This window comes from Saccostrea echinata, unplaced genomic scaffold (genome assembly GCF_033153115.1).
Source record: "Saccostrea echinata isolate AGI-Se365-2 ecotype Australia unplaced genomic scaffold, CSIRO_AGI_Sech_v1 ptg000054l, whole genome shotgun sequence".
NCBI lineage: Eukaryota > Metazoa > Mollusca > Bivalvia > Ostreida > Ostreidae > Saccostrea > Saccostrea echinata.
In genome coordinates this window covers 36020272-36092360 of record NW_026889803.1, presented here as the reverse complement: position 1 = coordinate 36092360, position 72089 = coordinate 36020272, and the positions used below count along the sequence as shown (strand labels likewise).

The 72089-nt window shown below is 35.0% G+C and overlaps 1 protein-coding gene across 1 annotated transcript; it reads right to left on the bottom strand.

The window, feature by feature from the left end:
* Nucleotides 1–19574: 19574 nt before the first annotated feature.
* Nucleotides 19575–50382, bottom strand: LOC133205197 (uncharacterized). Its single transcript, XM_061340957.1, has 6 exons — nucleotides 50293–50382; nucleotides 22406–22435; nucleotides 22011–22254; nucleotides 21779–21898; nucleotides 21512–21641; nucleotides 19575–19875 (listed from the first exon to the last, which is right to left on the bottom strand). Exons 1-6 carry the CDS (start codon nucleotides 50293–50295, stop codon nucleotides 19800–19802), a joined length of 603 nt encoding a protein of 200 aa, XP_061196941.1. The 5' UTR covers nucleotides 50296–50382; the 3' UTR covers nucleotides 19575–19799.
* Between the last annotated feature and the right edge of the window lie 21707 nt (nucleotides 50383–72089).

The window sequence follows — 72089 nt, the reverse complement described above, 5'->3', positions numbered from 1 at the left end:
AAAAAACCCCTCTTTTATTCCACCGCTTAAGATTAAGATTTGTAGACATTTACCTTTTGGTTAACCCTAAAATGTAAACAATAATAAAGCATCACGTAGAGAAATATATTTCGTGAATCTAGGTAATTGTTACCTAAAAACAATTTTAGCACGTCCTTCTGTAAACTATATACATTTTCGACTTCCTCAGAACCACTGGGCAATTGCAAATTTCAACAATGTGTCAGTATATATTGTACCTATCCTCACTGCACATATTGTCTTCCATCGGTATATATTGTCATATGTACCGATAAGAGCCGTTTTTGTCCTGCAGAATGGACGACAAAATTTAGTCATTATGACTCACACATCGGAATATATTGTCGTCGGCGTCAATATGTACTGCGAACATCTGTATATTTTGTCGCCAAAATATTATTTTGAAAAATATTTTCTTGGGTCTTGAGGAGAAAGAGACCGACACACACGTAGAGAGACCATACACATATATAGAGATAGACATACAAATAAAGTCTATGATAGATAGAGACATGAAAGTAAACAAGCAATAATGTAAAGTGAATATTTTGTCCAGATCGATGTACTATGGAACGCCTCAACTGTCTTATGTGGATAATTTTCATTTTAAGCTGATACTTTAAAGCGACAGTACGGCTCCAAAACGTGTGCTTTTTCATTAAAATTTACCCAGTATATCATTAAGAAATAAGGTATTAAGTTGATGTAAGCAGTTTGGGAAACAGAAATATTCTTTCTTCATACAAAATTAACGTAATTAGAATCTGCCGGAAAATCAAGGGTTGTACGAACTGGAGCAATCTTTGATCTGTTTATTTGTACCATGTGAATTCTAAAACGGCACGTGTCTACGCTGTAGCCTTTACAATTATAATGAATATGCGGTAAAAGCAATTTTCAAAAGTAAATTATCATAACTTTCTGATAAAATAATCTAAAATAATAATCGTAAAGATTTTAGTCTGCTTTCAGGCGAATTTAACAGAATTAAAAGTGAAAATGTCGATGTTTTGTGTATTGGGGTCCGAGAAAGGAAAAAACCACCAAATCATACGTTATCTCGGCAAATGTCAAACAAAATATTTTTCTGCACAGTTAAGAAAATTAGCACTTAAATGGCAACAATATTTATAAGGCATAGGTGTATTTTTATGTTGAGTTTACACTAATTTTTTTTCTTGAAAAAATGAGAAATTATAACAAGTATCAACAAACCTGTCTAGCAGAACCTTCGCGAGCCCTGCGAGAGTATCGCCGAGTTCCCGTTTTTTTCCTTATCCTACGATTATATTAATCCCCAAACTAAATTTTAGTCAGGAAAGTTGCTTTTTCAAGCTCTATTTTCAGTTTCTTTTTGGTCGACTTTGTCAATGTAGCAGGCCTATCGGGCTTCCCTCTCTTACCATGCCGTTTTGTTTATAAAAACTACGCATGCGTGCATAGCATGGGATGTGGAACCCCGAACACGTTGCGATGTATATATTTATGTCTCATAAATAACTATTAATTTTAATGAAATAATCAAAATTATTTAATTGTGAAAGTTGTAATTTTCTGAAAGTTTAAACATTTATGAGTAGTAAAAAATTCCAAATCTTGTAGGAAAATTTTATGAAGTCAGTTTTTTGATGAGATGCGCCGTACTGTCACTTTAACATTATATGCTGATACTTTAACATTATATGCTGATACTTTAGCAGCTTGTACATGCTGATACTTCATTATTATGTGCTGATACTTTGACAGTATATGCTGAGCTTTAACATTATATGCTGATACTTTATACACTCTGACATTATATGCTGATACTTGGACATCATTTTCTGATACTTGGGACATCATATGCTGATACTTTTACATTATATAATACTTTAACATTATACGATGATATTTAATTATATGGTTCTTTAAAAACATCGGGATCATGGACCATTTAAAACGAATGAACGCAAGTCACTATACGTCATAAGCAGTTAGGCACTCGCCAGCTTAACTGTTATAAAATATAGCTATAAAAACAAAAAAGGGACCGACATTTAGGGAACTCCGATCTTTCAACTGGTGTCATAATTTCATAAATATTATGAATTCTGTGGAAGATTACACCAGGCGATGGGCCAAACATAAAAGACCTGACCTGGACACTTTGTCAGAATGGATTTTAAGTATCAGGTGGATTTTGAAATCTCGCATTAAGCGATTGAGGGGCAATACGAAAACCATCTATCCCTCTGTCTTCAGTAATTCAGAAGTGAAAAAAGAATTAGATAGATTACACGATCAGTATATACTGGTCCCAGCTGACAAAGCGGTTAACAACATTGTCTTTGTTTGTAAGCCTCATTAATTTAATTGTATTTTAGAGGAGCTGGGTTTAATTCTGCAAGTGGTTATCAAACTTATACCCATAGCCCCCTGTCTAAGGAGAAAATTCTTCAAAACAGTATGTAATATTTTTAATATTACCAACATTCAAATTGAATTTGAATTACCATACTTATACTGGATTCCTAAACTACAAACCAGAAGTCTCTGATGAGACTGTAGCTCTACTGGTCTGTTTGTATAACAAAAGAAAAGTAGCACTTGGATTTGAAACATTGCAACATGCAACAATAAATAGAATTATGTATCTTAATGTAGTCTACTTTTGTGACAAGTTATTGAAATCAAATGAAAACTAGGAGTAGTAGCGTTTTGAAAGTATTTCACGGAAATTTCTATTTTTAGTACCGGTAACCATGACGACACCTTTCACCCCAAATAAAAAAAAAACAGAAATACATATTATGTATCGTAGTGTATTCTAACTGTGTGCCAAATTAGATTGAAATCAGACCAAAATTGTAGGAGGAGTAACGTTTTAAAGGAATTTCACAGACATTTCTATTTTAAGTAACCATGGCAACACTGTTCATCGAATTCAAAAAAATGCACTAAATTATGTATCTTAGTGTAGTCTACTTGTGTGCCAAGTTATATTGAAATCAGACCAAAACTGTAGGAGGAGTAGCGTTTTAAAGAAATTTCACAGAAATTTCTATTTTTAGTAACCATGGCAACACCGTCCGTCGAAATCAAAAACCGATGCACTAAATTATGTATCTTAGTGTAGTCTACTTGTGTGCCAAATTATATTTAAATCGGACCAAAACTGTAGGAGGAGTAGCGTTTTAAAGAAATTTCACAGAAATTTCTATTTTTAGTAACCATGGCAACACCGTCCATCGAAATCAAAAACCGATGCACTAAATTATGTATCTTAGTGTAGTCTACTTGTGTGCCAAGTTATATTGAAATCAGACCAAAACTGTAGGAGGAGTAGCGTTTTAAACGAATTTCACAGAAATTTCTATTTTTAGTAACCATGACAACACCGTCCATCGAAATCAAAAACCGATGCACTAAATTATGTATCTTAGTGTAGTCTACTTGTGTGCCAAGTTATACTGAATTCGGACCAAAACTGTAGGAGGAGTAGAGATTTAAAGAAATTTCACAGAAATTTCTATTTTTAGTAACCATGGCAACACCATCCATCGAAATCAAAAACCGATGCACTAAATTATGTATCTTAGTTTAGTCTACTTGTGTGCCAAGTTATATTGAAATCGGACCAAAACTGTAGGAGGAGTAGCGTTTTAAAGAAATTTCACAGAAATTTCTATTTTTAGTAACCATGACAACACCGTCCATCGAAATCAAAAACCGATGCACTAAATTATGTATCTTAGTGTAGTCTACTTGTGTGCCAAGTTATATTGAAATCGGACCAAAACTGTAGGAGGAGTAGTGTTTTAAAGGAATTTCACAGAAATTTCTATTTTTAGTAACCATGGCAACACCGTCCATCGAAATCAAAAACCGATGCACTACATTATGTATCTTAGTGTAGTCTACTTGTGTGCCAAGTTATATTGAAATCGGACCAAAACTGTAGGAGGAGTAGCGTTTTGAAAAATTGTTTACAGACAGACGGACGGACGACGGACACCTTACTATCGCATAAGCTCTTCTGGTCTCTGACCAGTAGAGCTAAACAGACCAAAACTGTAGTAGGAGTAGTGTTTTAAAGGAATTTCACAGAAATTTCTATTTTTAGTAACCATGGCAACACCGCTCATCCAAATCAAAAACCGATGCACTAGATTATGTATCTTAGTGTAGTCTACTCGTGTGCCAAGTTATATTGAAATCAGACCAAAACTGTAGGAGGAGTAGGGTTTTAAAGGAATTTCACAGAAATTTTTATTTTTAGTAACCATGGCAACACCGCTCATCCAAATCAAAAACCGATGCACTAGATTATGTATCTTAGTGTAGTCTACCTGTGTGCCAAGTTATATTGAAATCAGACCAAAACTGTATGAGGAGTAGGGTTTTAAAGGAATTTCACAGAAATTTCTATTTTTAGTAACCATGGCAACACCGCTCATCCAAATCAAAAACCGATGCACTAGATTATGTATCTTTGTGTAGTCTACTCGTGTGCCAAGTTATATTGAAACCAGACCAAAACTGTAGGAGGAGTAGCATTTTAAAGGAATTTCACAGAAATTTCTATTTTTAGTAACCATGGCAACACCACTCATCCAAATCAAAAACCGATGCACTTAATTATGAATCTTAATAGAGTCTACTTGTATGCCAAATCACATTGAAATCAGACCAAAACTGTAGTAGGAGTAGCGATTTTAAAGGAATTTCACAGAAATTTCTATTTTTAGTAACCATGGCAACACCGCTCATCCAAATTAAAAACCGATGCACTAGATTATGTATCTTAGTGTAGTCTACTTGTGTGCCAAGTTATATTGAAATCAGACCAAAACTGTATGAGGAGTAGGGTTTTAAAGGAATTTCACAGAAATTTCTATTTTTAGTAACCATGGCAACACCGCTCATCCAAATCAAAAACCGATGCACTAGATTATGTATCTTAGTGTAGTCTACCTGTGTGCCAAGTTATACTGAAATCAGACCAAAACTGTATGAGGAGTAGGGTTTTAAAGGAATTTCACAGAAATTTCTATTTTTAGTAACCATGGCAACACCGCTCATCCAAATCAAAAACCGATGCACTACATTATGTATCTTAGTGTAGTCTACTTGTGTGCCAAGTTATATTGAAATCAGACCAAAACTGTATGAGGAGTAGGGTTTTAAAGGAATTTCACAGAAATTTCTATTTTTAGTACCGGTAACCATGACGACACCTTTCACCCCAAATAAAAAAAAAAACAGAAATACATATTATGTATCGTAGTGTATTCTAACTGTGTGCCAAATTAGATTGAAATCAGACCAAAATTGTAGGAGAAGTAACGTTTTAAAGGAATTTCACAGACATTTCTATTTTAAGTAACCATGGCAACACTGTTCATCGAATTCAAAAAAATGCACTAAATTATGTATCTTAGTGTAGTCTACTTGTGTGCCAAGTTATATTGAAATCAGACCAAAACTGTAGGAGGAGTAGCGTTTTAAAGAAATTTCACAGAAATTTCTATTTTTAGTAACCATGGCAACACCGTCCGTCGAAATCAAAAACCGATGCACTAAATTATGTATCTTAGTGTTGTCTACTTGTAAGCCAAGTTATATTGAAATCGGACCAAAACTGTAGGAAAAGTAGCGTTTTAAAGGAATTTCACAGAAATTTCTATTTTTAGTAACCATGGCAACACCGTCCATCGAAATCAAAAACCGATGCACTAAATTATGTATCTTAGTGTAGTCTACTTGTGTGCCAAGTTATATTGAAATCGGACGAAAACTGTAGGAGGAGTAGCGTTTTAAACGAATTTCACAGAAATTTCTATTTTTAGTAACCATGACAACACCGTCCATCGAAATCAAAAACCGATGCACTAAATTATGTATCTTAGTGTAGTCTACTTGTGTGCCAAGTTATACTGAATTCGGACCAAAACTGTAGGAGGAGTAGCGTTTTAAAGAAATTTCACAGAAATTTCTATTTTTAGTAACCATGGCAACACCATCCATCGAAATCAAAAACCGATGCACTAAATTATGTATCTTAGTTTAGTCTACTTGTGTGCCAAGTTATATTGAAATCGGACCAAAACTGTAGGAGGAGTAGCGTTTTAAAGAAATTTCACAGAAATTTCTATTTTTAGTAACCATGACAACACCGTCCATCGAAATCAAAAACCGATGCACTAAATTATGTATCTTAGTGTAGTCTACTTGTGTGCCAAGTTATATTGAAATCGGACCAAAACTGTAGGAGGAGTAGTGTTTTAAAGGAATTTCACAGAAATTTCTATTTTTAGTAACCATGGCAACACCGTCCATCGAAATCAAAAACCGATGCACTACATTATGTATCTTAGTGTAGTCTACTTGTGTGCCAAGTTATATTGAAATCGGACCAAAACTGTAGGAGGAGTAGCGTTTTGAAAAATTGTTTACAGACAGACGGACGGACGACGGACACCTTACTATCGCATAAGCTCTTCTGGTCTCTGACCAGTAGAGCTAAACAGACCAAAACTGTAGTAGGAGTAGTGTTTTAAAGGAATTTCACAGAAATTTCTATTTTTAGTAACCATGGCAACACCGCTCATCCAAATCAAAAACCGATGCACTAGATTATGTATCTTAGTGTAGTCTACTCGTGTGCCAAGTTATATTGAAATCAGACCAAAACTGTAGGAGGAGTAGGGTTTTAAAGGAATTTCACAGAAATTTTTATTTTTAGTAACCATGGCAACACCGCTCATCCAAATCAAAAACCGATGCACTAGATTATGTATCTTAGTGTAGTCTACCTGTGTGCCAAGTTATATTGAAATCAGACCAAAACTGTAGTAGGAGTAGTGTTTTAAAGGAATTTCACAGAAATTTCTATTTTTAGTAACCATGGCAACACCGCTCATCCAAATCAAAAACCGATGCACTAGATTATGTATCTTAGTGTAGTCTACTCGTGTGCCAAGTTATATTGAAACCAGACCAAAACTGTAGGAGGAGTAGCATTTTAAAGGAATTTCTCAGAAATTTCTATTTTTAGTAACCATGGCAACACCACTCATCCAAATCAAAAACCGATGCACTTAATTATGAATCTTAATAGAGTCTACTTGTATGCCAAATCACATTGAAATCAGACCAAAACTGTAGTAGGAGTAGCGATTTTAAAGGAATTTCACAGAAATTTCTATTTTTAGTAACCATGGCAACACCGCTCATCCAAATTAAAAACCGATGCACTAGATTATGTATCTTAGTGTAGTCTACTTGTGTGCCAAGTTATATTGAAATCAGACCAAAACTGTATGAGGAGTAGGGTTTTAAAGGAATTTCACAGAAATTTCTATTTTTAGTAACCATGGCAACACCGCTCATCCAAATCAAAAACCGATGCACTAGATTATGTATCTTAGTGTAGTCTACCTGTGTGCCAAGTTATACTGAAATCAGACCAAAACTGTATGAGGAGTAGGGTTTTAAAGGAATTTCACAGAAATTTCTATTTTTAGTAACCATGGCAACACCGCTCATCCAAATCAAAAACCGATGCACTAAATTATGTATCTTAGTGTAGTCTACTTGTGTGCCAAGTTATATTGAAATCAGACCAAAACTGTATGAGGAGTAGGGTTTTAAAGGAATTTCACAGAAATTTCTATTTTTAGTAACCATGGCAACACCGCTCATCCAAATCAAAAACCGATGCACTAAATTATGTATCTTAGTGTAGTCTACCTGTGTGCCAAGTTATATTGAAATCATACCAAAACTGTAGGAGGAGTAGCATTTTGAAAAATTGTTTACAGACAGACGGACAGACAGACAGACAGACGGACGGACGCCGGACACCTTACTATCGCATAAGCTCTTCTGGTCTCTGACCAGTAATGCTAAAAATTAAATTAAAAAAAAATCATAAGTAGACTTTATATGAGAATTTAACTTAGTATTCTTTTGCAATAATTAGTAAGGGTGTTGATTAAGGCTGTGTATCGATGGGAATTTCGTATTGCGATATTTTTAACTGTATTGCAATACTTTAAATGACAGTTAAAATGCTCTTTTTCTTAGTTTATTAACATTCATCCATAAGCAGAGTGTGTTACAAAAAAGTTCTTGTTGATTTCACTACAGTTTTGGAACAAAATGCAAGCATACAACAGCAACATTACTGTTTGGAACCGTTTGGCACAATTGAAAACGTTACCGACATATTAAATTTCATATTTTTCTTAAGAAATCTAAAGCCCAAGCAGTTTGCCGGTATATCGGTACTGGAAAAACGTATCGCAATACGATTTTTTTTGTTAACAAATCGCAACATACCGGAATATCGATATTATTGCGCAGCTCTGTAGTGTTGATGATATTTAGAATTAAGCATTACTGTATATAGGGAAATATTACAGTTATTTTATTTTTGTCCCTTTTAGCCTCTTCTGTGTGTATGTATGTTTCAAGTAAATAAAACTTTCAAACATTTTTTACTGTTTGAATAGAACAATTTGCCATAATAATATTACGCAAAAAGTTCTCTAGTTTTTTAATTAATATCTAAGAAGACTTTATGACAATGTTTTACAAGTTTTACAAAGAATGCAATGTAAGAAAAACATTGAAAGTATTTTTCTACAACCAGAAGTCTCTGATGAGACTGTAGCTCTACTGGTCTGTCTGTATAACAAAAGAAAAGTAGCACTTGGATTTGAAACATTGCAACATGCAACAATAAATAGAATTATGTATCTTAATGTAGTCTACTTTTGTGACAAGTTATATTGAAATCATTATGACAAATGAAAACTAGGAGTAGTAGCGTTTTGAAAGTATTTCACGGAAATTTCTATTTTTAGTACCGGTAACCATGACAACACCACTCACCCAAATAAAAAAAAAACAGAAATACATATTATGTATCGTAGTGTATTCTAACAGTGTGCCAAATTAGATTGAAATCAGACCAAAATTGTAGGAGGAGTAACGTTTTAAAGGAATTTCACAGAAATTTCTATTTTAAGTAACCATGGCAACACTGTTCATCGAATTCAAAAACCAATGCAATAAATTATGCATCTTAGTATAGTCTTCTTGTATGCCTAATTATATTAGAAGCAGACTAAAACTGTAGCAGGAGTAGTGTTTTAAAGGAATTTCACAGAAATTTCTATTTTTAGTAACCATGGCAACACCGTCCATCGAAATCAAAAACCGATGCACTAAATTATGTATCTTAGTGCAGTCTACTTGTGTGCCAAGTTACATTGAAATCGGACTAAAACTGTAGCAGGAGTAGTGTTTTAAAGGAATTTCACAGAAATTTCTATTTTTAGTAACCATGGCAACACCGTCCATCGAAATCAAAAACCGATGCACTAAATTATGTATCTTAGTGTAGTCTACTTGTGTGCCAAGTTATACTGAAATCGGACCAAAACTGTAGGAGGAGTAGCGTTTTAAAGGAATTTCACAGAAATTTCTATTTTTAGTAACCATGGCAACACCACTCATCCAAATCAAAAACCGATGCACTTAATTATGAATCTTAATAGAGTCTACTTGTATGCCAAATCACATTGAAATCAGACCAAAACTGTAGTAGGAGTAGCGATTTTAAAGGAATTTCACAGAAATTTCTATTTTTAGTAACCATGGCAACACCGCTCATCCAAATTAAAAACCGATGCACTAGATTATGTATCTTAGTGTAGTCTACTTGTGTGCCAAGTTATTTTGAAATCAGACCAAAACTGTATGAGGAGTAGGGTTTTAAAGGAATTTCACAGAAATTTCTATTTTTAGTAACCATGGCAACACCGCTCATCCAAATCAAAAACCGATGCACTAGATTATGTATCTTAGTGTAGTCTACCTGTGTGCCAAGTTATACTGAAATCAGACCAAAACTGTATGAGGAGTAGGGTTTTAAAGGAATTTCACAGAAATTTCTATTTTTAGTAACCATGGCAACACCGCTCATCCAAATCAAAAACCGATGCACTAAATTATGTATCTTAGTGTAGTCTACTTGTGTGCCAAGTTATATTGAAATCAGACCAAAACTGTATGAGGAGTAGGGTTTTAAAGGAATTTCACAGAAATTTCTATTTTTAGTAACCATGGCAACACCGCTCATCCAAATCAAAAACCGATGCACTAAATTATGTATCTTAGTGTAGTCTACCTGTGTGCCAAGTTATATTGAAATCATACCAAAACTGTAGGAGGAGTAGCATTTTGAAAAATTGTTTACAGACAGACGGACAGACAGACAGACAGACGGACGGACGCCGGACACCTTACTATCGCATAAGCTCTTCTGGTCTCTGACCAGTAATGCTAAAAATTAAATTAAAAAAAAATCATAAGTAGACTTTATATGAGAATTTAACTTAGTATTCTTTTGCAATAATTAGTAAGGGTGTTGATTAAGGCTGTGTATCGATGGGAATTTCGTATTGCGATATTTTTAACTGTATTGCAATACTTTAAATGACAGTTAAAATGCTCTTTTTCTTAGTTTATTAACATTCATCCATAAGCAGAGTGTGTTACAAAAAAGTTCTTGTTGATTTCACTACAGTTTTGGAACAAAATGCAAGCATACAACAGCAACATTACTGTTTGGAACCGTTTGGCACAATTGAAAACGTTACCGACATATTAAATTTCATATTTTTCTTAAGAAATCTAAAGCCCAAGCAGTTTGCCGGTATATCGGTACTGGAAAAACGTATCGCAATACGATTTTTTTTGTTAACAAATCGCAACATACCGGAATATCGATATTATTGCGCAGCTCTGTAGTGTTGATGATATTTAGAATTAAGCATTACTGTATATAGGGAAATATTACAGTTATTTTATTTTTGTCCCTTTTAGCCTCTTCTGTGTGTATGTATGTTTCAAGTAAATAAAACTTTCAAACATTTTTTACTGTTTGAATAGAACAATTTGCCATAATAATATTACGCAAAAAGTTCTCTAGTTTTTTAATTAATATCTAAGAAGACTTTATGACAATGTTTTACAAGTTTTACAAAGAATGCAATGTAAGAAAAACATTGAAAGTATTTTTCTACAACCAGAAGTCTCTGATGAGACTGTAGCTCTACTGGTCTGTCTGTATAACAAAAGAAAAGTAGCACTTGGATTTGAAACATTGCAACATGCAACAATAAATAGAATTATGTATCTTAATGTAGTCTACTTTTGTGACAAGTTATATTGAAATCATTATGACAAATGAAAACTAGGAGTAGTAGCGTTTTGAAAGTATTTCACGGAAATTTCTATTTTTAGTACCGGTAACCATGACAACACCACTCACCCAAATAAAAAAAAAACAGAAATACATATTATGTATCGTAGTGTATTCTAACAGTGTGCCAAATTAGATTGAAATCAGACCAAAATTGTAGGAGGAGTAACGTTTTAAAGGAATTTCACAGAAATTTCTATTTTAAGTAACCATGGCAACACTGTTCATCGAATTCAAAAACCAATGCAATAAATTATGCATCTTAGTATAGTCTTCTTGTATGCCTAATTATATTAGAAGCAGACTAAAACTGTAGCAGGAGTAGTGTTTTAAAGGAATTTCACAGAAATTTCTATTTTTAGTAACCATGGCAACACCGTCCATCGAAATCAAAAACCGATGCACTAAATTATGTAACTTAGTGCAGTCTACTTGTGTGCCAAGTTACATTGAAATCGGACTAAAACTGTAGCAGGAGTAGTGTTTTAAAGGAATTTCACAGAAATTTCTATTTTTAGTAACCATGGCAACACCGTCCATCGAAATCAAAAACCGATGCACTAAATTATGTATCTTAGTGTAGTCTACTTGTGTGCCAAGTTATACTGAAATCGGACCAAAACTGTAGGAGGAGTAGCGTTTTAAAGGAATTTCACAGAAATTTCTATTTTTAGTAACCATGGCAACACCGTCCATCGAAATCAAAAACCGATGCACTAAATTATGTATCTTAGTGTAGTCTACTTGTGTGCCAAGTTATATTAAAATCAGACCAAAACTGTAGGAGGAGTAACGTTTTAAAGGAATTTCACAGAAATTTCTATTTTTAGTAACCATGGCAACACCGTCCATCCAAATCAAAAACCGATGCACTAAATTATGTATCTTAGTGTAGTCTACTTGTGTGCCAAGTTATATTGAAATCGGACCAAAACTGTAGGAGGAGTAGGGTTTTAAAGGAATTTCACAGAAATTTCTATTTTTAGTAACCATGGCAACACCGTCCATCGAAATCAAAAACCGATGCACTAAATTATGTATCTTAGTGTAGTCTACTTGTGTGCCAAGTTATATTGAAATCGGACCAAAACTGTAGGAGGAGTAGCGTTTTGAAAAATTGTTTACAGACAGACGGACAGACAGACAGACAGACGGACGGACGACGGACACCTTACTATCGCATAAGCTCTTCTGGTCTCTGACCAGTAGAGCTAAAAATCCTTACAAAGATACAAAGCGGGTTCCAGTAAATGTTCTACCAAGCCTTTTTCTTTACCCCTCACTAAAATATTAACAGCAGTGAAGGAGAAACTTCAGAGTACTGTACAACAATATATTCGAGAAGTGGTGTAAATTAGGTGTGGATACTTAAAAACTCCAAGGAACTTTTAGAAAATTTGAAATCACAAAACTTTACCAAAATCAATAACATCAAAAAGAACGACTTTTCAATACTTTATACAACCAATCCCCATGAAAAATTTAAGTCTAGGCTTTTTGACATCATAGCTGCTTTTTCAAAAAAAAAAAAATATAAAAATAAAACTCGTAAGCTTACTAATCTTGTCATTTGCAAAAATTATTTTGATAAAAACATTCTCAAGTACTCCGAAGTTGATATTGCTTAGAGAATTTTTCACTCATATGGAGATACCACCACTTGCCGGTGGAGAGCTGCAAATTTTGACCTATACTCGGCACTCAGGGCCATTAAACAGTGAGGGATCTTTTTCGTGCCAGCACTTGCTGCGACAAGGGACATTGGTTTATACGGTCTCATCCGAAGGACCGGTCTCCACGTCCCACAGTGGGATTCGAACCCGCGACGAAAGGATCAACTCCTTACTCCGCGACTCTATAGCAAACGCTCTAACCACTGCGCCACGCAGGCGACCCGAAGTTGATATTAAAAGGATGCTTATATTTCTGATTGACAATATCTACATGAATGTAGTTTTTGTAGGTCAAGTCTTCCAACAATCTGGCGTAATCCCCATGGGTACCAATTGCGCCCCATTATTAGCAAACCTATTTTGAAGCAGAATCTATTCAAAAACATATACATGAGAAGAAGAAAATACGGTGCCTTCAACTCGACATTTAGATATATCGACGATGTATTATCAATTAACAATAGTTACTTCCATTCATATATCGATTCGATAAATCCCTGTGAACTCGAAAAAATAGATAGCACAGTCTGACACATCTATTTCATATTTGGATATTTCACTAGAAGAAGTCGTTAATGGGAACCTGACAGCAAAACTTTATGATAAACGTGATGACTTCAACTTTTCTGTCGTCAACTTCCCTCATTTATATAGCAATATTACCCTTATCACCTGCATATGGAGTCTATGTCTCCAAGTTCATTTGATAAGCTAAAGCATGCTCTGCGTGCAAAAAAATTCTAAAACGAGGCAAGTTATTGACAAACAAGTTGATGAAAGAAGGATATCAACAGCCTCGTAAAAAGTCAGCATTTCGCAAGTTCTATGGTCGATACAATGACCTTAATTGTCAGCAAATACAATCTATCATTAAGTCGAATACTGACGGACGTTTTTCATACTAATAATTGTTAGGCCATTATTTTCACACTGAATTGTCGAGGGATTTTTTCCGTTATTTACAGATTGTCACTTCATTTAGGCAAAATAGAATCCTTTTTTATTTAGTTCACCAAGAAAACTTAAAAATGTTCAAGATTTTAGAATTTTTTGTAATGTTCATGATATGAAAGGCTCTGAAAGTGTCAAATATTTAGGAACCTGTGATTGATAAGTTTCTATCATATGAAAGTATTGTAGTAAGTGTTACATGTATACAAAAAGTAAACACTTGACAAATTTTTATACAGAAAGGCATCTTGACTGAATACATGGTCCAGAAAGAACCCGTGTTCTGCTTTGATACGTTATTTTGACTCTACTTGTTCTTCTTATTACTGTGGAATAAACAAACAACTTACGATACGTAGATTACTAATTAATTACTTGAATAAAGAAGTAGGGTTTGTCTTCAAATTTTGATCCGTGGGAGAGTATTTCTTGTAACATTTAGATTTCTGAATATGTTAGGAGTTGATGATAGACTTACACAGTTAAGAATAATTAAACCATGTTTTTAATATAAATTATATCATGGAAATGCACAAGTTTACCTGTGTGACCATTTTTGTTCTAAATAACAATATTACATGTACTGGTTTTTCTATTAAGAATTTTTGCATATCTGAGATAAAAGTCTTCAAGTTTCTTTTTACGTACAATGCTATGGATGACTGGAATGTACTGCCATTAGAGATCAAGGAGGCGAATAAAAAAAAATTATGAAAGCAATCAGATCCTTTTTAACTACAAATGCAAAAGATAATAAATGTTGGTTTGTCCAATTATATATTTCATAAGCATTTTAGTAATTATTTTTAAGTTTTAACTGAATAATTTTTACCTAAGTTATGAAACTTGTCAAAGCATCGTGCAAATATTTTTAGTACCATGTCTGAATTCCAATATGTATTTTTTTTTAAAATCTAATTATGATATAATGACCCCTTTGAAAATAAGCTTATTAAAGGATTTATGGGCGATCCTTATGTAATATATATAATCTGTATGTCATGTAATTTGTATGAATATAAATGCCTTATGGAATTTTTGGAAAATTGCATAGCGCTGAGGTATATAACTCTCCGTGATCGGGAGGCCGTGAGTTCGTATCTCGGCCGCGACTGACCTTAATAAGTCGATAAAAAAATAGGTAGCAACTGTTCCTTCGCCATGCGCTCGGCACTTAAAAGTGAAAGTTTCGGGTCCTTAAAAACCGAGGCCCCGTGTCTCGGCAGGCGTTAGCATGATAAAGATCCCTTACTGCTTAATGGCCCTGAGTGCCGAATAAAGGTCAAAATTTGAAGCCCTTCACCGGTGTATGGTGACGTCTCTATATGAGTAGAAAATTCTCGAATGGGACGTAAAACAACTATCTATCTATCTAAACTCCAAAGCCCGGTGGTCACGCCAAAATCCGATGGGCTGCGCCAAACCCCGATGGTTCACACGCCAAAGTCCGATGGCGCAGAAAAAATAATTGTTTATGACGTCATAGTACTTCTGCGTCAAATTGCGATGCCGCGCCACGCCAAGGTAAAACGGTTTCAAATAAATTAAATGAATTTTAAGTATTTGAACGCCAAAGTAATATGGTTCACTGAAAAAACGCAAAAAATATATTGTACCACTAGCCATAATTTCTTAAGTGGTTGCTAGGCTAACCCTTACCTCTCGGATGGGTGTGAGGCTAACTCTAACCTTTCGGATGGGTGCGAGGCTGACCCTAATCTCTTGGATGGTTGCGAGGCTACTCCTAATCGGTCAAAAAGTCTGTAACATATCCTGGATGGGAGAGAAACTAACCCTAATCAGTCAAACCTCTTTTGGGGTGCGAGACTAAAACTATTCAATCGAATAGTGTACAAGGGTTAACCCTTAATGTCTTGGGTGGGTGCAACCCATCACTAACCCTTATCAGCCAAGTGGTGTGCAAGGACTAATCCTAATAACTCAGGTGAGTGCAACATGAAGTAAAATCAGTCAAATTGCATTCGATGACTCATCCTAAATTATTGGTTTTGAATTAGGAACTATAGCATCGAGGATTGACCTCGGAATATTGTGACGTCATAAACGTTAATTGTTTCTCCGCACCATCGGACTTTAGCGTGTCAGACCATCGCACTTTAAATAGCGCACGTGTATCATAGGAAACGAGCCATCGGACTTTAGCGTGACATCGGACTTTGGCGTCCGTACAGACGCGAACCATCGGGGTTTGGCACAGACCATCGGACTTTGGCGTCACCATCGGATATTAGAGTCCTATATATATATATATATATATATATATATATATATATATATATATATATATATATATATATATATAACATTTTTGAATAAGTTTTCCTATTATATCACAAATGTAATAAGTTTCACTATAAACCCCGAAGAATTACACCGGAAACAGTTATGTCACAAGCCGGAAACAGTTATATCACCCGACGAAAACAGTTACAACACCCTCTCGATCACTTTCACGTGTCTTTATGTTACGCATTTGTAGCTCAGGTTCGAGATTTAATGACGTCGGTTGGTAAGCATAAGTAAATAACGGAGCCCAATTCTTAGCGTCATGAAAGCATTTTTGGATTATTTGCCTAAACTTAAACAATTCTAGACTATTTTTTAATTTAAAAATGTTATATAACATATACCACATGACTTCTCGGGTGACTATACCAGAATGTTTGCCCCTCGGTGACAGGAAAGTCCTGAGTGTTATGTCACCCTCTGCCTTCGGCATCGGGTGACATAACACCCCAGGACTTTCCTGTCACCTTGTGTCACAAACAGACAATATGATCTACCTGTTACTCTACTAAAATGTATTGCAAAATATACATTGAAAAAATGAAATACATCATAAAAATCCATCCCCTCAGGCCAAATATCCAATAATTATTGTACACAATATATACAACAAACAGCTGCACATTGAAATATATGTATGAAAGAAAGGTTGAGGTTGGGTGTGCATTTACAGGAAATTCAAAGAGCTAACGCTATCTAACCACAAAGTGATAATTATTTCCAATGATTTGTTACTGGAACTCAAAGCTCTGGCTAGCAACACAGACTTACATTAAAAAAATGTGTCCATTAACATCCAACTAACCAGTGTGTCAAATTTATCAGACTGAAATGCAGTTATTTACAATAAAGCTGCATTATGCTTACTAGTAATCTGCCTTACTTCGTGCAACTTCAAATCAAAACAAAACAAAAGATTCGAGAGAATATATATTGTTGCATTGAATTTCATTAAAAGAAGCAAGCACGATAGAAAAGTTAAGTCATTATGCTTCTCATTAAGTTTTTTTTTTTTTAGTTTGCCACAAATGTCTTTTTCTAGTAAAATATCAAAATAGGAAACAGCTGTGTCGAACTTTGTGATGACTTTTTTCGAGTTCAAAGTTACATATCGAATCAATAAACTGTTTTGCATCTTTAATTAAAAAGAAACTGGCTTGTTCGTATTCTTGCAATACAAGAAGTATAAATACAAGGAATAGCGAATGTATCTTGTTTTCTTAGCTTTTTCATGCAGTCACCTCAAAACTGTAGGAGGATTTTGGATGATTTTCATCTATTCTTTTTCGTAGCTATGGCAACAGAAATAGCTAGAATATTTGTTTTGGTTTAGTTCATCCGTGTATATTTACCAGGTTTCATCGAAATCAGAGAAAACTGTTTTAAATTTTTTTACTCCTTTCTATCTTTACCAAACACCTGTAAATATCTCACTGAAATTTTAATATGAATACCTTAGTATAGTATTTTGTATTTATGTATTCCAAATTTATTGAAATCAATTTGAAATTGCAAGAAGATTAGCGTTTTGAAAGAATTTCTCAATCTTTTTTTTTTTAGTAAACAAGGTCAACATCTTGAATAAAGATAAAGAGTTAGGTTTTTTTGCTGGTTTGTTGTTTATAACGTTCCACTCATATGGAGACGCTACCACTTGCCGGTGGAGATCGAGCTGCAAATGTTGACCTATACTCGGCACTTAGAGCCATTCAGCAGAGAGAGATATTTTTCGTGACAGCACCTACCGTGGCACGGGACCTCGGCTTATACGGTCTCATCCGAAGGACTTGTCTCCACGTCCCTCAGTGGAATTCGGACCCGCGACGTAAGGAGTAGCTCCTTTCTCCGCGACTCTAAAGCAGATGCTCTACCACTGCGCTACGAAGGCGATTAAAGAGTTAGGTAATTCATTGATGTTAACTTGTCTATCAAGTTTATTGGAAGCTGGGCCAAAACTGTAGGAGGAATGGCGTTTTGATTGATTGCATGTTGTTTTACGTCCCATTCGAGAATTTTTCACTTTGAGACGTCACCAAATACCGATGAAGGGCTTCAAATTTAGACCTTAACTCATAACCCTGGGCCATTCAAGTGAGAGTTCTTTATCTTCGAAAGTTAGGTGTAAATTTATCGATATTTACAACTGAACGTAAATTTCGCCAGGTGAAAGGTCAAGTACCTAATATGCATGTCAATCTCCCGAGCTGTCATTGTGTCTGACGCCACAGGGCGGAGACTATGGATGCCTCAAGAATTTCAATTCTATTACACAGCATTTTTTATTTATATTTACATTTTTATTTCACATTTAAATGTAAATACAAGTATCACACCCCCGCTAGATGCGTGTGCTTTCCTCAAAGCCACTGGGGTGGACTATTGGTAAAAAGATAAAGCCGCCTTAAGGACATACGCAACGTACCTTACCTACTGATAATTTTTCAAGATATTCTTAATTTAAGATTATAGTGCCATTAGATGTTCGTCGACAAAAAATCAGCATGCATTACCAGGGGTTTTGAAATGATATCAATTGATGAAAATTCTTGTATAATTCAAAGAAAAATACACAAAAATTACTAAACACATATTCTAGATGTTTTGTTTATCCAAACTTGTTTTAGAAGAAGTGTACAACAGCATATATAGACATAAAAATGTAGCACACAATTCCTTTAAGTATTGGAACTCTTCAACTCCAGGGAAAAAGACAATAAAGTTCAAACTACGTTGCGTATGTCCTTAAGATTTGCAGACCTTTATTTCTCGTTGGGTCGGACAGTATCAGGGACAATGTCCCGATTCCAACTCTCCGAATGTTAACAAAATTTCGTATTTATAGACAAGAAGAATAATTTACACAGGTCTCCGTTGCGGTCCAAGGCTGCAATGCATAGCGGCGTGTAAGAAAGTTGCTTTTCTGAATTGGGGAATTCTCGTAGTACATGTCGTTAGAGGAATCAAATGATAGAGCTCGCTTGGCTGTGAGAGGGGGTCATGCCCGGCTATCTGCACCACTTATCCCCCCCCCCCCCCCCAGCTAGATGCGTGTGTTTGTCGCAAAGCCACTGGGGTGGACTTTTGGTAGTAAGATAAAGCCGCCTTAAGATTTGCAGACCTTAATTTCTTGTTGGGTCGGACAGTATCTAACTCTATTCTAACTCTCCGAATGTTAACAAAATTTTGTATTTATAGACAATATTTATAATTGACAATTTTGAGCAACATATGTCATGAGTTATTTGATTTACAAGTAGAGTTAAAGATTACATATTTAAATAAACAATAATAAAGTCACAGTCCATCTGGTTATATTACTCATAGCTAATTAACATAATGAAATATTTTTTATAGATAAATCTGACAGATTGAAGCAATTATGACAACTCATTAATTGATAACAGAAATGTAGAATTTGACAGAGAAAATATTCAAAGTAATTGTCAAAATGTCCAAAAGTTCATTTTCATCTGTGACATAAGGAATCATTCGCCCGTTATGCAAATTAACACACGTTTCCAACTGTTGTCAATGTCCATGGCATACTCATATTAGTAATTCCTTATACCATACTCTTTGGTTTCTTTTTTTCTTTAAGAGTTCCTTGTTCGTTTTAACATAACACCAGCACAAACAGCAACACTAAAAGATGTGAAACAAACCACAACCCTGAAAATAGAAATTTTTAAAAAACTTTTATACAGGGTCTTGCAGCTGTCTTTTGTAAAATGAAATAAATTGCGTATCATTTTAAATTACGATTAAACTCATTTATAACAATTTATTTTTGAAATTGTAAAAGAAACATTTCAATTTTAGTTGTGTTTAAGTTATTTTTCTCTGTTTTGGCAGAAGCTAGGGACATTAAAACTCATTCGTCTGAATGACCATCTGTCAGTCTCAAAATCTGAAACTTGGTCATAACTTCTGAATAAGAGAACATATGGCTTTCATATTTCACATTATCTGTTACGTCAATCACTTGACTTTTTCGATTGTATTATTTCAAATTTAGACCTCATGATCTCGGCCCTGAAGGTTTTTTTACATTCCTTTCTTTTTTTTTCTTTTACTTTTTTAAAAAAAAAAAAATAACGTTACATGGTTATATCATTTGAATAAGTCTATTAGGTAAAGCCTTGGAATGCAAGTAATTTATAAAGAAGTTTACAAAACATCATCATGTTCAGAAAAAAAACAGAGGAAATTCGGATTAAAAGTCGGCGATGATTACAGTGCCTTTTAACGTGTTATGAGCTTTGCTAAATGAAATAAATAAAAAGAGGAAAATTACAGACAATTTGACAGTTTTACTTGGTGTTTTTGCAAGATAATTAAATATAAAAGCACTGTTCAACAATTGGGAAACAATACTGCCAAATTGGGGGGAAAAAATGAACTTATTTTTAATTGGGAATGGGGCCGAATTTCGGCCCCTGACAAGGGACTGATAAATCCCTGTTAATTTACACATGTACATGTGTATCTGTCAAATCAATTTTAAAATGCTTATGTGAACAAGTGGCTCATGGGCCTCTTATGTAAGTATTTCATATTCTAAATTTCATTACAAGTCTGAAATTTTTCGACCCTCATTTGAAACCTAGGGTGAAAATGAAAATTCCGAAACCTTATTGTACATCTACAGGACACCACCAATCGATTACGCTACTGCTTAAAATGTAAGAGGGGTTCTGGGAACCAGGGTGTTTTTTATTAAAAAAAAAACACGTTATTTTTCGACCCCCATTTGACCCTCAAGGTGAAAATGAAAATTTCGAAACTTTATTGCACATCTGCAGAACACCACAAATTATCTTCCAAAAGATGATTAGGGCACTATGAAAAATGTAAGAGGAGTTCTTGGAACCAGGGTTTAGTAGAAAAACATCATTTTCGACCCCCATTTGATCCCTAAGGTGAAAGTGAACATTCCAAAACCTTATTGCACATCTACAGGACACCACCAATCATCTTCTAAAAGATTATTAGGCTTTGTGCGTAAAATGTAGGGGAGTTCTGGGAACCAGAATTTTATCGAAAAAAACGTCATTTTAACCCCCGTTTTGCCCCAGGGTTAAATTGAAAATTCCAAAACCTTACTGCACATATATGGAACACCACCTATCATATTCCAAAAGATTAATTGGTTATTGCTTAAAATTAAGGAGGGTTTAGAGGAATTAAGAAGAAAGTATGACAGACGGACGGACCAGGGTAACAACAATACCCACACTTTCTTAAAAAAGTACGTGTATGTTTGATAAATAAAATATATCGATAACGGCAAACAAATTAAACTCACGTAATAATGAATTTATACGTGACGGAGAATTGTATTCTTTCGTTTGTAATGATCACGTATGGTTTATTCAGTGTTTTTAATTTTTCCGTGGTCGATATATTCTTCAGGACAAGTGCATAACAGTCTGGATCTGAAAGAATAAGAGTATTAAATAATCAGTGTAAATGAATTGAAGATAATAAAGGGGAAATGGTAAATGAAGGAAGGGGGTCAAGGAAAAGTTTAATGAATTAATCAAATAGTTACATTCTATTACAAGATACATACATTTATATGCGTCAGTAGACGTATAAGATGGCGGACAGGAGTTATTATGATCAGAACATGACGCTCTGATATTCGACTGTATTCTTTTACCAAATGGATTATACTCAGCACAAAATCGACCTGTATTCAATAAAAATCATTTTTGTTTGTTTTATACATCATCTAATGAGCTTTACAAAAAATGTATAAAAACAAAACTTTCAAAAAACGTTGCAGGTTTCACACTTTATACCTATTACTTGGACTGGTTCGGCGCACACCTCTATTAATTTTGATACTGACGGATCTATGACACAGTGATATGGATTCGGAGATCCGTTAATCGTTGTTGTAGAACATAGCATCGCTTTGGAAGCCTGTATTCGTTGCTCTTCGGTGACTGGGCATTCTTCGACGTACCGGAATTCATCATTAGTACACTTTAGACTTACTCCCACTACATGAATTGCGAGAAGAATGACAAGGTGTTTCGGTATCTATAAGAACTATATTTTTTTCAGAATAGTGGATACTGATTGTACACATGTTTTAAAGAAAAAAATATTTCTATGTTTATCTCTTAAATTTTAAGTTTTAATAATGTATTTAAATGGCTTCAAAATATCAGGATTAAGAAATATCACGTACCCTTTTGTAAAGGACAGTTCCAGATTCTTTCTAAGTAATAAATTAGAAACAAATATTCTTACATCGTTGATGAGAAAATAATATATACATAAATCATGATGAGAAAATAATATATACATGAATCAAAGTAATTGATTCGCCATTTTAATTCTAGTCCTATACATAAAAGCATTGAAAAGTTTTTTTGTATTTTAAATATTTCAATGAGAAAAATGAATCCTAGAAATTTTTTCTTCCTAAATATTTTATTTGAGAAAATCGTTCACATTGTAATCATTATGGTATCCTATATTTTACACTTTATTTAAACGCCAAGAAAACTAGAGGTACTGTGAGCACTGAGCTCACTAAATGATACCCCCGCCTCCCATATGATTATAATGGCAAAGTCCATATTTTGCCCTGGGAGACCCGAAATAAGTGTCAGATCAAAAAGTAAAATAGGAGGTGCACAATGGCACTATGTAACAAAGATTCTGTGAAAGTCTCATTAAATTTCATTCAGTGGTATAAGAGGAGTTGCGGATAAGAGATACATGTACGTACCCCAAAGCGTAACAGACGGACGGACGGACGGACACCCCGATCACTATATACCCTCTCACTTTTCAAGCGGGGGATATAACAAGATGTGTTTGTGAAACAATAATACCCCATCATGTCAGCTTAAATCAAAGGTTAAACTTTTTCAAATGCAAATCAAATATGTTGGTACCCAAAGTAAGGTCTTGTCTCGAAGAATGTACCTGTGAAATATGAAAGCCCTAGCACCAACCATTGAAAAGATATGGAAAAGGTTAAAGTTTTTCTAAGTAAGTCAAACATCAAGATCAATGTCAAAATTAATGGTGTCCAATGAAAGGCCTTCTGGAAAGAAATATACATGTAAAATATGAAGGCGGTAGCACCAATCGTTCAAAAGTTATGGACAAGGTTAAACTTTTTCCAACAGAAGGTCAACTGCAAAGTCAAGGTCAATGGATTACAATTGTTGGTATCCAACGGAAGGTGTTGTCACAAGGATTATACATGTGAAGTATGAAAGCACTAGCACCAACTGTTCAAAAGTAATGTCAAAGGCTAAAGTTTTCTATAAGTAGGTCAAACTCAAAGGTCAAAGGGTCAAAGTTGATGGTATCCTAAGGAGGGTCTTGTCACAAGGATAACACAAGTGAAGTATGAAAGCCCTAGCACCAACTGTTCAATAGTTATGACCAAGCTAGGTTAAAGTTTTTCAAAAGTAGGTCAAACTACTAGGTCAAGGTCAAAGGGAAAAAAAGTTGTTGGTATCCAAAGGAAAGTCTTGTCACAAGGATTACAGAAGTAAAGAATGAAAGCCCTAGCACCAATTGTTCAAAATTTGTGGCCAAAGTTAAAGTTCGGTAAAAATTTTGCAAAAATGGGTCAAACTGCAAGGTCAAGGTCAAATATGATGGTCTTGTCACAAGGAATACAATTGTGAAATATGAAAGCCATAGCTCCAACCAATCAAAAGTTAAGGGCAATATTAAAGTTTTTGCTGACAGACAGACGAACGGACTGGGCAAAAACTACACATATAAAAAAAATGTAGAATTTATTATTACAGGTATTTAAAATTCAAGTCGGGTCATTCAGAACAAGTAAGATATAAGTTTTTCTACAGATTATACAAAAAAACAACTAGATTGAAAGGCTTTACCTATATTTCAAACAATTTTGAAAGTTTAAGTGAGTCATAATTGCTGTAGATATTTTAAAAATCGCCAACACAATTCCAAAAAAAGACCTGGATATATCAAGGCCAAACTGTTTTCACTTAAAACACGACCCTAAAGCATTCGAAAGGGTTTCTTTATCCTAGACACCATGCTCTGGAAATATCCATTCCGCGTGTTCTTAAAAATACATGCATTTTGTACTTTAAAAATACATGCATTTTGTATGCTTGCAAGATACACTGATGCATACATGTACGAATTGTTATTTAAGTTGCAATGTAATTTAACCATTCCGTTAATTCACTCGGCTTTTCTTCCTTTTTTCAAATTAAAACGAAAAAGATTAGGAATTTCCAGAGAAAATGATTGGTTGATTCATATAGAGACGTCACCATATACCCGTGAAGGGCTTCAAAATTTGACCTTTACTCGGCACTCAGGGCCATTGAGCAGTGAGGGATCTTTATCGTACCAACGCCTGCCGTGACACGGGTCCTCGGTTTTTAAGGTCTCATCCGCAGGACCCGCAACTTTCACTTCAAAGTGCCGAGCGCATGGCGAAGAAACAGTTGCTACACATTTTTATCGACTTAGGTCAGTCGCGGCCTTGATTCGAACTCAAGACCTCCCGATCACGGAGCGAGCGCTCTACCGACAGAGCTACCGTGAACGGTCCAGAGGAAATGATGTTTACAGAATCAAACGAAATAATACAAAAATCAATATTATTCAGAATTGCATTGTTTTTCACTTTCATGATTTGAATTGATAGAGGAATATGACTGTAGCACAAATTATTGGAACATTATTAAACATTGTTTTAATCGCTTCTTCAACCAGTAACAGATGCAGTACATAAGTAAATAAATACAGAATATACCTGAGTTTATGATACTGCATGGTATGATGTTAAAGTACATAATTACAATCTCAATTTAATATATTTAAACTATAATTGGTCTACAGTATGTAAAAGTACGAAATACTAGTACAATGCACATATTTAATTTTGAATTTTTTTAAATATAGGAGATAATATTCTGATTTTTGTTGCTTTGGATATCGATGGAATGCGATCTTATCGTCCTGTATCGGTGAGAAAATGTCAACTTGCTCATTCAAAACATATCAGAAATGTTAGTAAAAATTATAAGTAATGGCCTTTTTTATATACTTTTCCTATTTGAAAGAATGCACACAAGGATTTACTCGAACTAACTACACAATACACTGCCAGTATCCTTCATATGGTAGAAAATGTCAAAAAGAATGTGCATATGAGAGAGGTTCTTGTGACAACAGAGATGGATGTATTTCATCAAAGGAAGTCTACTTAACAACACGCTTACAAGAATGGGGTCATATTACTACAATTAGTCTAACTAAAGCAATTCATAGAGGTATAAGAAAGCAAGAGATATAAGAAAAGTAGACTATTATATTTTCTTCTGGTCATTGGACTTGTAAGTCTGTTTGTATCATTGTCAGTGCTTTCATCAAATGCACAGGGGTACGATTTTTTTTAAACGTGTATATTCAAATGGAGCACAAGATGAAGACAATACGTACAGTAAGCCAATCGACAGGAATATTTAGGTAGGGTTTCATCCTCATGAATCATTTATAGTCTATCACGAGGAATCAACGTGTATTAATTGCTTGGTTTTCAAACTAAGTATGGTCAGTGGAGTTTACTACTTTGAAACGATTTGAACAACTGCACTGGCACATCAGCAAATTTGAATTCTAAGGATTAACATTACTAAAATAGCACCATCATTATTTTGTGATTTTCTTTCATATGCCTTCAATAACTTCATGACGTAGTGCACATTCTAAATACATGTTTATTTGAAAGACACAATCGAATAATCTATGAAAACACTCATGATTACTCCCTCCTTTGCAATGGCTAAAATTAAATTGTAAACACGTACATGTATAGCGCACTCAGTATACAAACTGACCTACAATGAAATATGGAGATAACGAACAGTATTCAAGCTCAAAGTCTATTAAAACAATACAAATCGGGAGCAGAGCAAACACGGACCTCCAAAAACAGAGGTGGGATCAGGTGCCATGGAGGAGTGAGCACCCCCTGCCGACCGGTCACACCCGCCTTTTCATGATAGGTAAATAACGGAAAAATCCGTCGACAAATCAGTGTTTAAATAACAGCCTAACAATTAGTATGAAAAACGCCAGTCAGCATATGACTTAATGAGAGATTGTATGCTGACAAGTTCATTGTATCGATCACAGAACTTACGAAATTATGACTTTAAACGAGACTGTGATATTCTTGTTTCACCAACTTGTTTGACAATAACTTGCCTCGTTTTAGAAAGTGTTCATACATGTACATAGAGCATGTTCTTGCGTATCGAATCAACTGAGAGATATAAACCCACTATGCAGGTGATAAGGATATATTGCTGCACAGGTGGCAGGGATAGTTTCGTACTAAAGACCCGGTCAAATTTCTTAAAAAATTGAGATATCCCCTGTTTGATGTGATATTTTATGTAGAAAAATGATTAGAATAATTATGGGACACATTTGCAGTGTAGCAGAGTGCTTGCTGAAAAAAATGATGTGCAACATGTAGGTGTCACTATGACGCTTATCATATACAGAGTTGTAAATGCGAAACTAAGACACGTGGTCAGTTGCAGAGGAAATTCAGCTGAAAAGCAGTAGGCCTTAGAAGAAGGTGTGTATCTCAGAGGGAAGGTGAATGGCCCCATATCAATTGGTGAATTTTTATTAGGGCTTGCATTGATTTACAGACTACTGGGTGTTTTATCCTGCTCGCCCGGGCCTGGGGGTGGGTTGTGTGGGTGTGAATGAGGCCCAAATCTTGGAAAAACAAGCCAAAATTTGGGGAGTCCCCAGGTGCATTTTTGGTACATGTGCACTCTAATAGGCAGATTGCATGTAATTTGTTGACATAATTTGTGAGTCATGGGCAAATGAAGTGTAATTAATTAGCCCCTGGAAAACTGTCCTCATGTACATGTTTTTATGGATCGCATGTATATGTGTACCCCCTCGGCACATGTTTGGCATTAGAAAAAACTATCCTCTGCCACCACAAGTAAGTGAAGTTGACGATTGAAAAGATAAAGACATTTCACGTTTATCAAAAAACTTTGTTGTTAGATTACCATTAACGTCTTTAATTTTTCTAGTAAAATATTCAAATATGAAACAGATGTGTCAGACTGTGGTATCTTTTATTTCAAGCTTACTGGGATATATCGTGTCGACATATGAATGGAAATAACTATTGTTAATTCATAATACGATAATAATTTATAACTAGAGCCGAGCTCGTTGCAATGCAACGAATAGGTCTTCCGTCGGAGCTCCGGACAGAACAGAGCGACCTTGAGTCAAGGTCATGCAACATTTTAAGGTTATAAACAAGCCTGTAAGGGGCATCAACTTTCAATGTTTCAACAGTAGAAAGACAGTAAAGGAATGTAAAATTCCCCTGTCAGTGAACTTGAACTTGTCCAAATAACTTTGCGTCAAGCCATGACACATTCTGCAGCTGGTTAAGAGCAAACACCATCTTTATGTCACCGACATAAAAAAAAATCACAGTCACGTATTCTTTCAGACTATTCATCCAAAACATCATATTCTAAGTGACCTCGAATTTAAGTCAAGGCCATTACACACTCTGGATGATATATTTATCATCTTTTCAGTGAAATGCAAATGCATGCAATTTTTTCTATTACAAAAGTATAGACCTTTTTGTTTATTTGTTTGTATGTTGTTTAACGTCCCTTTCGAGAATTTTTCAATCATATGGAGACGCCACCATTTGCCGATGGAGATCTGCAAATTTTGACCTATACTCGGCACACATGGCCATTTAGCAGTGAGGGATCTTTTTCGTGCCAGCACCTACTGCCAGACGGGACCTCAGTTTGTACGGTCTCATCCGAAGGATCAGTCTCTGCGTCCCACAGTGGGATTCGAACCTGCGACGTAAGGATCAACTCCATAATCCACGACTCTAGAGCAGACACTCTTACCACTGCGCCACTTGGGCGACTAGACCTTTTTGAATTTTACACTTATTATATCAGTGACCTTGAACTTGCCTAAATGACCTATGTTAAGGTAAAAAACAACCTTTGAACAAATTATGAGCTTCCAGTGATACCCAATGACAAAGATATACCTGAAAAAGAATATTGCACTTTTCTGTCAGTGACCTTGAACTTGCCAGAAAGACCTTGGATCAAGGTCAAAACACATTCTTGGATCATAAGCAATCTCTGTATCAAGTAAAAGCTTCCAGTGATTTTATATAACAAAGTTATAGCATGTGGAAAAAAAATAATATTTATCTGCCAGTGACCTTGAACTTGCCAAAAAAACCTTTGTTCAAGGTCAGGAAAACCCATCTCAAGCAATCTGAGAAAAAGTTTCCTGTGTTCCTCCCACCCCTTATAAATTTATAATCCAGGCACGAATTTTGCCACTTCTTCTGCCAGTCTAGTACTATGTTATCTCAAACCGGTGGATCATAAGCAATCTTTGTTCGAAGTATGAGCTTCAAAAGTTATAACACATACAGTAATCTTACAGTTTTCTGTCAGTGACCTTGAACTTAAAGGAATGACCTTGGATGAAAGTCGTGTCAAACCCTATAATTTTGTCATAAGCAATTTCTGTATCAAGTATGATACTTGCTATTTTTTTCTAATGACCTTGAACTTGCTGGAATGATGTTGGATCAAAACCATGACACACCTTCGGATCATTAGTAATCTTTGTACCAAGTATGACCTCCCAGTTTCTTCATAACAAAGTTGTAATATCCTTGGCGAACTATCACGTACAGACGGACAGCTAGGCAGACGGACAGTGTGATTCCAAAAGACTCAAAACACCCCCACCCCAAACCCACACACTTCGTTTGGGGGGATATATAAATTCCTTTGTTAAATTATGAACACTCTTTCCGGCCCAAACCTTCTCCCTGTAATCAATATTTGAAAAAAAAATGAATGTATGCTATGTTGGAAATTTTCTCATTCTAGTCCAGGGATTCTTGAGAATACTATTTTCAAATGACCCGATGCGCGGATCTAGAGGGGGTTGGGGGCAGTTAAATGTATATACTAAACAAGAGGCCCATGGGCCACATCGCTCACCTGAGTACCTTTGGCCATGCTGTTCATTACCAGACCTCCCCCCTTGTAATACCTATTGTGGCCCCACCCTACCCCCAGGGGCCATGATTTGAACAATTTAGAATCTACACTACCCCAGGATGCTTCCACATAAGTTTCAGTTTTTCTGGTCCAGTGGTTTTTGAGAAGATTTTTAAAGATTTTTCCTATATATTTCAATGTAAAACTTGAGATTCCCCCTATTGTGGCCCCGCCCTATCCCCGGGGGTCATGATTTGAACAATTAAGAATCTACCCTACCCCAGGATGCTTCCACATAAGTTTCAGCTTTTCTGGCTCAGTGGTTCTTGAGAAGAAGATTTTTAAAGATTTGTCCTATATATTTCAATGTAAAACTTGAGATTCCCCCTATTGTGGCCCCGCCCTATCCCCGGGGGTCATGATTTGAACAATTTAGAATCTACCCTACCCCAGGATGCTTCCACATAAGTTTCAGCTTTTCTGGCTCAGTGGTTCTTGAGAAGAAGATTTTTAAAGATTTTTCCTATATATTTCAATGTAAAACTTGGATTCCCTATTGTGGCCTCGCCCTACCCCCGGGGGTCATGATTTGAACAATTTAGAATCTACACTACCCCAGGATGCTTCCACGTAAGTTTCAGCTTTTCTGGCCCAGTGGTTCTTGAGAAGAAGATTTTTAAAGATTTGTCCCATATATTTCAATGTAAAACTTGGATTCCCTATTGTGGCCTCGCCCTACCCCCGGGGGTCATGATTTGAACAATTTAGAATCTACACTACCCCAGGATGCTTCCACGTAAGTTTCAGCTTTTCTGGCCCAGTGGTTCTTGAGAAGAAGATTTTTAAAGATTTTTCCTATATATTTCAATGTAAAACTTGTATTTCCTATTGTGGCCCCGCCCTACCCCCGGGGGTCATGACTTTAATAATTTAGACTTTTCATTATCCCAGGATGCTTCCACGTAAGTTTCAGCTTTTCTGGCCCAGTGGTTCTTGAGAAGAAGATTTTTTAATGACCCCACCCTATTTTTGTCTTTTCTTGATTATCTCCCCTTGTAAGGGGACTTGGTCCTTTATTTTTAAAAATTTAAACTCCCCTTCCCCCAAGGAGACTTTGTACCAAGTTTGGTTAAAATTGGCCCAGTGGTTCTTGAGAAGAAGTTGAAAATGTGAAAAGTTTACAGACGGACAGACGGACGGACAACGGGTGATCAGAAAAGCTCACTTGAGCTTTCAGCTCAGGTGAGCTAACAAGTAAAACTGACCATGCCCCCCCCCTTAGAAAACACGGACCCTTCCTCGAAAACGCGGATCTGTGTTAGTCTTAGGTATGAAGCTTTAAGTCAACGACCCCCCCCCCCCCCTCCCCCATACACACACAAACACACACACACGAAATAGGTTTTTCACATTTGGGAAAAGAGTTTCTTTTTTTGGCTCGTCAAGAAATTTCTGGGTTGAAATATTTTTTTTTTTATTGGGATCCTACGGAAGCCGGTAGGTGCCAGGTAGAAAAATATTTTATCTGGCGGCCGCCAGATAAGTTTCTGGCGGCCGCCAAATAATTATCTGGCGGCCGCCAGAAACCTATCTGGCGGCCGCCAGAAACTTATCTGGCGGCCGCCATATAATTTTCTGGCGGCCGCCAGATAAAAAGATCTGGCGGCCGCCAGATAACTTATCTGGCGGCCGCCAGAAACCTATCTGGCGGCCGCCAGAAATTATCTGGCGGCCGCCAGATAATTTCTGGCGGCCGCCAAATAACTTTCTGGCGGCCGCCAGATAAGTTATCTGGCGGCCGCCAGATCTTTTTATCTGGCGGCCGCCAGAAAATTATTTGGCGGCCGCCAGATAAGTTTCTGGCGGCCGCCAGTTATTTATGTGGCGGCCGCCAGATAAAATATTTTTTCTACCTGGCACCAACCGGCTTCCGTAGGATCCCCCCCCCCCCCTCCGTGGAAAAAAATTCCTTGATCTGTGCCTGGACCCCATCTAATTTTTTCTACATGTATCCGTTAAAAGAGGATGTGACCCTTCATTTGAACAAAACTTTACCAAAAATATTCTGTGTTAATTTTCGTTGTTATGGTCCAGTGGTTCTTGATAAGATAAAAATGAGAAAAATTTACGAGTAGCATTAGAACAACAACGACGATAATGCTTATATACACCAATATAGCAAACAAAGATGAAGAATTATGAACAGCAAAAGCTTACTTGGGTCTTTGGCTTGGGAGATGAGATACTTTTTAACAATTGAAATTATTTTGTCTTTTTTTTTTACAATCGACGGGCCTGCTTTTCAAAGAGAGAGAGAGAGAGAGAATTTCTAGCTAGGTCTTTGAATAACAGTGAGATCGGTTCAGAAAACCAGGTCCCTAAGAATGTACATGTATATAAAATAGGCAGTGCCTTTCTCTCGGAATTCATCACCTGCTTCTATAAAGCTCCATCCTCACTTGTACATGTACCTGGTAAAACCAACCGACTGCGAAGGAAAACATTCTATTTATTTCGAGGATGGGAGTTTACGTATAGTGATGAGAGGAAATTTATTCACCTATACGTTCATTAAATATGAAAGATTGCTTCTGAGTATTTGTATACGATCGCACGACTTTCGTGTTAATTTATAAAAAGTTAGATTATGAAAGCAAAGAACTAAACTAACATTTGTTGTAGATGAATTAAATAATTATTTAGCCGTTTATAAGGTTTTTTTAACATCTGTAAGAACCACTTTATTTTAAAAAACAAATAATCGTCCTATTATTGGCGCCCATGATATATTAGACTATGTGTTTAAATAAAACATAATTCAGATATCGACATCCAAGAGAACAACACTTTCTTTTTCAGTGGCGGAAACAGGAATCTTGAAAAGGGGGCCCGACCAGTTTTGTGTCGGGGTATGGGCCCAAAGCCACATTATAAATTGATTTATTAAATCTTGTGTATATTTTGGATACAAAAGGGGGCCATGGGCGGATATAGGATTTGTGATGGGGGGGGGGCGTGGATAACTTCGTTCAGGCAGGGGGTCTGGGGCCGCCTTAAGGCCCCCAGTGGGTCCAGGGCGAAGCCCTGGTGGTGGCCCAGGGCGCGAAGCCCCCGGAAGCTCCTGGGTTTTCGTGAATTTAAGAGTCAGTAAAACCAGACACAAAAATAGTTGTATTGATTAGTTATAGTTACACTATAGATATTAATTGGTTAGCAGTAAATACACTCACAGTTTTTCATTCACGAGGGGCGGAGCCCCGAGTGAATAAAAACTGTGAGTGTATTTACTGCTAACCAATTAATATCTATTGTGTAAGTTACTTGTACCAGAGGACCAATGAGAGAAAAGCATGTTGATAATTAGCACCGCCTACTACAAGCCACGGTCCGGCGTCTGTATAAATAGCTGTCTTCATCTGCAAGGATCATAGTTAGCTGCGTCACTGCTACTGCGAATTGTTGATAAAAAATTCGGAATTGATACGTGTGAAGATATTGTACCTTTGGAATGTTGAAGACGCAGAAAACATGATTTTTGTTAGGTACAGGGTAGCGATTGTAGGCTTTTATATTCAATCCGTGAACTCTGACAGAAAATTTATCTTTCTAGATCCTTTTTTTTTTTTTTTTTTTTTTTTTTTTGAAAAAAGGGGGATGGGTATGGGAAACATCGCCATTGAACTTTCTCTATATGGCAATCGGCGTACAGAAAAAAAATGAAATGAATTGTGACATTTTAATGAATGTTTGAAATGGTATTGGAATAAAAAAAAAAACGCGGGGACTTCTGATGTGATATTGCTATTTGTATTTGGAGACGGGAAAGAGAATGACGAGAACTCGAGATAGGACGTATCATTTACTGATTAAGGATACGCGGAGAAAACATACAGAAACATTTAAGAAACGAACATCGACAAGCTAATGTTAGTATTTTTTAAATGACAAATGTTGACTTAATTTATTCATCAGCCAGGTCTGGAAATTGACATCATTTATTCATCAGTCAAGGTCTTGTCACAGTATGGCTTGATGCCAAAAGGTGGGCGTGACTTAAAAAAACTGTGATTCTTCTGGCAAATACACCACAGCAACATCAAAGCAAGATCTAAATTTACCGCCAGTCCTATGGTACAACTTCCTTTACACAAAAGCCTATAAGATATGAATTAAGTTTGTAACTTACAATACTCTAAAGTCTTTGTAGGAATTTCACGTCTGCTTAAGAATAATGTACAAATTTATTAATCATTTGATAATTTTTATTTCAAATTTACTCTTGAGAAAGCAGAAACTTTGTGTATCTCCGAACTTCGTGAATCTCCGAACTTCGTGTATGTCAGAAGTCGTTCTGAATCATTATTATTTCAGCAAGGATGCTAGTCAACCTGATATCTGTATGTAACTCTAATGTTATTCCAAAAAGTGTTGTTGTTTTTTTTAAAATTCCATTCACTGACCTACACATGTATCTCCACCGCAGCCAACGAAACAATATAAACAATCACGCTGTAACGTACAGTTCCCTTTATAGCAGTATGAAATAAACGAAGCACAATGATACACAAAGAATATCTGAATATTGAAAAATTAAATATTGCAACGTTTGTTTTTATAAGTATTATACATATATGACAGATACACTGTAGGGTAGGGTGGTGTAATTTCGACCGATTATTTTTTTATATTTAGATTTGTTCAAGTATGTCACTGCCTATTACATGTATTACGCTCAACATTTACTGGATTATTTTTCCTTCGGAATACCTTTTGTTGTTCAGATTACATTGTGTTATATGTATTATTCGTCATGATATAAAATAAATGTGTTCGATTTACAAGATATGTGTGTTGGGTAACTTCAACTGCGCACGGGGTATTTTCGATCGATGTGCAAATATAAATGAAAATATTCGCGTCATCTCTAATTTAAAAAAAAATACATATATATTAATTTAAATTATTTTGTTGTAAAACATAAAAGATTGTGAAAAAATGCTGACAAAAAGAAAAAAAACAATTTTCAAAATGTACCTAATTTGAAGACATTAAGTGCACCAGGTGCCTAGAGACTAATTTACCGATTTATCAAGGCATGCTACAAATATATATATGCGCAGGCATCTAAACCGCATGTAAACAAAACAGATGATTTTTTCACGGTTATAGAACTAGTTTCTACGGAGTATTCTTGTACATAATATTATCCTAATACTTTTTTTATACGGATGGTGGTCATGACTTTTTTCTGGTAACAAATAGCATTGTGTCATTTTCATTGGTCGAAATGAGTTACCTGCTGACGCCGTATTCATGCAAAGGGTAACTTCGGCCGATTTCTGTTCAGCTGATTTGCATTTTATTTGTAAAAACTAAATACTATAAATTTAAAAGGTATGAATTTAAGTTGCAAATTTAAACATAGTTGATAAATTTCACGCCAGGAATATCCACTGTGTCTTTCTGTATATACAAGATATTTTTAGAGGTGATAAACTGATAATTCCCCGCAATGGTTTAAAAATACTCGTCCGTAATTTTTCGGGCGATAAAGTTTCTTCTTGGATGTAATTTTCCAATAAAGAAATAAATTTCGCCTATTATTATCAACATTGATTTGTATATGAAAAATGCATTTTCTTTCTGCATAAAATAGATGTGTGTACACTATAATGGGTTATAAACAAATTATTTTAAGGTATTTATGAACAGTCGAAATTAACCAGGTGGTCGAAGTTACACTCGTCTGTGACCATCCTAACCTATATCCTGACGTTAAAAAAAAGTCTTGTATCTATGTAAGTAAATTACTGCATAGTTACACCATTTGATAAATAAATACATCAATCAGTGGATAGGTTTGTAACGTAGACCTTCTGATTTTAAATTCATTTATGTTCCCCACTGAGAACGACTGATAACAAGCAGCACCATCACTTGACGATTTGCAGAGCAACAGATAAGAAGTGTATAGTCAGTGTTAAGAAGAAAAGACAAAAAGGATAGGTAATATATTAATTTTAAATTAACAAAAGCCGCTGAGGGCTATTTAGCAATTCCTGCCGCTGAGGGCAGAAGTTAATGCATGAAATTTTAAGCCGCTGAGTATTGGGTAGAGAAATTTAACTGGATGTACCCCTTTTACAATTATAATTAGAGCTATAGAACATACTCATATCTAAGTCTAAATGAAATTACCGGATACTCTAACAGAAGTGCGTGTTGTTTCAGATAGTTATTAGTGGGGATATGTTAGGTTCCCCACTGAGAACGACTGATAACAAGCAGCACCATCACTTGACGATTTGCAGAGCAATATTACCAAGGTGTAAGCCAGAGTGATGTGTATTGGTGTATTAACCACTAATATAACACGTGGTTTTTAAATAAGATATAACTTAAGCTCTATTTGAAAAAAAAAAAAAATTAACAACACACACTTCCCTAGTCTAAATGAAATTACCCGATACTCTAACAGAAGTGCGTGTTGTTTCAGATAGTTATTAGTGGCGATATGTTACTTATTATTTACCTCACTCGGCACACCTCGGCCGATTCGTACCTCATCTGGATGAAGGTGACGGAATCAGCCGAGGTTTGCCGAATGTTATTTACCTTCGACCAGCCTTTAAATCTTTGCATCATCATAGGAAATTGACAAGTGCTGTCTACCCTTCAAACGAAATCGGGAGACGTTTTCCGCTTTGAATAATCGTAGCCTAGGGAATGCAAGGTTTTCAGACTTGATTTTTAAGAAAACTGATACTTGGTCATGAAATAAAATTACCATTTTTTAATTGACCATTAATTATAAAACCAAAGTATGGCATTATTAATATTAGTCATGTCATATTTTGAAAATTTGGGGGGGGGGGGGCGTGCGCCCCCAAGCCCCACTTAAATCCGCCAGTGGGGGCAGACACCCTGAACCTCCTCTAAATCTGTCAGTGTTTTCTTTCATTATACGGACTTGCAGAATAAGCGAAATACTCCAGACATTTAATAAAAATCTCAAACCCGATCTAAAACGCGTTGACAAAGTCAAACCAGACGGTTTTAGTTTTTACGGCATTTTTACAGTGATATGAGAAAAGTCGGATAATTGCTGTTAATTTTAAGAAATAAAGTTCGGCATTTTTCAACCTCGTTCGGTATAATATTTTTTCCGTTAAGGAGGAACACATGGACGAAGGATAAAAAAAGAGGTATTCTGCATGTACATGTACACATCATTGCTATAATTGTGTACTCGGGATTAAACCCAAAATCCTTCGTTACATTGTATTTGGGTATAATTTTCACATGTTCTCAGGCGGATAATCATTTATTTTTATCTGTCTAAAGACAATAATTTCAGTTAATAGAGAAATGTTTTTATTTCGTCGTTTTTTTCCCATCCTTTTGGTTTACACGTTTGCTTTGTATACAAAAGCGTGTGTTCATATACCGCTGTTTCTACACGCTATCGACGTGATCAGGGAGAACATGATATCCTCCAGCAATTTACTTCTTATGAAAACACTCAATGAAAACATATTAGGTGAAAATATATACACCCATTAGTATCTTAGTACCTTAGTATCGACCAGTTTAATTGCAATGTCACCAACCGTAACGATCGCTGGCCAGGACTTGGATATAATTTATTACCGCTATTAAAACAACTCGTCAGCTGAGTGGACCTATGATTTAAACAGTAAAATAGGGATCAGAAATTCCAGAGTTCGAAGTGTATTTATTTTGGCCGCTCTTCCGCATAAACAAATTAAATCGCATTTACGCGTACTTACATGCATGTACCAATAATTTGTGTCATGGGTAAATTCAATTTATTAGATGAAATAAAACAAATGCATAAGATTAATGAGATGGAATGAGAACAAATCTTAACCTGTCAAATAACTTATAAAACATACTTCGTTTTCCAGACACTAATTGCCATGCGTAATCTTCACATGCACTGACCAAGAGGTCACAAGATTGAAATGTATGGCTTCTCATTGCGTGAGTTTTGTCAACACATGTCGGAGTAGACTATCTAAGCCAATTGATTCCCAAAGAAAACTGCATAGGAAGGGTTCTTTTTTGGTACGCTTTTTAACGGGTAAAATTCATTCGACGCTCGATAGAATTTTCAAATACAAGTGAAATATTGAGGCGGTTAACATGGTTAAGTTACATGCGTCCGACCTAGTATTTTGTATGCAATAATATTGTAAGTTAGGAAGAAAATAATACAAACTCAAAAGTACTTAATTTTATTTTCGATTTTCCTGACAATTAAAACTGTGACCTCTACATACAATTATCGTTTTTAATTATATACATCCTGTTTAATGTTCATGAAAGAAATAGCAACTCGTTAAATAATAACATAAGAGAGATAAATAAACTGTTTCTTTAATACGCAAAGAAAGTGGTCTTTTCGGCATTCAAAATGCATTGAATTTGAAGTGAATAAGTGAAAGGCACTTAAGACTAGCTGATTAAAACGAGCGAATGATAATTAAACAGTAAGACGGAATCATATGAAAGATTCGAAATGATTTTAAAGTAATTTTCCACAAAGCGCAATTATCTCAACAATGCAATGTTTATAAGAATAAATATGCAACTTTCTTGTAATTGAGCGAATAATATAATAAAATATAAATCGAAATGTACTAGCGACTTAATCAAAGATATGAAATAATCTGAAAGATTCAACATATTTATCCACTCATCACTTAGTTAAGAATGTATTTGGAATGGCCATTCTATGGTTTGTTTTGTGTATGACCTTAGGTCGTTGATCCTCGGTGACCTCCTTTGCCACGCGCTATCGAGGGAGGGGTTACATAATTGTAAACACACGAGGTGAATGTAAAAGGCGTGTACTTAATGGCTGTGAATAGTCTATGTTTAAAGTGTTGTTTTATTTTCTAACTTTATTGTATGTTTTTATATGATAAGAAGAAAAGGTTATCTTTTTTTCCCTATTTAGTAGACTGGTTTATCCAAATTTGAAAACAAACGAAATAAAAGGGAAAGTTGTCAGTAAATAATTTGGAAATAAAGCACAAAATACTTCAAAAACCTGATTCTAAAGAATATTAGCATCTAATATAGCAAGGTTTATTATTTATAGTAAGTTTATTTTAATTACACGCATGAAGAGCTCTTGTTTACTTGCTGAATGAAAACACTTACCTGTATATGTGTTATGCTTCTAGCTCATTTAGAACACAAGACTCAAACAAAATAACATTTTCTTGAGATCAATAAGATGTTAAATAACAACTTTAATTACGGCAGCTATTTCGAAATATTTACCGTTTTTGAGTTATAAAGCAAAAAATTTAAAGGGCCCCAGATCCCTAATTTTAGGGGCCAGACCCTTTTTAGTGGTCTCAAATGAAAGGCCTTAAAATTGTGCACAACTTTTATTCTACATGTTTTATCAAAATATTTTTAGTTTAGAAGATAAAAAGGAAAATATGTGTAAATTTTCGCTCTTTTTGGCGTTCTAATTTTTGACCCCTCTCTAGCGCCATTTTGAATACAGAAAATGAAAAACAAAAACCGATGTGCACAACTTCAGTGCTTCTATTATTTAAATTCGGTAGAATTTCTACTCCAGCTTCAGTAGTCTCTGACCCTTTGTCTCGAAATGAAGCCTCCTAAATTTTCATTTAAAGGGAGATAACCCAAAAGCGGAAGTGGGTTTTTGAAATGTTTGACAGCATTCTGATAGAATTTTGTAACGTCTTTAAACCCTGCAAATTTGAGCAAAATCCCTTGAGAAATGAGCAAGATATGAGGTCTCAAAGTTGGCGTCTAGGAAAAAAAAAGAATAATAAGAATAATCTTAACCATCAGAATCAGTAGAAGGTCTTCCGCCTGGAGCGGAAGACCTTAATAATAGTAATATACCTAAATGTCGAGTTGAAGGCCACAGCAAGAGATTTCCTTTTCTCATGTATAATATTTTGAATAAATTCTGCTTCATATGAATACAAAAATAGGTCTGCTAATAGCGAGGCGCAATTAGTACCCATGGGAATTCCAACAGATTGTTGGATGACCTGGTCTCCAAAAACCACATAGATATTGTCAATCAGAAACTCACGCATCTTTTAAATATCAAATTCAGCGTACTTGTGTGGTCAATCAGAATGATTTTTAACAAAATAATTTTGCAAATGACCAATGACAAGGTAAGTAAATTTACGAGTTCCATTTTTCTTGAAAAAGCAGCTGTCAATGATGTCAAAAAGCCTGGACTTTAATTTATCGTGGGGAATGGTTGTATACAGAGTTGAAAAGGCACTTATTTTTTCTTTTAATCGAGTTAAAATTGAGTTTGAGAGATTTTTAATATTTGCAAGTGTTAAGCGCCCTTCTGGTTGCACTGTCCGTGTGTTGAGACCTCGAAAGACTGACCACAGAAAGAATACGGTTGCAGAGAATTTATTTCACGGAGTCTCAGACGAAAATACAAGTTGATGTGACCGACCTAGAACAATTCAAGATGGCGACGATGTGTACCTTGTGAATTATTAGGTAGGGGGTATATTTTTCTATATTATAAAAGAAAAATAAGTAATGTCAGATGCCTGTGGTTTTTATGTTATTGATTGTTGTAAAATTTTGTGATTTCGAAATTTTCAAAAGTTCCTTGGAATTTTTAAGCACATTTACAAATATCCACAATATTTCAATATTTTATAATACTCAGTAAATCTAGCTATAAACAAATACAAATTATACCACCGCCTGGCAAAAATAGTCATAATTATCTCAGACAAGAGCAATAAAATTTACCGAGTTTGCAGGGGATATAGAAATCTATTGAGTGCACACTCAAAAATATATTTGATTGTACATTTGAACCAACTTAAACCAGAGATTCTTGAATAGGTTACCTTCTGTTGATATCATAGTATAGTGCCATATTAAAATATTTTTGGTCTTCATAAAAAATTGACTATATACTTGAGTTATTCAATTTTCCGAAAACTCCAATACGGGACAATATACATGTATACACAAAAAAGATGTGTTTGTGAAACACTGATGTCCCCTTATGGCGAAGATACAAGTTTCTCAAATGCAAGTCAAACTCCAAGGTCAAGAGATCAAAAATGTTGTTACCCAAAGAAAGGACTTACGTCAATGGATATACCTGGTAAATATAAAAGCGAAGAACCAACCATTCAAAAGTTATGGTCAAGGTTAAAGTTTTCTAAAAAGTGTCAAACTCCAGGGTCAAGGTCAAAATTTATGGTACGCAGGAGAAGACCTTGTCATAAAAAATACATATGAAAGATATAAAGGCCTAGTATAAACTGTTCAAAAGTTAAAGCGAAAGTTAAAGTTTTTCAAAAGTAGGTCAAACTCCAAGGTCGGGGTCAAAATTGTTGGTATCCAAAGGAAGGGCTTGTCCACAGGCATTTGACGTTTTAAATCTTTCGCTTTTTTGATAAAAATATCCCCATACTATAATATTAACAAGGTACGTCACTATTTTTCAAACAAATTTATTTATTTTGGTTAACCCTAGTTATAAGTATATGTTTAGTTAATTTTTTAACTTTAGCTAGTTAATTTTTTATCATTCTATTTTTCACATAATATACAAATCAGAAATAAACATATAGATCTGTGCATTATTGTTCCAACTAACTTATCATATGCATCTGAATATAACATTACCCGGACTTAATAGTGAGATTTTCGAGTATTTTGGGAAGAAAAGAAACATAAAGAAAAAACGATACGATACGTACGATGCAGCAGTATTTCCCGAAATGAATATAGTGATCTAGCTAGACCCTAAATTCAAGAAAACTCATTTCAAATTCAAGAAAAGAGGCTGGTTGTGAAGTAATAACAGAGAAAAATCTCATATATAGCTTAAAAAGTGTTTCTTGTGAATTTATAGCCCGAAATAGTGCATTAGTTTACAAGGAAATATTTTAAATGATATACATGTTGAAGCAGTTTCGCATATCCAATGTTCCGCCAAGTAAATCTATTAAGTATTGGCCGCAGCAGCGGCCGATCTATTTGTGGTTGTGTTAGAATGTGCACATTTTTTTTTGCTTCGTTGGAATAATTCTTTATTGATAACAAACATAAAAGTTACGAATAAGCTTTAAAGCCTTAAAAATTTGCTTAAAACTAAGTCTAAATAGTTGTTATTATGTTTCAATTTGTTTTTCATTTCTCGTCAGGTATTTATTAATTTAATGATTTTACAAAAAAGTTGTTTCATGAACTGCTCCCTAACATGGGCGTCCGTAAGATAGAAATAGAAAATATACTGAGTTTCCGGATATGAATTACAGTGTCTAAAATAATTAATAATTTGAATTTGGTTTTGAATTGACACTGCAGTTGCAAGTGACACAATGAATTTTTTTCTGTACTTCACATACATATATATCACAACACTAACACTGATCGGCATTTTCACGTAACAAAAATCCAGGGTATCAGCCATGAAGCTTGAGTCCTTTTCAAGGCCGTAACTACCATTGAGGCAAGCGAGACAAATGCCTCACGAAAATTTTCTGAAAAGTTAAAAAGTTTTTCTTCGAACTTTTATTAATCATTTGTGTCTTTGTACTAAATTAATACTTTTAATTCAACTCTTGTTTCAATTTCTGTAAATCGGTCATCTCATAAGATGCATCATTATCGATTAGAAGCATGTAAAAAGTAATTCAAAACGTGAAAAATTTCATCATCCCCTTCCGCTCCCCCAAGAACTGGTCCCCATCAGGACAGTGGACACTACCCTGGGCCCGCTTTGGACTCGGATGGCCCTCATATCCCTGAATTGCCTCACTAAAAATTTGAGCCTAGTTACGGCCTTGCTTTTTCTCAGCATTCATAATCAATTATTTTAGATATTTGTTGCATTTGTCCTTGAATCAAATAATTTGATGATAATATATTTCTATCCTTTATTACAGTCCGATTTTCATATTAATGGATTTATTTTTATTTGCATAAATATTCAACAATTGATCACTGTAAACTAGTGTGAAAAATGCACAGGAAAGTAAAGCAAGTGTAAAAGTGTATCATATACTTTTTCTATATGGATTTTTTCTTTGGACTCTTTCTTGTGGAAATTCTTCAAATGAAATATATTGTTGAGGCCGATTTGATGCTTTGCATCAATTTAACTTGTAATAATATAAGTTGAAGACGATGGTATAAGTACTTTTCATTTAAACCTGGTAGTAGGCGAAATACTGGGAAAGAGTGCTATACCTCTTTCCTTAGACTTTAAGAAACTCGAGTCGTTTTCCTTTGTTACAATTTTTTTTAAAGTTTTTTTTTCTTTCTTTCTTTTCTTCTTTTTTTTTTTTAGCTCTACTGGTCAGAGACCAGAAGAGCTCATGCAATAGTAAGGTGTCCGTCGTCCGTCCGTCAACAATTTTTCAAAATGCTACTATGCTACTCCTCCTACCAGTTTAGGTCTGATTTTAATTTTTAATATATTTCCATTTCTATTTGTTTTCTCTGTGATAACTCTTTGAAAGTTAGTGGAGTTGATTTCTTGATCATTCTACCAGAATGCAAATTTCGCCAAGCGAAAGGTCAGGAGCTAAGATAGCTGCAATAATGTAGCCCTCTCCGATTTTTTTAAATCTGATATTTTCAGTAGAGGGCTACAATTCCACTGCATCTCCGTAATGGTGCAAGTATATAGTTTTTTAGATACGGGCGACTGCAAGCAAAATAAATTGTTTTTGCATTCAACCTACTTCCAATGAGACGGAATTTTTATTCACTATCAACATCATAGCCCTTTATACGCGAAAACCAGGTAAAACAAGAGCACCGCTAAGCGGAGCATCCCCTCGCGCCAGGAACTTCACCGGTAATGGCATTATCTCCATACGAGAGAAAAAATCTCAAGAGGGACGTTAAACAAGATACAATCATCTAGGCCTAGTAATCAAGGGTATAGCCAGTATTACTGTCTAAAGTTTAAAATAAGGTAAAGAAATAATAATGTATTGCAACACTAATTAAAAATTAACAAAAGTCAAGGTGGATATCGGGGGGGGGGGGGGGGGTTCATAACAAGTATACGTGATTGGGCAGTTTCCCTTATTCCTAGCAGAAACATATCACGTATGCTCTAATTCCATTTATATACCTACCTGAGTAAACCTAACAGTAGCATGCAATATGTATCAAATCTGAAAATACGCCCAGAAGTAATATTTTTTGGTACTGAAAAATGACAATATACCGGTGCTGAGACGTCAATGAAACTTGTGAAACGGTATATTTATAGCTTTCAAGAATTACGTGCGCCTGAAGATTAAATATTCCACAGGCCCCTAATGTAAAGACACACATGTGGTAGTTTGGTATTGAAACCGCGACGTTCATCAAATTATTTCAGTTACTCAGTGACAGAGATGACACTTTTAATTCATACAAACTTTCTCAAGATACGCACAATAATATGACAATACGCAAATACAAAGTAGAACTTACGGAAGCGGCTCTATCGAAACGACCCGAATTTTAACCTGTTAAATTTACCGGAAGTGAGTATTGTCAACTCGTACATAAAATTGCAGGGTTTGAAGGTCGTAAAACGGTGATATTTTAAGAACTATTTCACCAATTAACTTGAAAATGAATAGGGTTCGTCCTTTTACAATGCCACATTAGTATGTGAAGGCTGAGAAATGATAGTGCAAAAGTTCTCTTTATATCTTGCCCACAAGCTGTAACGGACACACTAACACACACACATACGCACAGTAGCGATGCTATATCCCCTCCGCAACTAGTTGCGCGAGGGGATAATAAATCTGCGTGTTTACCAGTCGTTCTCTTCAGCAGCCATGACAGTTCTTGCGTGATGTACTTATACTTGCGCTTGAAATTTAGAATCACTTGAAAAAGTAAATGTCGGTGTTGATATATGTTTGTGTTGCATGATATCACTAAACATCGATAAATAAAAGCATACCATGGGATATTTTTTTCCTAAACAGTGAAATTTATGCTTAAAATAAAGGAAATCCTAAACAATCCGCTCCCCTAGATCCCGAATTCTCATTGGTTGTCCCAAAATAAAATCGATCAAGGTCAGTAAACATGGCGGATAAATTCAAGTTGTGATGTTGACATACAAGAAAAATAACCGATATACGGATTGTTCTGTATATTTTTGGATCAATTCATGTCCTGTATAACTACATTTTATGAGTTCAGGTAAGATATGTTAATAAAATACCCACTTACCTATAATTTGAGCCGAAATTTGTGCGGTAGTGAATCACTCCCGCACTTGCACCATTACGGAGATCCTAAGGAGTTGTAGCCCTCCCCCCCCCCCCCAAAAAAAGGGGGGGAGAGCTACATTATTGCAGCCAGAGCTAAGAAGGCCTAATAAGCATGTAATTCTCGTGTGGCTGTCTTTGTGTCTGACGCTAAGGAGGCCTAATATGCATGTAATTCTCGCGCGGCTGTCTTTGTGTTTGACGTCAGTGGGCGGGGACTATTGAAATTGACATGAGGCCTCGTGTAATTTAAATCTATTAGTCTACATTTTTAAAATCTACAATCTTATTTCACAATGAAATAAAATTTACAATTTTATTTCACAAAAAAATGGAAATATAAGGAATTACTGTCTAGTTAGTAAAGTATGCTAGGGACTCAACGATAGTTGGAAACGTGGGATAATTTATGCATAACGGGCTTCGCCCTGGCATACTCTACTAACTAGACAGTGATTCCTTAAATAACTCTGCACACAAGTACACTACACTAGGATACGTAATTCTGTATATTGGTTTTTGATTTCCTTGAATGGTGTTGCCATGGTTACTAAAAATAGAATTTCTGTGAAATACTTTCAAAACGCTACTCCTCCTACAGTTTTGGCCTGATTTCAATATAACTTGGCACACAAGTACCGGTAATCTACACTTAGGTACATAATTCTGCTATCGGTTTATGATTTCGATGAACGGTGTTGCCAAGATTACTAAAAATAGAATTTTCTCTGGATAACTTTCAAAACGCTACTCCTCCTACACTTTTGGTCTAATTTCAATATAACTTGGATTACAAATAGAAAACTCTAAGAAACATAATTCTTTATTTCGATGAACGGTGTTTACCAAAAATTGGAATTTCTGTTAAAATACATTCAAAACGCTACTTTTCCTACAGTTTTGGTCTGATTTCAAAAAGTAGACAACTCTTAAATACAAATTCTGTTTAAGGGTATCTGATTTCGATGAACGATGTTGCCATGGTTACTAAAAAAAGAAATTTCTGTGAAATACTTTCAAAACACCACTCTTTCTACAGTTTGGTCTGATTTTAATATAACATGGCATGCAAGTATACTACAATGAGATTCACAATTGTCTTTATTTTTTTTTAGGTCACCTGAGTCACTCAGGTGACCTATTGCTATCTGTTTTCGTCCGTCGTCGTGCGTCGTCCGTCGTGCGTTAACTTTTGAACATTTTTAACTTCTTCTCTAGAACCGCTCAACCAATTTCAACCAAATTTGGTATATAGCATCTATGGGTGAAGGGGAACAAAAATTGTGAATTTCATGGTCCCTGCTCCCCTGGGGCCTGAGGGGTGGGGCTTAAACCACCAAAAAAAATCTTCTTTACTCCTGGACATCAAGCAGTCAAACTGTTGGCATTATTGTAATAAGCATTGAGCCCTCTACCAAAATTGTGAAATTCATGGCCCCAGGGTCAGGGGTTCTGGCCCCAGGGTGGGGCTATATAGATCATATAGTGAAAGTGCATTATTTCTTTGAAAATCTTCTTCTCTGCTCCTGGGTATTAAATAAAGTTACTAAGTACATAGTTATGATGAGCTAGAGTGCCTCTTCGAAAATTGTGAAATTCATGGCCCCAGGGTCAGGGGTTCTGGTGTTAGGGCGGGGCTCTATTGATTATATAGTGGAAATGCATTAATTCTTTGAAAATCTTCTTCTCTGCTCCTGGGTATTAAATAAAGGAACTAAGTACATAGTTATGATGAGCAAGAGTGCCTTTTCCAAAATTGTGAAATTCATGGCCCCAGGGTCAGGGGTTCTGGTGTTAGGACGGGGCTCTATCAACTATATAGTGAAAATGCATTAATTCTTTGAAAATCTTCTCTTCTGCTCCTGGGCATTAAGGTGATAAACTAAGTACATAGTTATGATGAGGAGGTGGGCCTCTTTCAGAATTGTGAAAGCCATGGTCCCTGGGTCAGGGGTTCTGGTGTTAGGGCGGGGCTCTATTGATTATATAGTGAAAATGCTTTAATTCTTTGAAAATCTTCTTCTCTGCTCCTGGGTATTATTTAAGCAAACTAAGTGCATGGTTATGATGCATAAGGATGCCTTTTCAAAAATTGTGAATTTCATGGCCCCAGGGTCAGGGGTTCTGGTGTTAGGGCGGGGCTCTGTTGATTATATAGTGAAAATGCATTGATTCTTTGAAAATCTTCTTCTCTGCTACTGGAGACTATTTAAACAAACTAAGTGCATGGTTATGATGCATAAGGATGCCTTTTCAAAAATTGTGAATTTCATGGCCCCAGGGTCAGGGGTTCTGGTGTTAGGGCGGGGCTCTATTGATAATATAGTGAAAATGCATCGATTCTTTGAAAATCTTCTTCTCTGCTACTGGAGATTATTTAAACAAACTAAGTGCATGATTATGATAGACAAGGATGCCTCTTCCAAATTTTTTAAATATATGGCCTCAGTTTTTGGGGTTATTGAGGAGGGGGGGGGGGGGGCTCTATTGATTATATAGTGAAAAAACATTAATTTTATTAATTAATCATTAATTAATCCTGTCTGCTCCTTAGTGTTGAGCTGATAAATAAATTGCTTAGCTATGATGAAAATGGGAGCTTTGAACAGAATTTTTAAATCTTGTGGTCCTAGGGTCAGGCTTATGATAATATAGTGGAAAAGTGTTAATTCTTTGAAGTCCATACATGTAGTTATGATGATGAGGCTAACTCTTCCAAATTTATAAATTTCTTGACCCTTGGTCTTGGGTTCTGGTGTTAGGGTAAGGCTTTGTTGAATCTGTAGTGAAAATACATTGTACCTGTGAAATTCTTCTCTGCTTCTGGGCATATCGGAAGCAAACTGAGTAAAAGTTTAAATGATATGAGTAAGCGCATTTCTACCAGATTTTTAAACATCTGGACCATTCGTCTAAGCATTCTGGTCCTGGGCAGGGCTCTATTAATTTGTATTCTACTGAGAGAAGTTATTCCCCTTTTCCATTCACCTTTGATAATTAATCACTGTAAATAATGTATTTGAAAGGTTAATAGAATAAGATAATTATGCAAGAATGTTTATCGTATATAATTAAAAAAGTACTTTCTTAGTTTTAATAATCAGGTAGACCTGTAAGTAATAGATAAATAAAATGAGACAAAAATAACTTATCTTATTAAAAGTTCTTCAGAGACCATAAGAGAGGTCAATGCTAGAGGTCTTAATATGGGTTTAAAAATATAGAAGCACTAATAGTTTGTTAATAGTCTGCATGATAGTGTTAAGTGGGGGAGAGATTAGAACTTCATTTATGAGTTGATACTGAATACTAGACTAATTATTTTGTTGATCCTGATCTTCCTACTTCTCTTGCTTTAGGGCACATTGCTTCATCTATCAGTGTATTTACCTTCTAAATTGTTGTATTATAGTCAGGTGACCGTTAAGGCCCTTGGGCCTCTTATTTTATTTTGATGAGGGATGTTGCCATGGTTACTAAATTCGAAATTTCTGTAAAATTCTTTCAAAAGGCTGCCCCTCCTACAGTTTTATTCTCTTTGCAATAAATCTTGCAACCAGAAGACACTAAACTAAGGATAATTATTCTTATTGCTGTTGCAAAGTTTCAAGTCCAACATTTTTATGCAACTTTTCCTTTCCTTTGTTAGAAGTTCAAACCAGTAGAGCTACAGTCTCGTCGGAGACTTCTGGTTTATTTTAATTCAGTTTGACTAAAGTGGTTTTGAAATGAAAAAAAAAGTTCTTGTTTGATGATATTTTATTTTCTACGCCTTCTATCATAAAAATTGATATGGCGCAAAATTCTATTAGTCAAACTGACAAAATAAAGATTTTTTTAGCTCACCTGAGCTTTTGTGAGCTTTTCTGATCACATTTTTTCTGTAGTCCGTCTGTCTGTCCGTCCGTCTGTAAACTTTTCACATTTTCGACTTCTTCTCCAGAACCACTGGATCAATTTCAACCAAACTTGCCACAAAGCATCCTTGGGTGAAGGGAATTCAAGATTATTAAAATAAAGGGCCATACCCTCATTCAAGGGAAGATAAATCAGAAATAGTGAACATTTGGTGGTATATTTTAAAAATCTTCTTCTCAAGAAGCATCTCCAGGAAGTGTAGATTCAAGTTTATTCAAATCATACCCCTAAGGTTAGGGTGGGGCCACAATGGGGGATCAAAGTTTTACATAGAAATATATATGAAAAAAATTTAAAAATCTTCTCAAGAACAGCAAAGCCTTGTTTAGTTATATTGATATGTAAGCATCTTCAGGTAGTATAGATTCAAGTTTGTTCAAATCATGACCCCCGGGGGTAGGGTGGGGCCACAATGAGGGGTCAAAGTTTTACATAGGAATATAAAGGAAAAAATATTTTTCTAAAGAACAAAGCCATATTTAGTCATATTGATATGGTCGCCCGCGTGGCGCAGTGGTTAGAGCGTCTGCTCTAGAGTTGCGGAGTAAGGGGTTGATCCTTACGTCGCGGGTTCGAATCCCATTGTAGGACGTGGAGACCGGTCCTTCGGATGAGACCGTATAAACCGAGGTCCCGTGTCGCAGTAGGTGCTGGCACGAAAAAGATAGGTGCTGGCACGAAAAAGATCCCTCACAATGGGCCACAATGAGGAATCAAAGTTTTACAAAGGATTATATAGGAAAAACATCTTTTTAAAAATCTTTTGCTCAAGAACAGCAAAACCATTTGTTATAATGATATGAAAGCATCTTCAGGTAGTTTAAAATTCAAGTCTCCCCCCCCCCCCACCCCTCCCTCCATGTAAACTTTTCAATACTGAATTGATTTATGCTTTTTCCTAGCTAGTTCTCAGGTGAGCGATGTGGCCCATGGGCGTCTTGTTCTTATTTCACCGCTGTTAGTAATAGATTAATTTAGTAGACTTTTACTCTCTTGGTTGGGACTAAAAATGTCAACAATATTTTTCACTTTAAAATGTTGTCATATACTTATCGTGTATTTACAACCATCGAATACTAATATTTGGAAAATGTCAATATTCAATGTGTAATAATAAATGCACCACGTAGAGAACTGTATTTGGTGACTTTAGATGATTTTTTTTATCTTATTACAATCTTTAGTCACCAGACCTATTAACTCAAGTGAGCTTTTCTTATCTCTCGTTGTTCAACTTTGTCCGTTTGTCTCTCTGTTCGTCTGCGAAGTCAGACGACACGTTCCTCGAAAATACATAATTTTCCCCAAGAATCTGTCATTGAAGTACATGTATTGCTACTTAAAGAAGTTTTCTAACCAAAAATTGAGGTACCTTACTAGGCATTTGTGTGCAAGATACCAGAGAGTGATATTTTTCTTATATGATCTCTATAGGTAAATCTTTTGAATTGCTAATGTAACAACTTTTGGTGTACTCATTTTTAAAAACATATTGAAAACAGTTTAGAAATCACATGAGAGTGAACATATTGACCAATATTTGATAATACCAAGGTATACAAAACAAGAATTTGAGGAACGTGTCGTCTGACACACATTTTCAACTTCTCCAGTACATGTACCACTGGGCAAATTTTAATCAAAATTAGCACAAAACACCTTCGGGTAAAGGGAATTAAAAATTGTTGAAATGGAGGGGTATAACACTTTCATGTTTTAAAATAACATTTGAAGTTTATTCTAAAATGCCAAAAATGAAGTCTCATGAGTTAAGTATATGTACATACCATTTTATCAACATTGACTACAGGTTCAGAATTCCATATATGTTAATAAATTCCTCCAAATTTTCGCTCAAACGTTTTCTGGTTTCTAAAAAATGCGGTCTTGGGTTCGATGATTCAAGGAAAAAGAATTTAATAATCTTGTCGTTCCGTTTAAATATACAAGAACTTTGTGACGTAATTGCTCTTCTTTCTTTTTCTTGGAAGCACATTTTATTTTTTTTCTCCAAAATCCGGTAAAAGGGAAAAATAAAGTGTCATATTACTGAGTATGATACTAGGAATTCCAAGAAAAAGTGTCATATTACTGAGTATGATACTAGGAATTCCAAGAACTGTTACTACATTGATAGGATTCTTTATCCATTTTTACCTCATCTATCGTTACAATCTAATGTTACTACAATCTATTATTACTGCTGTCTAATGTTACTATAGTCAAATGTTTTTGCTATCTAATTTTCTGCAATCTTATGTTACAGCTGTTTAATGCTACTGCTATCTAATGTTACTGCAATCTAATACTGCAATCTAATGTTACTGCTGTCTAAAGTTACTCCAATCTAATGTTACTGCTGTCAAGAGGACTCTTTCTTCCTAGCAGCAGCCTAGTGGTAGGGCATTCACTTCGTTATCGGAAGATACCAGGTTCGATTCTCATTCCAAGCGCCGCGGCAACATAGGTAGTGAGTAGTGACTTTTCCTTCGCCAAGCGCCCGGCACAAGAAGTGAAACTCAAGGGTCTTTCGGATGAGGTCCCGCATCATGGCACGCGTTGGCAAGGTAAAGAACCCTAACTGCTAAATGGCCCTGAATGCCGAGTAAAGGACTTAAATTGAAGTCTCTTCACCAATTTATGGTGACGACTTATATGAGTGAAAAATTGTGGCAAGGGACGTAAAACACAATCAATTACTTGCAGCACATTGTAGATTTTAAAACATTTTCTAGAGCAGTTTCCTGTATTTCCAGCTGCTCCTCATGCTCATATGACGTTCTGTGTTTCTCGTTAAAGTCATTGTGATAGACTTCAGTTCTAGGATGTATTATGTTGCACTGAAGAAACCGTTAATGAAATAAAACAAACGTTATTGAGGGGTAAAACTACACCACTAAATGATATAAATTCTTGTATTAATGGTCTACAGTTACTTTATTAACTATAAATGATACGACAGGTTGTTGTTACAGATGAGTTTCATCTGCTTGTTTTAAAAAAGTGTTTGTATGCATTTTTTAATTAGGTATGGCAATCGAATAGAAAATCTAACCGGTAAATCTCATCACGTTTCGACATATTAACCGGTAGATCGTTTCAAAATACACGTGACATTGATACATGTTTATTTGTTTGTTTGATTGTTTAACGTCCCTTCGAGAATTTTTCACTCATTTTGAAACGCCACCACTTGCCGGTAATGGGCTGCAATTTTAGACCTGTATTGGGCACTCGGGGCCATTAACAGTGAGGGATCTTTTTCGTGCCAGCACCTACTGCGACACGGAACCTCGTTTATGCGGTCTCATCTAAAGGATCAGTCTCCACGTCCCGCAGTGGGATTCGAACCTGCGACGTAAAGATCAATTCGACGTAAGGAGACAACGCTCTACCACTAAGCCAAGCGGGCGACCATTGATACATGTAGGTTTTGTTTTCTTACATGTTATTAAGGTTTATTTCGTATACAGAAAGATAACTAAGAAAAAATCAGTAACAAGCATTCTGAGAGTATTGCATTAGCAATACTAGTCCCCTACCGGCAAGTGTAATCTGGTTCCCGTTAAGAATTGAAAATGCCATAATTCCGTCAAAAATCAATGAAGCGGGACAAAATGCAAACTTGATCTATAACTAATCAAGGTAAAGTCACATACCAAAGATCAGCTCAATATCTGAAAGCGTTTAGAAGAAAATGGCGGAAAACCCCTAAAAATTGAAAAGGCCGTAATTCCGTCAAAAATCAATGAAGCGGAACGAAATGCAAACTTGATCTGTAACTCATCAAGGTACACTCACATACCAAAAAATCAGCTCAATATCTGCAAGCGTTTAGGAAAAAAAGTGCGGAAAACCAAGTGGGACAGACTGACAGACAGACAGAGGGACAGACAGACAGACGAACGGACAGACTAAGAGGAAACCTATAGTCCCCTCCGGTTTCACCGGTAGGGGACTAATTAAGGTCTTTCGTCTTCTGCAGAAGACCTTGTTATTCTTCGGTTTCTTTTTCACTTTTTTATTGTTTGTTTGTTTGTTTGTTTTGTTTTCGATTTTGTGCACGTGATTTCCCCAAAACGGCTCGATGGATTTCCAGTAAACTTTCAGGACCTCTGCAACATCATTTGAACCTTATGCGTTTTACTGACGTCACTTTCGGTCCGGAGATATTGTTGATTTGATGATTTTTAAAGGATCGTTATATCCGTGGGTTGTCAGGAAAAAAATACTCTAGAAATTGCATATTTTTGCAGGTAAATTGGATGCAAAATGTAGCTGGAGACGTCCGGTCCCACTTTTCGTCGATCGACATCACATCCAGTCAAACTGGAAGTAGTCAAAAATGGTATATTTTTGCAGATATTGACACGAAATTTGATAATAAAGGTCACTGCAGACGTCCAATTTCATTCGGTCAAACGAAAGTATTGTTACAAGTGGCTTATATTTACAAATATACGGCATGTAATTAAATAAAGGTCCCTAAAGCGCATTTTTGTCAAATGCTTTAATTTCAGAAAAGCGTTCTAATTTGCCCCATTGTCCTTCATTTTCTTCGCCGAATTGGACAGAAGACCTGCTTGTTACTCCAGCAACGACCTTTGCTCTAGTATAATGTTTTTGTTTACCGGAACAGTACTGTATTTCAGTTTTAAAACCATGTACATGAATGTATCATCCAACAAAATTATGAGGTCTCCCAAATTTTAATAAAAAATACGGGGTGAGACGGATTTAAATCTATGTTTTATTTACTCTTTCTTTAGTTGGACCTCTCTATCACGTAATATTCATAATCCAAAGGACATCATATGGTTTCTAACGCATGTACATATATAATTTAATGTCATAATTTGATTGATTTTTAAAATAAAAGTAAAATCTCATTCATCTTAATAAATATCGGCTAAATTTTTTGTGTTTATTTTTGTTATTTTATAGTTTTGGGGTTTCATATCTTCCTTGTAGATGTTTTGTGGCAAGTTTGATGTTATAGGGTTTGTAGTGGTTCATACTAACAAGTTTGTAATATAATATAGACGACAAACGAGAAAGGAGACGGAGTGCGTCCAATTGGAATCACCTGAATGAGTAAGAGGATAATTAACTGTAGGACATTTGCCATGACTTCTTACAGTTACTCTGGAACGTTTAAATCAGAAAAAGATACTGCTTTTTGTCGAATAACAGACACAATAGATAGATTTCTTCGAATATCTTTATTGAAAAACAATCAAAAATAGAGAGCATACTCAGAATTTTATGTTGAGCACTTAATTTTCAGGCATGCTTTCAAAAATATTTCATTTGATTTTGTTCTCGATCATGTTTAGATTGTTAAAGAATGTTTCGTATTCCATCTCATGTTTCTTTTGACTGATCATATTCTATAAATAGGCAGGTTATGCAAACTAATAACTCACTATCATTACGTGACTTAGACCATTTTTTTTTTTGCATTAAATATTCCACCTTTGTTTGGAAAACCCCGTTTTCTCGGAAGCACCTTTTTTGGGGGGGGGGGGGGCTCAATTCAATTTTATTTTAGTGTCCTTTACTATTTCATCTATCTATTGAATTTCCATCAACATAATTAATTAATGAACAGTTTTGACTGCACGAACAGAAATGTGTTATCTCCTTTACCTGCATTTCGTCAACAAACACCCATAAATTTCCTATCATTCTATTTTCGGTAAAGAAGCCTGAAGGTACGATTTGGTGATTCATATTGCCTTATCTGGAGAGAAGTAAAGCAAAATTACTTTCAAAATGTAATCGCTCTTGCCTAATTATAACTTAAATCTTTATAATTAACGATAATATGGCAGGAAGAGTTTGTAGCCTTTTAAACAAAAATACTTTGTCTAGTAATCATCTCCAGGCCACGCCGTTCGTTAAATCCAATGTCGAGATATAATCTGTATAGTTTATTCGCACACTATGCCAACATTTTAAAAATCCTATTCACACTTGGTCAATATTTTGAGAGATGGCCAATATTTTACAGTTAACACTTGTTATCAGGAGGCTATAGCCTGTTAACATGAACATAAATGAGTTATTTATTACTTGGGAATCAGTACATATATCTTTAAATAAAAAATAAGAATTTAAAACATATTTTAATTTTTTTTCAATTCAAAAATTTTTAATAAAACAGAATTTCAGTTAAAAATGTTCGATTACATGTATATACTTGTCATAAATTAAAATATGTCTGATTTTTTTTTAAAATCCAAAGTATACAATTACATATTAATAAAAAAAATAAATTGAAAACAAATTATGCAGTGCATTAAGCTGAAAGTTTTTTTTAAATGTTTGCACCACAAACAATTTTTAAATATTGTAACTATCATAACCTGATGTGATAAAAAATATTTATTTCTCTGTACAAAGAAGTTTTTTTGTGTTTATACATGTACATTATACACAAAATTTTACAAAAATCAATAACATCAAAACGTACGACTTTTCAACACAACTATTCCCCATGATAAATTAAAGTCCAGGCTTTTTGACATCATAGCTACTTTTTCAGTAAAAAAAAAATGGACCTCGTAAATATACCTTCTCATTGTTCGCTTGCAAAATTATTTTGTTAAAAACATTCTGATTGTATACCCAAGTACTCCGAACATGACATTCAAAAGATGCTTGAGTTTCTGATTTACAATACCGGTATCTATGTAGTTTTTTGAGATCAAGTCTTCAAGCAATCTGTCGGAATTCCCATGGGTAATAATTTCCCCCCGTTATTAGCAGACCTATTTTTGTATTCATATAAAGCGTAATTTATTATAAAACTTCTACATGAAAAGAGGAAGTCTCTTGCTGTGGCCTTCAATTCAGCAATTAGATATATCGAAGACTTTCTATCAGTTAAGGAGGAATGCCACACCAAAATTTTATTTTATAGACATTTAAGACATCCCTGATAAGTAGTGGTTTCAGCATTAAAAAGCCAATATTAGCTCTTAATTGTTTGATAAGAATTTTGTTCCTATTTTTCATAGAAAATTTAAATGAAAAAAATGTTTTATTTGCTGATAAGATGCTTTAGGGTTAAAAATTTGCTATTAATAAATGCATAATATGTTAATAAACGCTGAATAGACATTTTAATTAAAAAAAAATATATTTATGAAAATAAAACACATACTGTAAACGTATTACATTTGGCTGTGTATTCTTTTTAGCGCCTTTGGCGGAAAGAAACTTTCGCTAATTCAAGTACAAAGCTAAATGTCTTGCATATATACTCGTAGATAAGAACATGAAGAAATGCGCTAAATCAAATCTACCTAACCTGTTCAAAAATTAATTTCTGCAAAATATCATACATGCCATATATAATACATTTACAGTAATTTGTGAATATTTTTTAAACCTGTGGTTAAAATCTTCATAAAACTAGTCATAACTAGGGAGAATATGTTAGGCAATCATATTTTAAGATGAAATTGAAATGAAATTTTATAGAAATTAATTTTTTTTAAATTCTGGCTAATCCCGATCGAAATTAAACTGATCCCAACTAGAATTTTGTAATAATTGGAAACAGATAACATTTTCATAAGAATACTAGTTTGTTAAGGTGTAATACAGGTTAAAAAGTAATTGAACATGGTAATCAAAAAAGATTTCTTAGTGGTAAATAAAAAAGGCAGTAAATTATTATTTTATTTATTTTGTGTTAATTTTGCTCGGGATCAGTTTAATTTTGATCGGGATTGGTCCAAATATGAAAAATAATTTTTTCCCCTAAAATTTCTTAATTTCATTTCAATTTCTTTTTAAAAGATAATTGACTAACATATTCTCCCTAGTTGTGTCTAGTTTTATGAAGATTTTAACCATAGGTTTAAAAAATATTCACAAATTATGTGTTTTACTTTCATAAATATTTTTTTTTATTTAAAAAAATAAAATGTCTATCCAGCCTTTATTAACATATTTTATTAGACATTCATATTATGCATTTATTAATAGCAAACTTTAAACCATAAAGCATCTTATTTGCAAATAAAACATTTTTTCATTTTCTCTGAAAAAAATGCAAAAAAAATCATATCAAATAATTAAAAGCTAATATCGGTCTTTCAATGCTGAAACCATAGTTTGAAAGGGACTTCTTAAAGATCCATTAAATAAAATTTTGGTGTGGCATTCCTCCTTAACAGTATTAATTTTTATTCCTAAGTTGATTCGATATTTCCCTTTTATCTCGGAAGATACCACAGAGACACACATCTGTTTCAAATTTGGATATTTTACTAGACAAAGGTAACCCAACAACAAAACTTTATGATATACGTTATGACTTCAACTTTTCTATCGTCAACTTCCCTTATTTATGTAGCAATGTACCATTATCACCATTATGAAGTTTGTCTCCCAGTTGAAGCATGCTTTACGTACGAACATTAGGACATTTTTCTACATTGAATATTTTACTAATGACGTTTTATCAAATATCAAATGATTGTTTGATGTCATTTTCATTAAAAATCTCCAGTAACTTAGATCCACCAGCCGTGCCTACCACCGTACTCTCTTTTTGTGCCATTTCACGACTACTTGTCGAAAGCAAAAGTAGACTTTTAATTAAACTTACAGTAAGTACTATGCGAATGAAATCTGAATATATTTTTATAGACATCACCTTATACATAGTGTATTATTAAAGGAGTAAGCATGACCTCTGGTGCAGGCGTTTCGAAATTTATTTGTTCATTTATTCATTTATAAGTTAAGATGAAATATGGTGTGAACCAGCAGATATATTTCCAATTCAACCATACAGGATGTAAGCTTACAGATGATGTTAAATCTGCATCGAAGTCAAAGCATCCTTGCCATGCCTGATTTCAGTCAGTAAGATCTTCTGCCTAGTTATAAGGTCTTCAGATGGTCGCCAAGCTTCCCTGGATGTCTCGACCCTATACCATGATCCTCAAGTTGATGGGTCAGCAGTGTTGGCCGTATCACTAATTAGTGGTTCCAGGCATCCAGCTAAGATGTGCGTTATTGTGCCCCTTTTCACACACATCTTGCATGTTGTAAATTAGCTGATGATGGTAGTTTATAATATACCGATCGCAGTAAAAATGCAAAATTCTTAGTTTGTCCCTCATCCATGGGTTCACTATGTAATGTTGAGTTTTGGAAGCTCTCATCTCATCCAAGCCCATTCTTCTGTCCGTGATCTTCTGGAATCTTCAACCTCTCTTCTCACCTCTTTCCCTTAACCATGTTCCTTCTCTTATCAATCTTAACCCATTGTTGGAAATGTGACACAGCAATCCATTCAATGTCTCTGTACGTGTATCCGATTATGTCCTTCAGGACGGACCATTTGCTCTAATGAGTCTCGTTAATTTGTAATTATTTTGCACTAGCTACCGCGAAGTCTTCGGTCACCGATGATCGGGGTAACTGAGCTGAGATGTTCTTAATTGTTATAGTGTCCAATCGAAGTAAAGCTTGGAGGAATTCCTAACAATCTACTACTGCCATTGCCACCACATAAATCAGCAACATCCACATTAACTTGGGCAGGATTCCTTGCTGGTAAATCCAAGCTATACTCTCCTGGTAGCCCACTCTTGTGTACTTTCTTCAGCCATGATTTTACAATTGGCTTTAGTTCCTTTGACTGGCTACTATCTGTCAGTGATGAATCGAACCACTTTCCAGCGCATTCTATAGGGTTATCGATTAATTGTTGACATTTCTTCGCTTGGACCTTCATCTTGAATTTTTGTTTTACTTTTTTGTACGATATATTATGAGACATAAATTATATATATATTACTATTTATTTTATTTAAATTTATCATACGTGTATAGAAAATGACGTGAAAAAAATTAATTGAAAAAATAATAATGTCTCTCTTATTAAATTAATTCTTTATTTTTTTTTTACAGCAGTGTTGAAGTTGATGACTCCACAGAATGCACTCAGTCAACATCGGCGGTGTCCAAGCCAAAACAAGTCAGCGATGGAAGATACAAATCTGAAGTAAACAAAGACTGGTTGACACAGTTCAAGTGGCTGTACTTCGACAGAGAGAAAAATTATGATGGCCAACCAATCGACGTCATGTTCTGTAGACTGTGCAACAAACACAAGTCCAATGGCAGCAATGACAGCAAAACTTGGGCAACGACTGGTTACAGACTTTTACGCAGACAAGGTTCAGCTTCATCAAGACAGTGAACAACACAAGTATGCTGCCACACTGGAGATGACCCGCAACATAGATGTCATGGCTTCAAAGATCACCAGTGGAGCGCAGAAAGCCATCAGATATGCCCGTAAAGTCCTGTACTTCATTCTAGGGAATCATCTATCACTGGACCTGTTTGGACCAACCATCGACCTGTGCATAGAAGTTGAAGCTACAGATCTACCCAAACTAAGACTAGCAAAGAATGCCACATACTCTAGCTGGGACATTGTACATGATATACTAGACACACTCAGCACCAAAGTACAAGACCTACTTCTACAGGACCTGAGATCCAGTCCATTCTACTCAACGATGGTTGATGAAGTTACAGACAACAGAACCACCAAGCATCTGACCATCTGCACCCGTTACATCAACCTTGAAGGAGTGGTTAATAAGGATACCTGACAGACAGTTGTTTTATACTTTATCAAAGAGAACAAAGAATCACAGAGAGACAGGGTGACTTATTGTAATTAGTGACAAGTTGCAAATAGCTATGTCGTATACCCAAGTCTATGTGTACTGAATTGAAGCACTAGGCAATTGACAAAAACATATGTATATATTGAATACATGTACCTTACACAATAGGCAAGTGTCCATTGTATTTGTATTTTTTGTATTCTTTTTCATCCCTGTAAGACTTGAGAAAACCAAGTATGATCCCAAGGATATCACGTTAAAATAAGCAAGGGTATTTTTACCAGATTTTTGAAATTCTTGGACAACATTGCTTCGTCTATCAGTTAATTTTGTTTTATACTTCTGTGGATCCTTTACAGTTTTGTATTATAGTCAAGTGACCGTTAAGGCCCTTGGGCCTCTTGTTTATTCAAAGTTTCACAATACTGTAATTTAAAGGATTTTAAGAAACAAAAATTGTATTAATTAATAAGGGTGGTTGCAGAAAGGTAGAATTTTGAAAGCCATAGTTTACAATTTCTGAATATTTTAGAAATTAATTATTTGTATCATTTACAACCAAAATAGGTCCAAATACATATAATACCAATCCAGACATCCATTTTTTAATCTGTCCTTAAGTATAATGTTTGGCGCTGCTTAACTCACAAGATTTGAATATTGTTGAGATATCACCTCGTCATGAATTTACTTTTCCCGGTCCCTGGGAAATGAATTTCACAATTGTGGTATGGGAACCCTTGCGCTGCTAGACGTCAACGATTTTATTTAAGTGTTGTTGTCTTGGATTTGATCACTTGAGGTAAAAGAGAATGATATAGTCTGATCTTTCCTTTAATTTTAAATTGATGATTAAGATAATTCCAAGAAGAACCGTGTAACATGATGAGTCTTCTATTTTAGCTTTTTTTCGGTTTCTAAGAATCTTGTGATCTTGGAACGAGGTTAAGAGATTGATTGTATGTTGTTTAACGTCCCATTCGAGAATTTTCACTCATATAGAGACGTCGCCATATACCGGTGAAGGGCTTCAAATTTTGACCTTTACTCGGCACTCAGGGCCATTGAGCAGTGAGGGATCTTTATCGTGCCAACGCATGCCGTGACACGGGGCCTCGGTTTTAAGGTCTCATCCGAAGGACCCGCAACTTTCACTTCAAAGTGCCGAGCGCATGGCGAAGGAACAGTTGCTACCCATTTTTTATCGACTTAGGTCAGTCGTGGCCGAGATTCGAACTCACGACCTCCCGATCATGGAGCGAGCGCTCTACCGACTGAGCTACCGTGAACGGTAGGTTAATAGAAGAACTGTGAGATGCAGACCTTCTAACCTTTTTTTTGCAGAGATATAATCTTAAGGTATCCGACCCATATAGGACCTAAATTTTCTTACCTTAAATATCCATTATGTATAAGATACTGATATTTACTAAAAGCTTTTTACAACAGAAAAGGATTTACCAAGGAATATTTTCAAAAATATAATTACCTAAGCAGTAATTAATCGATGAAGATTGCATTGAGGTCTATGAAGACGATCAAATTTTTAAAAATAAAAATTTAATTACTAAGACTATCAAGGATTGCTGTGGTAGGAAAATGTAACATGTTTAATCATTAGAAAAAGAAAAACGATTGAAAACTGAATTTTTTACCAGGTAAATTTCTTAGAACTGATTTCTGTAGATTAAAAGAATAGGGGGAGGAAACTCTTCCAGGACATGACAAAGAAATGAATTAGAGAACATTCCGCTCTTACATACCAATACAAAAACATGAAGATTATGTCCAAATATACCGAGTTTTCAACCCATACATATCTGTTACGCATTCAATTTCATTGAATCTGGGGCTATTAAGGGTCGGATATCTTAATCCTCATTTTGATGGAATCTCATACATAATGCATAATTCTTCGAATTTTCTATTTTGATGTAAGACTGTTATTCTGTATGATTATCGGGCTCTTTGTTGTATGTCAATCAATAAAGGACGTATTTTGTTGTTTTTTTTTGTTTTAAATCATTTCTTCACAAAATTCCAATGTTCTATAAAACATGTTTATCCTTATATCCCAATCATAAACAGGCGTAATTGGTCAATGGCTTGCATATCACAAAGAAATATAAAGATAACGAACAATATTCATGCTCACATTACAAATTTGAGCGAAACAAACACGGAGCTCTGAAAACACGTTTAACTAAGCGTAACACCTGCATTGTGTCTGTTTCGTTTTCAAGCTTGCGTTTCTTCCCTCTGATTATATTCTATGAATAGGTAGGTTAATTCATAATACGTGTTAAAACATTCTGAATACCAATGGTTCTTAAACTTTGGAATGTTCAAAAATGCATTGTACATGTATCTAATTTTTAAAGAAAATACGAAATTTAAGACTATCAGGGGATCGTTTTGTCTTAATATTCCACATTCAATTGAAATAATACATGTTTGGAAAACCCAATTTTCTCGGCTTCTTGGGGTGTAACTCGTCCTTCACTAATTTATCTATCTAAATTTTCAACGAAACATTTCTTGGATGAACAGTTTTGACTGCACACTTGAACAGAATAATGGTATATTCCTTACCAGTTGGCGTCAACAAATACCCGTAAAATTCATTCTATTTTCGGTAATGTATGTATCATATTGCCTTATCTTGAGAGAAGTAGAGCAGAATAACGTTCAAAATTTTACTGGCTCTTGCCCATTTATAACTTATTTATTTATAGTTTATGATAATGCCATTGGAAGAGGAAGTAGCCTTTTAGAAAAGAAAAAAAAACGTTTACGCTGTAGTCTATATGGTCATTAAATCCAATATCTATCGGGCTTGGGGTAATAAGCTGAGCGGAGTGGAGTGGAGTCATGGAGTGGAGTCTGTATTGTAACAGTACAGAACGTTTGAAAGTAAATAGAAAAAACAATGACCCTCAAATATCAACAAAGAGGGAAAGTTGCATTTTAATAATAACACTGGAAATTAAAATGAACTGGCAAATAAAAAAGATAATAAAAAAATTATGTAAATCAATCGCTGTGATCAGTTCCTCCGTGCAGTTTTTTGCTATTCATCTGTTTGATATTAAAGCTGTCAACACCTCTTGCTAGGTATTTTCTGTTTTGGATCGGAATGCAGCATCATATAACTGAGTCTAGTTAAGATGTTGTAAATATATCACCTAGTCTTTGGGTTTTTTTTTTAGATGACCCTCAATGTGACATTTGTTTCATTCTTTTAATATAAATCAAAAATGATATTGCAGGGGAGACATTGTATGTAAGAAAAATCTATTTACTTTAAAATTTTCTGTACTGTTACAATACAGACTCATCCTTACGTCGCGGGTTCGAATCCCACTGTGGGACGTGGAGACCGATCCTTCGGATGAGACCGTATAAACCGAGGTCCCGTGTCGCAGTAGGTGTTGGCACGAAAAAGACCCCTCACTGCTCAATGGCCGTAAGTGCCGAGCATAGGACAAGATATGCAGCTCTCCACCGGCAAGTGGTGGCGTCTCCATATGAGTGAAAAATTCTCGAGAGGGACGTTAAACAACAAACAAACAAACAATACAGACTCCACTCCATGACTCCACAAAACTCCACTCCACTCAGCTTTTTACACCAAGCCTAGCGAGATATAATCTTATGGTTAATTCCGATTTAGCAAACATTTTGAGAGATCCTATTCCCTCAGAGCCAATATTTTGATGTTTACACCTGAGTGATCAGCAGGCTGTAGTCTGTTCACATGTACATGTATGAATTCTCTCATAACTAGGGAATTACTACGTGAAATGAAACCATATTTTAATTGTTTTCAATTTAAAATTTTAAAGAAAACAGAGTTTCGGTTAAGAATGTTAGATTACATGTATCGAATTGTCTTAGATTAAAATTTAAATCTGGATGTATTAAATAGAAAATTAAATAAATGTGCATGTAACCAAAAAGTTAAATGTTGTAAATATAATAACCTAGAGCAAACTTATTCATTTCTCTGTACAAATCTGTAGGTTTTAGTGTTTATAAACAAAATACTGTAAACCAACTATTATTCGCGACATCTTTTATTCGCGATACTTCAGTGTGGAATCTATCCGCGACTACTTATGTTCACGACTGAGGCCACTTTCTACATAAATACATAGGTGAATAATTGGTTCACGAGAAGAAATATTCGCGAATGAAAGAAGGTCGCGTAAGGCGCGGATATTTCTCGCTTGCGAATTATAGTTGGTTTACAGTAATAGAAAGAGTAATACCAACTGATATAGTTTCTGTTTGGAAAATTTACTTATATAATTACCTCATATATGATATTTGGCATGAAACATGAAAAATATTTTTATTTAGACCATAAAGGAAGTAAGCTTACAGATAAAATCTGCACTGAAGTCCTGGCATTATGTCGATACTTGACTTGAGTCAGTCACATCCTCTTCCTGGTTACAAGGTCTTCAGATGGTCGCCAATCTTCCTCGGATGTTTCGACCCTAGATCATGATCGTCCAGTTGATATCAGCAGCGTTGGCCAAATATGCACTAATTGTTGGTTCCAGGTATCCAGCTCGGCTCCTCTTGTCTGCCTTAAATAGCCTAGCACGATGACTTCTTAACTGCCTCTACCAGTTATCGCACAGCTTCTTTCTACAATGATGACACCATTTCTTATGCCTGGAATAGCTTCCTCACTGACTGAGCTGGGAAAACCCCTGCACCAGACCTCGACAGGAAACAGCACTGATTTCCAACCCTTCGTCCTGCATTCTGCCATCAGGACTGCATACTTCAGACTCATCTTCTGATGCAACTCATCACAGTGTTCCTCCTAATTTACATAATTATACTCTCAACCCTATAGCTTCCAGCATATTGGCTTTTTTGGACTACAGCACCATGGCTGATCTCAATGGTGAATCTTCTTTCTCTAGAGAAGCAAAATTCCTATTCAGATCCCCCATAAATCCAAGTTTCCTCCTGTTTCAAACACCGATCATTTCCATCCTTTCTTGTTCTCATCCCCCCCCCCCCCCACCCGTCGAAGTTGAGATGACTCCTCTTCTTCACCATTTAAGCAGTTCCCTCATGACTTTATCATGCCACCACCTGTATCATTGCAACCAAGCATCCATACAGGATGTGCGTCATCCCATGCAGGATCTTCAGTCAGTTCCCACTGTTGTAGATAAGCTGGTGATAGTGTACTATATACCGATTGCAGAGAAAATGCAATTCTGAATTGGTCCCTCTTCCATGGGTGCACTATGTTATATTGTGTTGTGGAAGGTAAGCGCCATTTTGACACAAATATAGAAATTCACATTATAAAGAAATCTGGATATTGGACCATCGCAAAAACGGGTCCTGGCGACCATATCACAAAATGATCGCCAGAAATTATCGATAGTTACTAAAACCTTTCACGGATTTCACTCATTATCATGGTTTATAGAAAATAAAGACACACAATATTTGTGGCCCCAACCTGAATACCAAGATTTCAAGAAATATGAAACTGTCTTATCAAAGGATGCTGGCATATTTATATCTTTAACCATAGCCCTGTTATTCTCAAAAAAAGAACACCGAGGTTTGATCTTTTTCCAAATTTTTAATGACCCCTATAAATTCATATGGCAAAACATTAATCCCTTAATGTGGCTCACCCTGCCACAAGGGGCGATGATTTAAACAAACTTGCATCTACACTACATTAGAAATCATTTACTTTTCTGGCCCAGTGCAGTGCTTCCTGAAAAGACTTTTTTGTAAATTAAGCCATAAAATTTTCATTATTTCTCACTTATCTCCTCTTGGCAAGTTTGATTGAAACTGGACCACTAATTTGGCAGAAGATAAAAAAAATTGAAAAGTTTACAACAATTATGGCAGACAAGGGACGAATAATCTCGCTTTAACCATAAGCTCAGATGAGCTTAAAAGTTCTCTATACATAAAAACTTTTTAATCCAGTACCTAGTATAGTTTTAGAGCAGTATGCCTGTAAATGTGGCATATGACGGCCATTTTAAAAATGGTTACCAAAATCGTCTGTGCTGGTCCAGTGAAGGTGACTCAATATCCAAAAAATATTTTATATACATGTATATTACTCTACCTATACACATAATCTCACACTTTTATCATAAAATGCACACTTTTTGGAAAAAGTCACCTATGCAGCATGACTAAAAGGAATATTTTAACTTGTTCAAGAAGTATATAGATTTCTGCACAAGCTGACAGAACCTGCAGGATAAGTGTTGTAATAATTGCAAACTGTTGTCATTTATTTGCACATTGAACAGTTTTAATTCATAATAATTCTTGGACAAAAATATCATGAAACCTGCGGGAAAAAATGCTGCAAAATATCAAATTCACATTACATTGATGATACTTATGCATTAGTTCCTAATTCTTGTCTACAACAACAGAGAAAAATATCGTATTTTACAAAGTATTCAGTTTGGATTTTTTTTAAGTTTTTTTTTTTTTTTTTTTTTTTTTTTTTTTTTTTTTTTTTTGTCAATTTTTAGTTTTAAAAACTGAGAGAAAAAAAATGTTATGAGTCGAAACACAACATTTCCCCAATAGACTGTCAATCCAGTAGCTCTAAAGTCTCATCAAGACGTCTGTTTTGTTTTGTTTTTTTTTTTGGTTTGTTTTCTTTTAAATATTATTCAAAGCTTTAATAAGGACTGATATTTCATTGTGTGTGTATGTGCAGAAAACTGCATATAACTGTTCTATATTTTTGGTTTTAAGATTAAGTAAATTTAGAATGCCAACGGGTCCTAATGCAATTACTCAGTAGTCCTGTTGCTTTATTTATAGTGTTCTACTGGTCGAAGACTAGAAGTTTTGTGTTTATAAACATATCCTTTCTGTAAGGTAGATAAATATACTCAAAGGTCTAAAATTTTACTTGTTTTGACACATCCTCCATTCAAGGTAATCTCAACTCCATAAATCTTGCTCGAGTTACATAACAGGTAAATTAATATCGTTCTTCTTTGGCCCCTGTCGTCTAAAAAAGTAGGAAATCGTTGCCAAGATTAATAAACTCTTCCTAGTTGTTAAGTTCTTGGTAAAATATGTCAATGTATCACTTACATAATATGTGTTTTGTACCTCTCACCTGTTGTGATGCTTTGTAAGTTCATTATGTTTTTGTGTTTGAAAGAATTAAATGACTAACGCAAGCCAGACTTCATTTAATGCGCAGTTACCTAATAATCATCCTGCATAGATTGGTTTGAAAGACACTTTAACATGTACTCTTTTTCATTTCTAATACTTGCTTTCCACATTATCAACCAATGTCGTGTCATACAAGATTAATTTGAAAGTACTGAATCATATAGATAACAAACGAAGAATGTATAAATTTTATTTTTAAAAATTTCGAAGACTAAGATTATTTAACCTTATTTTGCAATAATTATTTTTACAAAAGCAAGCATTTTAATACTATATTTCTTATTCATTTTTGTTGATTTTTTTTTTTTATTTCTTAAGGAGATAAAGAATGAATTTAAATTTCTAGTGTATTCATTTTAATTTTTTGTATCACTAATGTACAATAAATTGTTTCTAGTTACATAAGGATTGACAAGTAAGATTACTTCCGATTTTATTTATTTCTGTTGCTCGTAGATCAAAAAGAGCTTATGCTATGATAAGGTGCTCCTGTCCGTTTGTCTGTCTGTATAATATTTTTTTCATAATCCTACTCCTTCTACAGTTCCAAAATTTTCATTTTTTCTGGACATCTAAAAGAAGATATGTCCGCGTATGATGCACAAGCCCAAAATTTTGCCTTCTGTATTGAATAAGTTCTATTTCCAATATGGAAGAGTTATACTTCTTAGTGCACTCTTTTGTGAAAAAGTCGGAAAATGTACAAATCTCGCGGGATTTCTGGGACAAACGAACATAAACATGTAAACATGGTAAACAATATGTTGAATGTCAATGAACAAATCCTAAGAAAATGCAAATGAAATATTTTATTGTTGTGAACTTTATATACATCAAGAGTAGGAATGACAACGATATCAATTTATATCTATTGTTGATCGTATGTATCTATTTATCGTATGGTACCTCTAAATACAATACACATGCCTCGGAAATGTCGTATTTTTTATTAATGGATCATTATGGATGATAAATTTAGGGTTCTCGCTCTCTCATATATGTCTTTTAGTTCTTCTATTCATTAATTGGAATGACAAATACATTTAACATTTAAAATTGGGTTGAGATTGGCAGGTTTGTGTTATCCGCAACGCCATGCTGTCCCAGTCAGACGGCCAAACGCGCCTCTAATTTTGAAGAGTTCACTGATGGAAATAAAACGTATTGTAGACGTTGAGATGGAAATAATTTATAGCGAAAAAGAATTTTATGAAGAAATATACCAATAAATCGTTTCTTTTGTGTCAGTTTACATAATGTTTCATTTTCAGATATCAAATTGAAAACCATGTGTCATATTCCTTCGAATTCCCAATTATTATTACATTGCAAATATTATATGTACATATAATATCCAAAAAGAGAGTTGAAATTAAAGCTGTATGCAAAAATATATGTTTAACTTCTTTTTGCTACTTCTGTTTAAATTGGGTGCAAAGCCTTACCAGAAGAAAATTCTTTTCTAAGAAAAAAAAGTGGTTGTAAATATTCTCGCTATAATACGGGTTTTTACATGTATGAGCCTAATATTCTATAGAAATCAACCCCTTACCGTGTCTCATAAATCATTATTTGGGTTGTTTGTATTTCTTTATGATTTTGTTTTTGTTTCTGCATTCTTCCTTCGTGCTTGAAGATATTTTTGTAAAACTCATACCAGTAAATTTTTATGGTTATTTTTTTATCGGTCAATTACCTGTGTTGAGTGATTTTTTTACAGCGAAAAAATAACGTGCGGAGCAGAAGAACATTATTATCTTCTGAGATTCTATTTAACGGAGTACTTCATGTCAAAAAATCTTTTAGACGAAAGGAATCTTGTGACGGTGATATTTGCGGTCAAGAATGAAAAATACGATTCTTATAAAGAAAGATGATACAAACAATCTATTATTAAAAATCTTGAAAATAACATGTTTATATAAATAAAATGTATAAGTTTAACCGCAATTTTAAAAAAAAAATTATTATTCAAAGCTTCACAATGTTGTTCAGTTTGACTAAAGCCAGCCCCTACTATTTCACTTCGTTGTAGCCTACAACGAACTGAAATAGTAGGGGCTGGCTTTATAGTCAGACTGGGTAATTGGCTTACTTCTTATCTAATTTGCGAAATACTTTTCCCTACATCCTCAGCTTTCCAGTAATAAAGATGTGATACAGATGGGATTTGGAAATGCAATGCTAGTAGGTCCGAAACGATTTCCATAACCGTACAAATCGTAGGACCTCCAATATAGTTAGGCAAACATTTTGAAATTTGATGAAAAGATTGATAGACAATCGTGAAATTCATCTAGGGTCTTAAGCAAGTTAATATAGATATATTGAAAATGCTTGATTTTTTTTTTTATAAGCAAACATTTTTTTTTGGTTAATTACAATAAACAATGATATCAAGCCCTCTTCCAAAGTATCAAAGAATTTGAAACACATGATCCCTATATCCATGGCTTTGGCCCTAGCATGAGGCTAAGGTGGTCAATTAAAGAAGTATCATTTCTTTGAAAATACTGCGTTTTTAATATATAGATTGACTTAGTCCTCGCCTGAGGCCCGAACGCTTAACCAAAGAGACACGATTTCCATAATAATAGCATAGAGTATGTCGTTTTTGTTTTTTGTTTGTTTTTTTTTTTATATTTACCATCTGAAAGAAAGAAGCAGTTAAAGGAATAATGCATTGATATATAGTGCCACTTTGCCCGGTCCTGGGAAATGAATTTCACAATTGTGGTATAAGAACCCTTGCGCTGCTGAACGTCAACGAAAAATTTGACCAACGGAGAACGGAGCTCAGACCTCGAAAAACAGGAACTGCTGATAGAATGTTAGAATTAATGTTAACTGGGTGAGTCAGGTGACATAAAACTATGAAAACATGGGCCTTGAAAGTGTGTCTTGATATCGCTTACGTAACAAGAAAGCTGGTTCTTACGTCTTTTCCTAGAAATCAATCAAATCTTAGCAGTCACCAACTTTTATGAATCCGACCAACAGCTGATTAAAAGGAAAACTGGACTGGGGGTATGCATTTAAGTATTTTCTATATATACTGGTGTCATGAAAGAAAGATAGCATTACACGTTTTAGCTTACCAGAGCCTGCATGGACAAGATAAATTTTTCTTGACCAAAATTTGTCCATTTTGCATGTTTTCTATATTTACTTTTTTGCACTGAGGTCACGTGTGTCGCAGTAGATGCTGACACGAAAAAGACCCCTTATTACTCAATGGGCATGAGTGCCAAGTGCATGTCTAAATTTGAAGTCTTCCACCAGGACAACATGAGTGAAATATTCTCGGAGTAAAAAAATGTGGGATTTACTCAAAACAACGATGAACCCCTCTCGCCAAGTGAGCTTAAAAGCTATTTATAGCTTGCAGTAAAAGAAATCAGCAAGCTTTTTGGGTTATGTCGACTTAGTAGGTAATATTTGCCGAATGCCGATAGAGAAGAGTCAACTGTGACTGGTCACAAGAACAGCGACGAATTGCAATAAGCAATGGGAAGAGACCATATGACAAAAATTCGTTACTTCACCCAGAAAAGCTACATAACAGGTGATGTTGCCACAAGGGCTAAATATTCCCTCCAGATGATAAAACCATACAATTTATCAATCTTTTCCTAGTCATGGGTCATATAAACCGAAATTATACATGTGTATGAAATCTTTCCTACACAGTGTCTATTTAAATTTGTCTAAATTAAACACGGGGGTTATAAGTCTTTCTCAAGAGCAACAAGACGATTATTATGTAAACTTGATATACCCAGTAAAGCATCGACATATATGTTACATTAAAGATTTTTGATTCTGAGTTTTAATGTAGTTAGTTTATAATTATAATACAAATTGAACTATAAATTCTCTTAATTCAAAACCTTTAATGTATCATTTGAATTAAAGTTGTTGAATCCATGATCATCGAATGTAGCTGAAATAAATTAATGTTATTTAGTTACATGTACGAGTATTCACTATAGTAAAAAGCTAGGTGAACATTATGGCACATAGGCCTCTTATGGCAACTGAGCTTTATTGTAGTTTGAGTCCGTATACGGGTATTCCTCATTAGAAGCTGCACGAAGTTGGTTTTTTTTTCAGAAGCATAGTTATCCTATAGTTAGTAACTCAGTGGGGGCATTAAGCATCTGTCATTGAAAAACAACAATTTAATTTTTCAAAATTTTTAAAGGCTACTTCTTCTCAACTGCCACAGAATTATAATTCAATATATTATATGTATCTTTTTTTTTTTACATCTATTATGATTGTGATTCTATTTAGACCAATTCTTGATACTTGAACGAATGTCACTGAATTAAATACGTGTAAATTAGTGTAATTATGAAAATACTACCAAGGCATACTAATCGAAACCTAGTAACAACTTTCTTAACCAAATGACGGAGATTAATATTTATTTTATCAAACCGTTCTTTTCAGGGTTAAAAGGATTAGACAAAATTCTTCGAAAGCAACCTTATCTGGAAATCGACCCATAGTTTTCTACCGCTAGATTTTCCCTGTAGGTTGTTTATAACAAAATATTACATTTCGTATCCAAGCATAAGAATTGAAAAATTTCACAATAACTGGGTTAAACTGGTATTGCTAGCCATCTATTTGAACAAAAGGTTAGCGAACACTGCACGCATAACAAACTTTGTTTCTTGTTGTCTGTTTGCATATATCTTGAGACCTTTTGTTGTGCACTGAATTTATTTTCAAAATGAAACTCATAACAAACTTATATTGTTTCTTGTTGTCTGTTTGCATATTATATCTTGAGACCTTTTTGTTGTGCACTAAATTTATTTTTAAAATGAAATTCATTTTTTTTAACATATCATTTCCTTGAAGGTTATTGTCAAAAACTGAGTAACATTCGTTATACAATACAGTGAATCGCTAAGATTAAAAAAAAAACATCGGTCTTTATCCTTGCATTTTTAAACTAGTATATTCGGTTCATGACCTTTCGTACAAGAGAATTTACAAGCCTTTAGTTCTGTATAGAATTCCTCCTCAGTTATGAATGTAAGATTCATCAGAATACTTTGAAATATGAAATATGCTTAGATTGGATGTTAAGTGTTGAACACAGCCTATACATGTAGGACACTCTGACTTGCCCATTCATTTTATTACCAAGACTTTTATATGCTTTGTTTAAGTTACATACCCAATGCAATGTAAAACAAAACCGAAAAATAGGAGCTGATTAGCAAATTACAATGGTGGATAAGCATTTGAAATGTGAACTTATATCCTCAACGTTAAAGCAACCCGGTCTGACTAAAAATCTGCTCTGAAATCGATATATCAAATTTTAGTCAAATTGAAAGCACGCAGAGGTGAATATTGCTTTAAATTGCATGGCCACTGGATTGTATGTTTCACAATGACTACGTTTTATTTATACATTATATTACACGATGCCTCTGTCCTTGTTTCAAATTCTGTTTTCAGAAAAGCCGCTGGGCAAAATAACTTTTAGTTTTCACAGATTTTGTAATACGTGTACATAGTTCATGCAGATATTGGCATGTTTCTGCTTGTCAGTACCCCCTTTTCAAAAACGATGCTACGTGCCCGTAATTTAAGAAATACGTCTCCTAAAAAGATGGCTGTGAATTTGAATTTTGTTCGAGTTAGACCTAGGACTTTAAATGGGAAATACTGTCCCTTGTTAC

Excerpts from the sequence above, each read along its gene's own strand:
- LOC133205197 (XM_061340957.1), bottom strand. Across the intron at positions 21,642-21,778 it reads GTCTACTGACGCATATAAAT|ATCCAGACTGTTATGCACTT; the intron begins GTATGTATCTTG and ends TTATTCTTTCAG. Across the intron at positions 19,876-21,511 it reads ACGTATAAATTCATTATTAC|GGTTGTGGTTTGTTTCACAT; the intron begins GTGAGTTTAATT and ends TTCTATTTTCAG.